The sequence below is a fragment of the Stenella coeruleoalba genome, assembly GCF_951394435.1.
Source record: "Stenella coeruleoalba genome assembly, chromosome: 1".
Taxonomy (NCBI): Eukaryota; Metazoa; Chordata; class Mammalia; order Artiodactyla; family Delphinidae; genus Stenella; species Stenella coeruleoalba.
In genome coordinates this window covers 110,132,993-110,205,081 of record NC_137169.1, presented here as the reverse complement: position 1 = coordinate 110,205,081, position 72,089 = coordinate 110,132,993, and the positions used below count along the sequence as shown (strand labels likewise).

Here is a 72,089-nt window from a genome sequence, read left to right as displayed (position 1 = left end):
TCTCCCTGCTGAAGCAGATCCCTGGACCTGAGGGAGACGCAGACTCAGGAGGGGCTGTCATGGAGGCAAGCCAGAGACACACCGTGAAGTAGGCTGCATGTCCTCTGAGCCTCTAGTCCTACTGTTAGTGCCCCAGCCTCTTCCTTTCTGCCTCCAACTCATTCTTGAAGATGATCCCTGGGTTGTGAGGAGACTCTGCGGACCGTGAGGATATGTGAGGCAGCAGACCGGTTTCATCACTCGCCTGCCGTGGGACCACATGTATTGTGACTGAACCTTTCTGAGCCTATGTCCTTGTGTGAAAATGGGTTTGATCTGCCTATGTTTTGAGGGTGTTGTGGGGATTAAACAAGATCTACTATTTGGAAAAGCTATTGGAAAATGGTAGGTGTTTAATTAAATGCTGAATTCAAGGAAAGATTGTACAATTCATTTAAATCAGAGTGTAGACATTTGATAGTAGTTCAAAGCGGGTCTTCATCAGTGGCATGCAGTTTATTAGGGTCAGAATTATAGTAGAAAGTTTGAAGCTCTTACAGTGAAATGTCAGGTGTCATTGAGGGGATGAGAGTGGAAAAGTGAACAGGGGAAATCTTTCAGGGACAGATTTTCTCCAGTGGGTTTGCCTTCCCTACGGTTCAAGTTGGATTGGAGGTCTGACTAACCTGTCCCTTTGTCCAGTTGTCTCCCATGTTCTTCTCTGAGTCACTCATTCAGTACTTAACACTATTATTTCCAATCATAGCAACTACTGTTTGTTGAGCTCATACTGTGTGACAAACGCTATGCTGAATACTCTAGTGTTTCTTAATTTAAACCTCACCACACCCGGGGGACTATTATCCACATTCTACAGATGACTAAAGTGAAGTCTAAGGAGCACCACTACATGACAGACACTGGGCTAAGTACGGGAGGTTCAATGATGAGTAAGTTTCAGTTCTACTCTCAAGGAGTTCTTAGTCCAGCAAGGGAGACAGACATTAACACATAAAACATAACACATTATGTAAAACATAATGTGCCCAAGGTCACACACTCAAAAGTAACTGAGCCAGGATTATAGGCAGGTCTGTCTGACTCCAAAGCCCAGGCTTTTCAGACTCCACCATCCTGTGTGATACAATTCTGTATCAACATCAACATCAGCTAATATTTTCTGAGAGCTGTCCAGTTGTCACATATTACTCTAAACAGGGACAAAACACACATACACAGATCCCCTTCCAGGCCGAGATCCCCAAGGAACCCACATAATAAGGACCCTTAGAAGCTGGAATTCAAGCTGACTTATTAAGCTTCCATGATAGAATGGGGGGACTATTGTGGCTCCCTGCAGCAGGGGATGTCCAGGCTTTGGGACCTCAAGTCATCCTTGCTTTGGGTTGGTTGGAAAAGAGATTCTTAGCCAAGTCAGATATTACCCATTCCATGAAGCCTCTTCTAACGCTATGTGCCCTCTTTCTGAACCCCTGAAATATTCTGAACTTATTATTATTATTTTAAAAATCACTTTCCATATTGTGCTTACATTCTGTGTTAATGTCTGTCTCCCTTGCTGGACTAAGAACTCCTTGAGGGTAGAACTGAAACTTACTGATCATTGAACCTTCAGTACTTACTCCAGTGTCTGTCATGTAGTGGTGCCCTGTAAAGGTGGGTTAAACAAAATAAGGGGAAACATCATAACCAAGGTGATTGTACCTAATAGGGAGCAGATAATCAGACTTTTGAGAGAATAAGAGGAAGAATGAAAAGAAAGAGTAATAATTTTAGGAGATGCTTGGAATTTGTGGCCCTAGGAGGATGTTATTATTCATTGGAAGATGAGTTTGTCCTGGTGAGTAGGTCATCCAGCTCTGGTTGGGAGCCCTTAGTGGCACCACTACCATCAGCATCATTATCATCACCACTTAAGACTTGGCTACAGACAAGAGATATTGATGCCACACTTCATCCCAAGCCTTGCTCAGAAGTGTCAGATCTTGGAAACCCAATTAAATCCAGAGGAAGGCACCAGCGAGAGCAGGGTGACATGAATTGCTGTTCGTTATGCCTGAACCCCTAATGAATGAAATGTGAGACAATTAAGTTGCTTCAGATGGAATTAACCTGGTTCAAGTCCAACTTAATTGTTTTCTTTGCTGGAATGAGTCTCAGCAATGCCAGTGAGTTCCAGAGATGCCATGGCTGTTGTGGTTGCTCTGTTTGGACAGGCTGTTAGAGGCACAGTGATTTGTTTTCCTTTAAAATATATTGTTTCTGATTTCCAAGCCTAATTGCTAACCTTGCTATCTGTGGCAGAACAGGCCGAGTGTCCCTCTGCAGGGCTCAGTGTCTGTGGGGGCGTTGGACAGGGGTGGCTAGTGAGACGTGGCCACCACCTCTGGAACATGGGCTCGCACTGCTTCTTGTTGACTTCTCCACATGGGAAATGACAACTAGAAGGACTAGGCTCTCACAGGTCTGGCCAAGGTTTGCCCAGGGTGGGCTAAGAGAGACTCTAAGGGCCTCCCTTGGCAGACTTACCTTATTCTCTTCCCATTCTTCTTTCTCTCAGAAGCACCCAGGAAATTGCCATAATGGACAAACACAAAATGGAATAGAAATGGGAAGCTGAGATCCAGAAAAAACTGCTGTGGCTGTGGAGAGGTGAGGAAAGTCCTAGAGACCACCCTGCCTGGGAAGTATCATCCTATTTGCTCCTCTCATTCTGGCTCATGTACCCTTCCCTCTGTTTATCCTGCCCAAAGACAGCAGCAGAAATGGGGGAGGGACTTTGGTCTTAGTAGACAGGTAAGCAGCCCTACATCTAGAGTTGCTTTTTGCAATGTGCCTAGTTTCAGTTCAACACCCCCAGTTTCATGATCTCCAGCCCCACTGCCACCATTCCTTTCAATACTACATCAAATGCCAAATACTATATGTTATCATCTGCTACAACAGCATCATCATTACCCCACTACTACCACTGCAACCTCTGCTCATTCTCACCATCACCACTACCACCTCCACCAGCTCCATCACTTCTATCACCTTCACCACTACCATGAACACCACCACCATTTTAAGCACGACCACTGCCATCTCCGCTAATTCTCACCACCACTACCACCTCTGCCACCTCTATCACCTTCATCATCCCCACTGTCACCACCTCCACTGCCATCACCACGATCACATCTACCACCTTTAGCACTACTACCACTGTCATCACCACCAGCACCTCCACCACCATCATTACCACCACCACTGCTACCACAATCCATTCTCTTCTTACCACCATTGCCACCACCATCACTACTGCTTCTCATTCTCACCAGCACCACGACTAGCACTGAGAAGAAAAGACTTAGGGCTTGCTGAAGAGCCATCTTCAAAGGATTAAAAGGCTACAGAAGAATAAAGTTCTTAGTAGGGGCAAAGAAGCTAGAGTTGCAAAAATGGACAGAATTAAAGGAATTATAGTGACATTTAGGTAAATGTAAGCAATGTTTTTCATGGACCTAGGGGAGACAAGAGGGGTGAGAAGTTTGATGATAAAATCTGGAATTTGATGAGTAATTTGGAGCATGTTGAGTTTACTTACCTAAGGTGACAACCAGTCACTCACTGATGTTTGGATCCCTGCTATAGAATCCCTTAAGAGTGGCAGTCTAAGGTATATATCTTCAATTGTTTTAGTATTTGGGAAGTCATTTAATCCTGAAGCATCTGGTTTCTTCTGGCTATTTTTATAAGTTTCTGATTATTCCACAATACTGAAATACATTATCTTTTAAAAATTTAAGACATTTTAGATCAGGGTGATATTCTTCCTGGTCATCCTTCCCAATCCTTTTTCCTAAATCCGTGTTGCCTTTTCACAGGCAACCAGTGTTATAATTTGGTATGATTTTTTTGGTAGATCATTTTCTTGCCATTATGTACATATTTAGAAACAATATAGTAGTATATGTACATTTTACATGAATACCATGTGTCTTATGTGTCTTTCTGCCCCTTATCTTTTTTCCCCCACTCAACAATTGATTAGTGCAATTGTTAAGAGGATGAACTCTGGAGCCAGACTGCCTGGCTTCAGTTCACAGCTTTGTCACTTGCTATTTGCAGGATCTAAATTATTAAACTCCCCTAGTCTACAGTTTCCCCCTTTGTTAATTGGGACTATAGCATACCTATACCCATACAGTTCTTGTGAGGATTAAATGAGTTAATTTATGTAAGCACTTAGAACAGTGCCTCAACCATACTGTTGACAGGTATAAAGTCATATTATTGCTTGCTGGTATTCCTTAGTAATTTATAGGTTGGATCTGCCACAGTCTATTTAACCATTCCTAAATGGATGGACGTAGAGATTACTCCAATTTTCATGATTGCAAACATGGCTTCTATGCGTGTTTTCATATATGCCTACTTATACACATGAATGATAGTATCTCAAAGGTAGAGAAGAAGTCAAATTGCTGCACTTATTTTATTTTATTTTTAACATCTTTATTGGAGTTTAATTGCTTTACAATTGTGTGTTAGTTTCTTCTTTATAACAAAGTGAACCAGCTATACATATACATATACATATATCCCCATATCTCCTCCCTGTTGCATGCATTTGTCATTTTAAAGGCTTTCTTAGAAAAACATAATTATAATGAGTAGATAGCTGCCTCCTGTTCCTCCCACCTGTTGATTTAATTCTCCTCCCTTTGGCAGCCTGAGCCACACTGCAGCTCTGAAGTGATAGACCCCAGTGGTTAGGACTAATAACCTCAGGTTCAGATTAACTTTGGGGGTGGGGTGGGGTCACATTTTTCGGAGGCATACTAAATATTTACGTATAATAACTCATTTAATCATTATGATGCAGGTACCCTGACTATCCCTATTTTACCCCTGAGGAAATGGAGGCAAAAAGAAGCAATGCCATTACTCTGGGTTGCACAACTATAAGTGGTAGATCCTTTATACAGGTATGAATGTTGAGTCCTTAGTCCATGTAAACGTCTTAGTATTCTGCTCAGCACATAGAAAACATTCAGTAAGTGTTAGCATTTTTCTAGGGTTGATTGGGATATTATTAAGCCTCCAGAATTATTATTTACTGTTACCCTTACTGTCCTCAGATTGTGATGCAGCTCATCTCTGAGGCATTTCTTTCATTTGTCTTAACAAAATAATAGGAAATTGTGGTTTCAAGCCTTGGCTGACCAATCTCTCTGATTCTACTCTATAGCCACAGACCACATACTTACCCTTGGAGGGCACCTGCTGAAATTAACACCCTCTGCTCTGTGTTTGCCCACAAAGAAGACAAATGCAAATATAGTTAAATGCAAATGTGGGTACATATAATATCTCATTGCTGGTGGATAGGGAGTTGACTTATACTGGATGCCCAGGAAAGAGATGAATGAGGGGAACACTGTACCTGGGACTTGAGGAGAGGTCAGCTGGTTTGAGATGTCAGAGTGGAGGTGGACTAGAAAAGGACTTTCCTTCTGACCCAGAAAATTGTGCTGGACCAAGAAGGAAATGGCATTCACTCTCTCATTGAACATTTACTCTGGGGTAGAATACGGAGATACAGAGATGTAGGAGACACAGCCCCTCCAGGAGCTTGCATGGAAGCACGGAAGACAGATGCGTAGATGAATGATTGCAGTACGGGGTGATACACAAGGACACCCTCTAGAGGCTGCACTAGAGGCGCATAGAGTGGTGGGGTCTTCCTAGAGCTTGGATCCTTCAGAATATGTCAGAGGGACAAAAGGGTAGAGGAGGAATTCAAGACAGAGGGAAGGGCATGTGCGAAGGTGTGGGTGTAAGACAGCAGGGCAAGTGTAAGTCATCCTGGGTTTGGAAGGACGGCGCGGTAGCGCATGTGCGGAGTGGAGGGTGAGGCACCGCTGGGTTGCATCACGGAGGGGGCTGAAAGCCATGTCGAGGAGAATTGACTTTTATCTTAATTTTGTTAGCGAAGTTATTTCTTCAAATATTGGCATCCAGAGGAAAAGCTGAGTTGCCTGGAGGTGGGAGCGGGCTTGCTGGAGAGAAAGCACAGCTGGAACAGTTCCAGGCAGGGGCTGGCAGTGGCCCTGGAAAATGTTAGAAGGTGGACCTTGCCATGATGACCGCGTTTGACTGGCTCCCTTGTCACGTGGAACAAACAAATAAATCGTTGAAAACCTTTGCCCTGACCAGTTGTCACAGAGTTCTTCCATTTAATCTTTTTTTAAAAAATAATTTTATTTATTTACTTATTGGGCTGTGTTGGGTCTTCATTACTGTGCGCGGGCTTTCTCCAGTTGCAGAGAGCAGGGGCTACCCTTCATTGCTGTGCGCAGGCTTCTCATTGCAGTGGCTTCTCTTGTTGCGGAGCATGGGCCCTAGAGTGTGTGGGCTTCAGTAGCTGTGGCTCGTGGGCTCTAGAGTGCAGGCTCAGTAGTTGTGGTGCACAGGCTTAGCTCCTCCGCGGCAGGTGGGATCTTCTCAGACCAGGGCTTGAACCCATGTCCCCTGCACTAGCAGGTGGATTCTTAACCACTGCGCCATCAAGGAAGCCCTTATTTAATCTTTAAGTTAGCTTGTGATTTTGGCGTTGTTGTTACGACCATGGGGCAGCTGAGTAAATGAAGGCTCAGCAAGGCTGAGGAAGTTGCTTCAAACCACACAAGCGTGTGAGTGCTAGAGTGTTCATTTGAAGCCCTGCACCATCTAGGGCTCCCTGGCTGTCATCAGAGGCCAGGAGAAGTGACAGCAGAGTCTGTTATGCCGCGTTCTCCTATGGAGCGTCACTTTATGTAGCTGTGGAGGGCAGTTACGCCCAGGGATGACTAGTTCTCTGATAAAATGGCCCCATGGGGCCCCATTTGGTGTCCGAGGTGATGACCAGATATCCTGCTAAGGAGGAAGGGTGTGGGGAGACCCAGAAATCCTGCATAGCCTCTAGGCGGTTCCCCTTCTCCCCAGGGCCGAGGCAGCAGGTGAGACCTCCAGAGTTTGCAGGTGGAAGAGGGGCTTGTGGCTTTCATCACAAGGGAAAGGCTAGATCGGCATAACTCCATCACCCCTTCTGCAAAAACTTCTCCCAGGACATGCTGACTCTGTCAACAAAGCTCAGCAGGTCAGTTTGGCAACACGGCCCCTCAGGTGCTGTCTTTCTTCTGCAAAGTTTCCGCAACAAGAAAAAGGGATTTCTTAACAGCTCAGGTGTAATAATGAATGGGTGGAGGGTGCACTGGTGAACTGGGGTACAGCCACACCACCCCCTGCAAGGTTTCCTGAGCATGTGGAAACCTTGGGTCTCGGGAACTTGGCAGGCTACTCCACCTCTGAATTGAGGAAAGGGGGATGCCTTCCACACTTAATTTCTTTGGTTCTTCAGATACTTTCATTTTCCTCATACAATGTGTCAGCCATCTTGACAAGGGTTTTACAAGCAGGACCTGATTTTATCCCACAATAACCCAGAAGAGTGGGTACTGATGCCTCCATCTAACAGATAAGAATGTGATGCACATTGCCATTAATATCCGTTTGATGCTGTATCCATTGCCATTCAGCGGACACAGACAGGTGCTGTTCTGGATGCTGGGGAGACAGCAGAGAACGTGGCCACAAGGACTTGATTACAGTGGCACCAGGCAGGCTGCTCCCAGGATGGAAAGAGATAGTGGACATGAATGTGTTTGATAGACCAAAAAGTGCCACAAACCTCTAGGGGACATCCTGGCAGGAATAAAGGCTCAGCACACTGTGAAAACTGGATAACACTGTGGATCAGAAAGCTTAGGAGATCTGTCACTTGTGACTGCCCCACCACACCACTTCAGCTGGGCTCCTCGTGGTCTTGGCCTGCAAGGTTCTAGGGGTCAGACATAGCACTGTACTTGTTGCCCAACTTTCACAAGCTATGAGAGGAACCCCCCCCCCCCGCCATCTTCCAGCTTCTTCCATCGTGTCTGCCTGGGGCCAGGAGGATGCTCAGCAGAAAAAGGCCAAGTGCTCGTCCTGGCGTGGGGCCGGGGACTGCTCCCGTCCACTCGGTCCTGAATCCCTGTTCCCTGGACTTGTGCTTGAAGGTCTGAGAAGCACAAGCACATGGAGGAAGCTGGAGAGGCTTCATGAATTAACTCTGAATTCACTAATTTGTGTTTGTGACCTGTCATCTCCTGGTCCTTCAAAGGCCTCAGTCAAGGATCATTTATTGTATTGTATTTTGTTCATTTGTTTCTTAATATACTGTTCTCCAACCCAGGGCAAGGGGTACCTGTGTTACAAGTTTTGTGAAATAGAAATCAGAATGAAGGAAGGAAGACACATCAAAGATGGGACTCAAAAGAAACAGTTTTTCTTTATCATTTTAAAGCAAGGAACAAAGTATACAACTTGTTATTACAAAAGCAATGCATGCTTACTCATCTATGGCCTACATTACATTGTCATTACTTTAGAGTATATAACTGCATATTGGTTATTTTAAAGCCTACTTCTTTTCACCTAACAATAATATGTCATTATTTTTCCACAGTGTGTTTTAATGACTAAAAAAATAAATATCCTATTGTATAGATAGATGTGAATTTATTTAATCAGTTTTCTACTGCTGATAATTTACATTTTTGCCTTTCCCCCTTTTTAAAATAAAATTGTTGCAATAAACATCCTTGTACATATAAGTGTGGAAACATTGCCAATTGTTTTCTTAAGGTGAATTCCTAGAAGCAGGATCCCTGGGTAACAGCACATCCATCACAGGTGAGGATACAGGCTCGGGAGTCAGACCACTTAGGATTGAGTCTCAGCTCTGCCGCTTGCTAGCTGAATGGCCTTAGAGGATCTCACAAGACACAGTTTCCTTCCTGGTGAATGTGGATAATAACAGTACCTCCTTTATTGAGTTGCTAGGAGATGCATGTGGTGCAATACATGGTAAGCCCTTAGATCATGGCCTGGCCCACAATGAGCACAGAACTCTTGGCTATTATTACTGTTATTAATCATTGCCAACTTGTCCTCCTGAAAGTGTCCCAAGTTTAACTCCCATGAGCATTGTATGAAAGTGTTCATTTCCACACACCTTTGTCAACACTGGGTGTCATCATTCCTCTTATTGTTTCATTGTTTGTCAGCCTGGTAGGGAAACTTGTTTCTTTAATTTTACTTCTTTGTTTACCCGTGTTGAGAATTTTTTTTTGATGGCTTTATTGGCATTAATTTATTCATGAGTGAATTTCCTGTTCCTGATTTTATTCCTGTTTTGTGTGATTTGCTCATCTTTTTCTTATGGATTTAATATATTAAGGATATTAATCTTTTGCTGGTCATGTATGTTGTAAATGTATTTCTTCCCAGTTTTTCTTGTGTTATTTAATTTCATTTCTATTTGTGGACACAAAAGAAGTATTTTTCCTTATTGTCCTTGCCTCTACTTTCACACTGAAAAGCTCACCATGAAATATATTACTTATATTTTCCCAATTTTCAAATTTTTAATGATTTTTTACTTTTAACTTTTTAAAAAATATTTATTTATTTATTTCACTTTTGAATTCAAATGAAATTAATCTGGAATTTTAATAATTAACTTTTCCAGTTTTTGTTTAATTATTTATCAATTAATTATTATAGACTAAATTATGTATTATTGACTGTCTTCTCTGTTCCATTAATCTGTATGTCTTTTCCTATGCTTGTATTTTAATTTTTTATAGCTTTATAAAATAGTTTAATATCTGTTGATACAAGCCTACTTTCACTAATTTTTGAGAAATATTTTCTTGGCTACTATCTGATTATTTCTATAAAAATACTCTGGAATATTTTTGTCATTTCTAAGAATATTAATTTTGATTAGAATTGCATTAATTTTATAAATTTATTTGGGGAGCATTGATATTTTTACTGCTTTTGCATTTTCTTACCTAGAAACATAGAAGTTACTTCTGATTAAACAACATGTTTTAAAACAAACTTTTAATTTTAGGATAGTTTTAGAGTTACAGGAGGTGTAAGACAGGCTACAAGGGTATATTGTACGACACGGGGAATATAGTCAGTATTTTGTAATAACTGTAAATGGAGTGTAACTTTTAAAAATTTTATAAAGAAGTGGGTAGAAGGAAGATGGTGGAAGAGTAAGACGCGGAGATCACCTTGCTCCCCACAGATACATCAGAAATACATCTACACGTGGAACTGCTCCTATAGAACACCCCCTGAACGCTGGCAGAAGACCTCAGACCACCCAAAAGTCAAGAAACTCCCCACGTACCTGGGTAGGGCAAAAGAAAAAAGAAAAAGCAGAGACAAAAGAATAGGGATGGGACCTGCCCCAGTGGGAGGGAGCTGTGAAGGAGGAAAGGTTTCCACACTAGGAAGCCCCTTCGCGGGCAGAGACTGCAGGGAGCAGAAGGGGGAAGATTCGGAGCCGTGGAGGACAGCACAGCAACAGGGATGCGGACGGCAAAGCAGGGAGATTCCCGCACAGAGGATCGGTACTGACCGGCACTCACCAGCCCGAGAGGCTTGTCTGCTCACCTGCCGGTGCGGGCGGGGGCTGAGGCTCGGGCTTCGGAGGTCTGATCCCAGGGAGAGGACTGGGGTTGGCGGCGTGAACAGAGCCTGAAGGGGTTAGTGCACCACAGCTAGCCGGGAGGGAGTCCGGGAAAAGGTCTGGAACTGCCGAAGAGGCAAGAGACTTTTTCTTCCCTCTTTGTTTCCTGGTGCGCGAGGAGAGGGGATTAAGAGCGCTGCTTAAAGGAGCTCCAGAGACGGGCGCGAGCCGTGGCTAATGGCGTGGACCCCAGAGACGGGCATCAAGAAGCCTGTGTGAGAGCACAGGTCACTATCCACACCTCCCCTCCCTGGAGCCTGTGCAGCCCGCCACTGCCAGGGTCCCGTGATCGAGGGACAACTTCCCCGGGAGAACGCACGCACGGTGTGTCTCAGGCTGGTGCAACATCACGCCGGCCTCTACCGGCTCACCCCGCATCCATAATCCTCCCTCTTCCCGGCTTCAGTGAGCCAGAGCCCCCGAATCAGCCGATCCTTTAACCCCGTCCTGTCTGAGTGAAGAACAGGCTCCCTCAGGCGACCTACACGCAGAGGCGGGGCCAAATACAAAGCTGAGCCCCGGGAGCTGTGCGAACAAAGAAGAGAAAGGGAAATTTCTCCAGCAGCCTCAGGAGCAGTGGATTAAATCTCCACAATCAACTTTATGTACCCTGCATCTGTGGAATACCTGAAGAGACAACGAATTATCCCAAATTGAGGAGGTGGACTTTGGGAGCAAGATATATAATTTTATCCCCTTTTCCTCTTTTTGTGAGTGTGTATGTGGATGATTCTGTGTGAGATTTTGTCTGTATAGCTTTGCTTTCACCATTTGTCCTAGGGTTATGTCCGTCCGTTTTTTTTGTTTACTTAAAAAATATTTTTTCCTAAATAATTATTTTTCATTTTTAATTTAAATAACTTTTTATTTTATTTTTTCCTCTTTCTTTCTTTCTTTCTTTCTACTTTTTCTCCCTTTTATTCTGAGCTGTGTGGATGAAAGGCTCTTGGTGCTCCAGCCAGGAATCAGTGCTGTGCCTCTGAGGTGGGAGAGTCAACTTCAGGACACTGGTCCACAAGAGACCTCCCAGCTCCATGTAATATCAAACAGCGAAAATCTCCCAGAGATCTCCATCTCAACACCAACACCCAGCTTCACTCAACGACCAGCAAGCTACAGTGCTGCACACCCTATGCCAAACAACTAGCAAGACAGGAACACAACCTCACCCATTAGCAGAGTGGCTCCCTAAAATCATAACAAGGCCACAGACACCCCAAAACACACCACGAGACGTGGACCTGCCCACGAGAAAGACAAGATCCAGCCTCATCCACTAGAACACAGGCACTAGTCCCCCCCACCAGGAAGCCTATACAACCCACTGAACCAACTTTAGCCACTGGGGACAGACACCAAAAATAACGGGAACTACAGACCTGCAGCCTGCAAAAAGGAGAGTGCAAACACAGTAAGATAAGAGAAGACAGAAAAAAACACAACAGATGAAGGAGCAAGATAAAAACCCACCAGACCTAACAAATGAAGAGGAAATAGGCAGTCTACCTGAAAAAAAATTCAGAATAATGATAGTAAAGATGATCCAAAATATTGGAAATAGAATAGAGAAGATGCAAGAAACATTTAACAAGACCCTAGAAGAACTAAAGAGGAAACAAGCAATGATGAACAACACAATAAATGAAATTAAAAATACTCTAGAAGGGATCAATAGCAGAATAACTAAGACAGAAGAACGGATAAGTGACCTGGAAGATAAAATAGTGGAAATAACTACTGCAGAGCAGAAAAAAGAAAAAAGAATGAAAAGAAATGAGCACAGTCTCAGAGACCTCTGGGACAACATTAAACGCACCAACATTCGAATTATAGGGGTCCCAGAAGAAGAAGAGAAAAAGAAAGGGACAGAGAAAATATTTGAAGAGATTATAGTTGAAAACTTCCATAATATGGGAAAGGAAATAATTAATCTAGTCCAGGAAGCACAGAGAGTCCCAGACAGGATAAATCCAAGGAGAAACACACCAAGACACATATTAATAAAACTATCAAAAATTAAATACAAAGAAAACATATTAAAAGCAGCAAGGGAAAAACAACAAATAACAAACAATGGAATCTCCATAATGTTAAAGCTGATCTTTCAGCAGAAACTCTGCAAGCCAGAAAGGAGTGGCTGGACATATTTAAAGTGATGAAGGAGAAAAACCTACAACCAAGGTTACTCTCCCCAGCAAGGATCTCATTCAGATTTGATGGAGAAATTAAAACCTTTACAGAGAAGCAAAAGCTGAGCGAGTTCAGAACCACAAAACCAGCTTTACAACAATGCTAAAGGAAGTTCTCTAGGCAAGAAACACAAGAGAAGGAAAAGACCGACAATAACAAACCCAAAACAATTACGAAAATAGGAATAGGAACATACATATCAATAATTACCTTAAATGTAAGTAGCTTAAATGCTCCCACCAAAAGACACAGATTAGCTGAATGGATGCAGAAACAAAACCCATATATTTGCTGTCTACAAGAGACTCACTTCAGACCTAGGGACACACACAGACTGAAAGTGAGTGGATGGAGAAAGATATTCTATGCAAATGGAAACCAAAGGAAAGCTGGAGTAGCAATTCTCATATCAGACAAAATAGACTTTACAATAAAGACTATTGCAAGAGACAAAGAAGGACACTACATAATGATCAAGGGATCGATCCAAGAAGAAGATATAATAATTGTAAATATTTGTGCACCCAACATAGGAGCACCTCAATACATAAGGAAAATACTAACAGCCATAAAAGGGGAAATCGACAGTAACACATTCATAGTAGGGGACTTTAACACCCAACTTTCACCAATGGACATATCATCTGAAATGAAAATAAACAAGGAAACACAAGCTTTAAATGATACATTAAACAAGATGGATTTAATTGATATTTATAGGACACTCCATCCAAAAACAACAGAATACACATTTTCCTCAAGTGCTCATGGAACATTCTCCAGGATAGATAATATCTTGGGTCACAAATCAAGCCTTGGTAAATTTAAGAAAATAAATTCGTATCAAGTATCTTTTCCGATCACAACGCTATGAGACTATATATCAATTACAGGAAAAGATCTGTAAAAAATACAAACACATGGAGGCTAAACAATACACTACTTAATAACGAAGTGATCACTGAAGAAATCAAAGAGGAAGTTTAAAAATACCTAGAAAAAAATGACAATGGAGACACGACCACCCAAAACCTATGGGATGCAGTAAAAGCGGTTCTAAGAGGGAAGTTTATAGGAATACAATCCTATCTTAAGAAACAGGAAACATCTCAAATAAACAACCTAACCTTGCACCTAAAGCAATTAGCGAAAGAAGAACAAAAAATCCCAAAGTTAGCAGAAGGAAAGAAATCATAAAAATCAGATCAGAACTAAATGAAAAAGAAATGAAGGAAATGATAACAAAGATCAATAAAACTAAAAGCTGGTTCTTTGTGAAGGTAAACAAAATTCCATGCAAATGGAAATCAAAGGAAAGCTGGAGTAGCAATTCTCATATCAGAATCTCATATAAAAATATAAGCCACACTCATCAAGAAATAAAAGGAGAAGACTCAAATCAATAGAATTAGAAATGAAAAAGGAGAAGTAACAACTGACACTGCAGATATACAAAGGTTCATGAAGGATTACTACAAGCCACTCTATGCCAATAAAATGGACAACCTGGAAGAAATGGACAAATTCTTAGAAATGCACAACCTGCTGAAACTGAAACAGGAAGAAATAGAAAATATGAAGAGACCAATTTCAAGCACTGAAATAGAAGCTGTGATTAAAAGTCTTCCAACAAACAAAAGCCCAGAACCAGATGGCTTCACCGGTGAATTCAATCAAACATTTAGAGAAGAGCTAACACCTATCCTTCTCAAACTCTTCCAAAATATAGCAGAGGGAGGAGCACTCCCAAACTCATTCTACGAAGCCACCATCACTCTGATACCAAAACCAGACAAAGATGCCACAAAGAAAGAAAACTATAGGCCAATATCACTGATGAACATAGATGCAAAAATCCTCAACAAAATACTAGCAAACAGAATCAAAGAGCACATTAAAGGGATCATACACCACGATCAAGTGGGGTTTATTCCAGGAATGCAAGGATTCTTCAATATTCACAAATCAATCAACGTGATACACCATATTAACAAATTGAGTGAGAAAAACCATATGATCATCTCAATAGATGCAGATAAAGCTTTCGACAAAATTCAACACACATTTATGATAAAAACCTGAAAGAAAGTAGGCATAGAGGGAACTTTCATCAACATACTAAAGGCCATATATGACAAACCCACAGCTAACATTGTCCTCAATGGTGAAAAACTGAAACTATTTCCATGGAGATCAGGAACAAGACAAGGTTGCCCACTCTCACCACTCTTATTCAACATAGTTTTGGAAGTTTTAGCCACAGCAATCAGAGAAGAAAAAGAAATAAAAGGAATCCAAATCAGAAAAGAAGAAGTAAAGCTGTCACTGTTTGCAGATGACATGATACTATACATAGAGAATCCTAAAGATGCTAGCAGAAAACTACTCCAGCTACTCAATGAATTTGGTAAAGTAGCAGGATACAAAATTAATGCACAGAAATCTCTGGCAATCCGTTACACTAATGAAAAATCTGAAAGTGAAATTAAGAAAACACTCCCTTTTACCATTGCAATAAAAAGAATAAAATATCTAGGAATAAACCTACCTAAGGAGACAAAGGCCTGTATGGAGAAAACTATAAGACACTGATGAATGAAATTAAAGATGCTACAAATAGATGGAGAGGTATACCATGTTCTTGGATTGGAAGAATCAACATTGTGAAAATGACTTTACTACCCAAAGCAATCTACAGATTCAATGCAATCCCTATCAAACTACGACTGGCATTTTTCACAGAAGTAGAACAAAAAATTTCACAACTTGTGTGGAAACACAAAAGACCCCGAATAGCCAAAGCAATCTTGAGAATGAAAAATGGAGTTAGAGGAATCAGGCTCCCTGACTTCTGACTATACTACAGAGCTACAGTAATCAAGACAGTATGGTAATGGCAGAAAAACAGAAACATAGATCAATGGAACAGGATAGAAAGCCCAGAGATAAACCCACACACATATGATCACCTTATCTTTTATAAAAGAGGCAAGAATATACAGTGGAGTAAAGACTGCCTCTTCCATAATTGGTGCTGGGAAAACTGGACAGGTACATGTAAGTGTATGAGATTAGAACACTCCCTAACACCATACACAAAAATAAGCTCAAAATGGATTAAAGACCTAAATGTAAGGCCAGAAACTGTCGAACTCTTAGAGGAAAACATAGGCAGAACACTCTATGACATAAATCACAGCAAGATCCTTTTTGACTCACCTCCTAGAGAAATTGAAATAAAAACAAAAATAAACAAATGGGACCTAATGAAACTTCAAAGCTTTTGCACAGCAAAGGAAACCATAAACAAGACCAAAAGACAACCCTCAGAATGGGAGAAAATATTTGCAAATGAAGCAACTGACAAAGGATTAATTTCCAAAATTTGCAAGCAGCTCATGCATCTCAATTACAAAAACACAAACAACCCAATCCAAAAATGGGCAGAAGACCTAAATAGACATTTCTCCAAAGAAGATATACAGATTGCCAACAAACACATCAAAGGATGCTCAACATCACTAATCATTACAGAAATGCAAATCAAAACTACAATGAGATATTATCTCACACCGGTCAGAATGGCCATCATCAAAAAAATCTAGAAACAATAAATGCTGGAGAGGGTGTGGAGAAAAGGGAACACTCTTGCACTGCTGGTGGGAATGTGAATTGGTACAGCCACTATGCAGAACACTATGGAGGTTCCTTAAAAAACTACAAATAGAACTACCATATGACCCAGCAATCCCACTGCTGGGCATATACCCTGAGAAAACCATAATTCAAAAAGAGTCATGTACCAAAATGTTCATTGCAGCTCTATTTACAATAGCCAGGACATGGAATCAACCTAAGTGTCCATCAACAGATGAATGGATAAAGAAGATTGGCATAAATATACAATGGAATATTACTCAGCCATAAAAAGAAACGAAATTGAGTTATTTGTAGTGAGGTGGATGGACGTAGAGTCTGTCATACAGAGTCAAGTAAGTCAGAAAGAAAAACAAATACCATATGGTAAGAGATATATATGGAATCTAAGCAAAAAAAAAAAATGGTCATGAAGAACCTAGGGGTAAGACAGGAATAAAGACACAGACCTACTAAAGCATGGACTTGAGGATATGGGGAGGGGGAAGGGTAAGCTGTGACAAAGTGAGAGAGTGGCATGGACATATATATATATACTACCAAATGTAAAATAGATAGCTAGTGGGAAGCAGCCGCATAGCAGAGGGAGGTCAGCTCAGTGGTTTTTGACCACCTAGAGGGGTGGGATAGGGAGGGTTGGAGGGAGGGAGACACAAGAGGGAAGAGATATGGGAACGTATGTATATGTATAACTGAATCACTTTGTTATAAAGCAGAAAATAACACACCATTGTAAAGCAGTTATACTCCAATAAAGATGTTAAAAAAATTTATTTATTTGTCTGCGTCGGATCCTAGTTGAGGCACGCCGGATCTTCGTTGCAGCATGTGCGGTCTCTAGTTGTGTCTTGTGGGCTCGGGCTTAGCTGCCCTGGGACATGTGGGATCTTAGTTCCCCGAGCAGGAATCGAACCCGGCTCTTCTGCATTGGAAGGAGGATTCTTAACCACTAGACCAACAGGGAAGTCCTGCCAAGCATTCTTTATACCAGGGATGTACCACTAATCTATAGTGTGGAGCTGGAGATTGGACCCATCTCTCTTGGGACCTTGTGCTCTTGGGACCTGGGTGCTCTGGCTGGATTCCCCCACTGTTTCATATATGTATGGCTGATTTCCCACTCCAGGGTCCCTCCTGACTCCTGCTCAGAGCCGCAGGATGTCCAGGGTGGAAGGGACCTGAAAGGGCATCTGGTACAATCCCTTCCTTTCACAGATAAGGGGGCTGAATAGGCTTTATATCCCTAACTCTTGTACCAACCTACCCCAGAGCTGGAACCCAGAGGGCAGGCAGACGAGATGGACGATTTGATTTTAGATGAAGCTGAAATAGAGTGATCCTTTTATACTACTTGAGACTGTGGGTGGAATAGTCAATAAGACCCACCAACTTTGGGCTTTAGCAACATGTGGGGCTGTGGGCACCAAGGTGGCTTTGTCACCTGGAGATTCTAGTAGGAGCAGTGATAATTATCAGCTGGTCCTCCTTCTTGCTGCCTCACATCCGACCCCTCCTCAGAGACTGTCAAACACACCTTGCACAACTGTCCTCTTCTTTCAAATTCACTTGGGGAAACTCATTCTGTGAGCCAGCTCCACTGAGCGGTGTCATCACTCAAGAGGATGTGGTCTCAGGAGTGTCACCTGGGGTCTGGGGAGCTGAGGGCCAGGGTAGAGAGCAGAAGTGTGGTGTCCCTGATGAATGCTTTGCCAGGGGTGTGTGAACACAGGCAGCTCACATTCCGGGAAGCTTGGCACCATCCCTGGTTCCTGACCACTGCTCCACCTCTGACACAAAAATTCTTACACTTACAATTGGGTCAGATTTAAAATGTGGGTGATGGTGTTAATGATAGATATATTAAACTGCAGTGATATAAGGACTGGGAGTGTCAGAATCAATGTTGCAACCCCAGTCTGGGCTAGACCTCAGTTGAGTATTGAATATATGGATGGAAAAACATTTACCATATTTTGAACAGGGCTCTTTAAATGTGATAAAGAAGTTATTCAGGGTTTTGTTGTTTTGTTTTTTAGTTTTCTATACCATATCTTCTTAAAGACCAAAGTTTAGAAAGGGTGAAGATGAAGGTGCATGAGATGGGTCTTCTCAAACTTTGTAGGAACATTAGCATGTGGGTGTCTTCCGAGGCCAGGGTCTCTTCCTTGCCCCTCAAACTGGGGGTGGCCTGAAGGCCAGGACCATGTCTCTCCAATCCCTCTGGAGGGTCCAGAGGGTAGGGCTGGGGTCTCCCCGAGGTTTGCTGTGTCCTGTCTTCAAACTGCAGGTCTCTGACAGTCAGGGCTCAGTCATCAGAGGGGATATTTCTCCAACACTAGATGAAATCTATGGCCACTCAGGCCTCAGGCGAAGGACCCTGTTATGGACACAAGTGGCAGAGGTACATTATCAGATGGCAGAACGGTCACTTTTCTTCTGCCTCTGTGGCCAACAGGGCCTGTGCTTCAGGCAGAAGGCAAACGGCCGGGGACAGACATGGTCCCAGCACCCAGAGTCATCTGCATTGGCTCAGGGAGTTGGGAGTCTCTCCGTGTGTGTGTGTCTGTATGTGTGTGTATTTTGTATGCATGTACGTGTGTGCACATTTATGTTGTGTGGTGTGGAGGGTGTGTGTGTGTGTGGGGGTGCAGGGTGTAAACCTCCTGTGTTTGTGAGGGCAAAGAGGGGGAGGTACTCCCTCTTCCAGGAGGACACAGTGGAGGCAGAGAGGCGAGTTTGGGCTAGTTGGACTCTATGGTGCAGCCCCACGTGGTATCTGACCATGGCCTGAAGCATGGATGCCATTTGGACCTGCTTCAGCCTCTGTGGTGTTAAAGGCCCAGGCGGGGCTGCCTCTGTAACTGGGGTGCAGCGTTCATGCGAGTGCCAAGTCCACCCCTGGAAGCCCTATAAATGGAAACCTAGGCTTAAGTGTTGGTTTGTTCCTTGTTTGGGGAAGAAGCTGCCCAGCCCTGCTTCTGCCCACTAGCCTGCCCACACCTGACACCTGCAGCCAGACATCCTTCATTGAGGCCTCTGAGGTCCCACGGAGCTCTGGTCTGGGGTTTTCTCTGAATTGCAAATCAATCCAATCGAATCCAGAGGCCCTATATTTAGTACCACTGTGTGGGGCTCCATGTTGACCTTTGGGATTCAGGGGAGAAAATAACAGGCCCTGCTCTCTGGAGGCACATAGTCCGATGGGGGAGACAACCATACCAAGAAATACACTGCATCCAATGGGGTTACCTCCAAGGGATGGCATGTGTGCGAACAGGTGAACTGGGGACACAAAGTGGGTGAGCAGAGCTCAGGCTGTCAGGAGAAGCAGCCCTGTCAGGACAGCCCCACAGAGGATGTGACACTCGGGCTAAGACGTGAAGGCATTTGCCTGGAAGACAAGCAGTGAAACGACCAACCCAGCAAAGGGAAGAACATACGCACAGTCTAGTTTGGAACAGTTAGGGCTGTCAGTCACTGCTTATTGGATGAGTCTTTTTGCTTTTGTTTTGTTTTATCAGAACATCATGTAAGTTTATTTCAGATGCAACGGCAATGTTAAAATCAACAAGTTTAAATCTTAACTGCACCAAGTAAACTCAGCTATTTAAGTATTTTTAAAGTTATTCCCTCCAAAAAACTGAAGGAGCTTTCCTTTTCCACTCCATATGTCATGGTTTCCCAATAGTTCTATTTTTGGAGGACTTTCAGTTGATGAGTAAACTGCTTTGGGGATATTTCTGAACTTCTTTCTCAAATGAAAACTAATCTGGACAAATTATATATTGCATAGATTTCTCTGCAGATTCTTTTCTTTAGAACCTAAATGCAATTACCATACAATATAATTTTTACCTATTTGCCCCACAGAAAAAAGCTATCTGTCCTGAAAAATATGATGGATATATCCTGTGATCTTCCGGTTAATAGAATTGTTTTACCTCAACAATAAATTTTATGAAAATAACCAACTGAACATGAGACATTATTTCAGTCTTTACTGACTCATAGGCACATGATCTAGTGCCCAGCTTCTACCTCTTCTACATCCTCCTCCTCCATAAGTGGATGGAATTATTTCATGTAAGTTTGATGTAGGACAATTCACCCTCTACAAACACTTACAATTTAGGTTAAAGTCAGTGACTAGTGTGGAAAAAGAAACACTAAAATGATAGGGAGCCTACACACTCAATTCAAAATTTAATATTTTTTCCTCCATAAATAATACATACTTAAGTGTCATGAGGGAGCTATTCGGTTTTCATTAACCACATTCAGGGATACATTCATAGGACTGATTAGATAGTCCAGGTGAAATGGTTATAGAAATACAGGCAGTGTCATCTCACAAAACTCATTTATATATCAAAATCTATTTTGATATGTGAAGTTTACAAAAAGGCTGAATTTTCAAACTAATTATGCTTTTTGTAACTCAAGAACTCTTCTCTTGGCAAGAGCAAGCTGAAGCTTATCCATGAAGGTAAAGGTGCTTAATGCTAAACTTTTCTTCTAAGCTTAGATTTGGACTGCTTAAGAAACTGATGCCCAAGAAACCAGCATGGTCTTTCTACATGTTTACTATCTTAAGATTATAACCCTATAAACTCATTTATCAGCTCTCTTCCTTTTCTGTATTATTCTTGGTACTCAACTAAGACTGTTGAAGTCTATTGTACCTTGTATTTTTACATTCTCAAATAAGAATTTAAGATTATAAAATGTGCATAAACATTGTATAAAATAGTTTTATCATTCAACATATTTGAAGAGATGGAGCTTTTATGCCAGAATTTACATAAGAGGATAAATATTATGAATCAACCTTCCTTTTAAAGTCAAATGACAGAAAATTCAAGCCCTGTGCATTGTTTTAAAGTCTAATGAAAACATTTCTTGGGCCACTGGTATTGGCAGTGTAGAATATTTTAAATATTGGAGATGGGATTATGGAGGAAAACATGAAAATTTCAGATGTCTTCTATCTTACAAAAAGTTATCAACCCATCAAAGCCACTCTCTATGTGCCAGGAAACGATCTGGAATAAACCAGTCCTGTCAGTAGAGGAGGTCACAGTGACATTTATGTTATTAACACTTCTAGACTTCTACTTTTTCTAAGAATAGAAGCAATATGTTTAATAATTCCCCCATCCCCAAATCCTTAAACTCAATATCACAGGCACAGAATGTAAGCAAATCTGGGATGTTCTCCAACGGATAAGCAATAGCACAGCTATGTCATTCTCAAAAATACTGTCTAGATATTCTTTCCTCTAAAATCAAATGCTCAGTGGCCACACTTCTAACAGTCTGCATTAGCTGACATTAAATGCATTTGTTGTGCCACAAGTCCATCTAAGCTTCCTTTTAGGTATTTTTTAATATGTCCAAGAGACAACACCTGCTTCAGGTTTATTTAGGGACATTGACCTATAAGGACATCAACTCCATTTTTAAGGTTTGACTAACTATTGTGGGTTTACCAAAGAAAAAGGACAGGAGAAAAAAAAGCAAATCACAACAAACCTCTTTAGGTCAGTTAAAGGCCATATCTCTAGCTGGGATATTAAAAAAATTTAATCTCACCAGCCCACACTCTAAAAGTTAATGCCACTTCTAACAGTCAACAGCAGGAAAAATAAACCTGCTAACAACCAGCCCACTCATTAGCGAAAAGCAGTTTAACTCAAATGCTGAGACCAAAGTATAATACTATCTACTCAGACAGTCCCACCCACCGTCAGCCACCAGCAAGGAAGGAAGAAATAACTGCTTAACAGAACAAAATAAGCTTAGTATTTCTTACAAGGATAACAATGGTCTAACTCTTGAGATAATACTCAGAAGGACAAAAGGTGGAGTGAAGGCAATGTACAGGGATTAGTAGCCACAAAATCTTGAAATCCCCAAAGTACCACAAAAACACTAAACTTGTCTATGAGTTGGAGAACAAGATATTGCTGCTGCTGCTTCTTGTCCTTTGAAATATACAATATTTTGTAGACCCTGCCCTTCAATGTGAAAGCAGGACATTAAAAAAAAATTGAAATTGACACTCAAGTTTTTTGGGACCATATATCTTAACTGTGAAACTAAACAGATCTATACCTTCTCCTTCCTACAATCAAACCACCTCACAAAAATAAGAAAACTAAAACAATCCAAACATGATTAATAAGTCCTTAAAAGTTTAAAATTTTTAGAGGAAAGGGAAGGAAGTTTTGAAAGGAGGAAACACAAGAACAAGGAAGGGGGAAAGCTTTAAAAGAAAGGAGGGGGGGAAATCAATGGGCCTCTCTTTTATTTGGTGACAAGCAAGTGCAAGAAAGTTCATCTGTAATTTGTTCAGTTGTCTGTCTTTTGCACATCTGTGTTCTGGCCAGAAGGGACTTTGAGGTTTTTTCTGCAGCACGTGAGCATCAGCGGGCTCTATCCTCTTACAGTAGTTCTTCTTTGTCTCAATAATCTCAAAGCCAAACTTTCTGTAGAAGTCAATTGCAGACTCATTGCTGATCTGGACATGTAGATAGATGTTGTCAAAAGTGCCATCTTTTTCACAGATGTTTAAGACATGATGTAACATTTTAGTTCCTATTCCTAGCCTTCAGTACGGTGCCAGATATCCTAGTGTCACGATGTAAAGTCCCTTCTGATTCTGTGAATGATCCACCCTACAGCATACTGCACCTACTGCAATACCATTGAAATAGGCAAGTTTTGCTAGCTCGCCAACCTCCAGCGCATTCTTATAGAACTTGTCATTGGAGCTGACTGGAAAGATGACCTGGTTTAATCTCTTCAACTGTTTAATATCATGTGGTGTCACGTCTCTCAGCTCGATCCGGCTCCCTTTCATCTTCCCCGCCTGCTGAGGCCGTTGTTACCACCGATAGCAACGCCGTTGTCGTCGCCGCCCTGAGCTCTCCGCGCCCTCAGCTCGGGCAGCTCCACCCCACAAGCCGGCTTCCTTGCTTAGGGCAGGGAGCTGAGCGGGTGACGGAGGCCGCGCGGCCCTGCGTCTCCAGAGAGGGCGGGGGTACTTCCCGCCGCCGCGCTGCTGCCGCCGCTTCTCCACACGTGCACACGGGGCACTCGCCTCCAGCCCGCCGCCGCAGCAGTCGCCAGCCAGACCCGCCGCCACGCTGTGCTGGATGAGTCTTTCATCCGTTCTCTCTCCTCAACTCCTACACTCCCTGCCCCTACCCCCAGCCCAGGACTTTGGACCTCAACTTGCGCTTAAGAAAATAGAAGCCTTCAGCTGAGAGCTTCCTTGTCTCCCCTCCACCAAAGCAACCAGCCTGCCTGCCTTTGCGCCTGTCTTCCTCATCCTCCCTCCGATCAAAGCTGAGCAGGTGCCCCTCCTCCTCCTAAAGAACTGTCCCTCCACGCGGGTCCTTCCATTCACACACGCTTATTAATACACGCTGTGGACCAGCCACTGCTCTGATGGTAGGGATAGAATCGTGAAGAAGATGGAGAAATTCATGCACTCTTGGAGCTCATATTCTAGTGGGAAAAGTCAGAAAATAAACATGCAAAAAATATTATTATTTCAGACAAGACCTAAGAAGAAAATGAACTCAATACATAGAAAAGAGAATGATGATGATGATGGTGATGGTGATGATGAGGGTGCATGTGTGTATGTGCTTGGGAGGCCATGAATGACCTTTCTGAAGAATTAGCATGTGAACTGAGACTTAAAACAGTGCGGCTGCCCAGGCCTGCTTTTTAAGTCCTCCAGTCCTCAGTTTCTCCTTCCTTTTCTATCTTCAATCTTCCCCTCTCCACCAGATCATTTCTTAGTGTCCTTTATCCTAAGAAAAAAGAAACATCGAAAGTTTCCTTGGCTCCTTGTTTCCCTCCAGCTATCACCCCATTTCTCTGTTCATGTTCACAGCCAAACATCTTGAAAAACAGTCCACTAAGACCATCCCTGACTCCGAACCACCCTTTGTTCCTCAGTCCCCTCCCCTATTCTATTCTGGCTTCTGTGCCATCACCCAGACTACTCTTGTCAAGGCACCAGCGACCTCTGTGTTCCCTGACCTATTAGTGTTGTTTGACCCAACTGATTCTCCTTGCTTTCTTGGGCTCCTCTCTCCTCCAGTCTCTCCAGACCTCGCCTTCCTTCCCTGGATGCTCCTGATCAGCTGGCTGGCCAGCTCCTCTCCTCCACTGCCAACCTTGAGACCCTGCAGTGTACCCTGCTCTGTGGGGCTGCTTCTCTTCTCCTTGGGTGATCGCAGCTATTCCCACAACTTTATTCCCACATTACCTTCTACGTGATGATGACTCTCAAATGTGTATTTCTGGCCGAAACATCTCTGAGCTCCAGACTTAAATATCCAATTATCTATTAGTTTTTATCTCTCTGTAAGGCTCCACCATCCACCAAGCCTGAAACATGGGAGTGTTTCTCTATTTTTTTTTCTCTCCTTTACTCCATACATAGAATCCACCTGTTAAAATTTCCTACCAGGCACTTCTCAGATGCATCCTCTTCTGTCACCACTGCTGCCATCTATCATCTTTACCCGTAATAACAGTAACAGGGCCTTTCATGCTTGCTCTGTCATCCATCCTTTATCAACTTTGCAGATAGTGTCATCTTTTTTTTTAAACATCTTTATTGGAGTATAATAGTTTACATTGTTGTGTTAGTTGCTGCTGTATAACAAAATGAATCAGCTATACTTATACATATATCCCCATATATCCTCCCTCTTGTGTCTCCTTCCCGCCCTTCCTATCCCACCCCTCTAGGTGGTCACAAAGCATGGAGCTGATCTCCTTGTGCTATGCAGCTGCTTCCCACTAGCTATCTATTTTACGTTTGGCAGTATATGTAAGTCCATGCTACTCTCTTACTTTGTCCCAGCTTACCTTTCCCACTCCCTGTGTCCTCAAGTCCATTCTCTACGTCTGCGTCTTTATTCCTGTCCTGCTCCTAGGTTGTTCAGAACCATTTTAAAAAAAAATTAGATTCCATATATATATGTTAGCATATGGTATTTGTTTTTCTCCTTCTGACTTCACTCTGTATGACAGACTTTAGGTCCATCCACCTCACTACAAATAACTCAATTTCATTTCTTTTTATGGCTGAGTAATATTCCATTGTATATAAGTGCCACATCTTCTTTATCCATTCATCTGTCGATGGACACTTAGGATGCTTCCATCTCCTGGCTATTATAAATAGAGTTTCCATGAACATTGTGGTATATGACTCTTTTTGAATTATGGTTTTCTCAAGGTATATGCCCAGTAGTGCAATTGCTGGTTGTATGGTAGTTCTATTTGTAGTTTTTTAAGGAACCTCCATACTGTTTTCCATAGTGGCTGTATCAATTTACATTCCCACCAACAATGCAAGAGGGTTCCCTTTTCTCCACACCCTCTCCAGCATTTATTGTCTGTAGATTTTTTTGATGATGGCCATTCTGACTGGTGTGAGGTGATACCTCATTGTAGTTTTGATTTCTCTAATGATTAGTGATGTTGAGCATCCTTTCATGTGTTTGCTGGAAATCTGCATAACTTCTTTGGAGAAATGTCTATTTAGGTCTTCTGCCCATTTTTGGATTGAGTTGTTTGTTTTTTTAATATTGAGCAGCATGAGTTGCTTGTGTATTTTGGAGATTAATTCTATGTCCGTCACTTCTTTTGCAAATATTTTCTCCCATTCTGAAGGTTGTCTTTTCACCTTGTTCATGGTTTCCTTTGCTGTGCAAAAGCTTTGAAGTTTCATTAGGTCCCATTTGTTTAATTTTGTTTTTATTTCCATTTCTCGAGGAGGTGGGTCAAAAAGGATCTTGCTGTGATTTATGTCATAGAGTGTTCTGCCTATGTTTTCCACTAAGAGTTTTATAGTGTCTGGCCTTACATTTAGGTCTTAATTCATTTTGAACTTATACATTTAGGTCTTAATTCATTTTGAACTTATTTTTTTGTATAGTGTTAGGGAGTGTTTTAATTTCATTCTTTTACATGTAGCTGTCCAGTTTGCCCAGCATCACTTATTGAAGAGGCTGTCTTTTCTCCACTGTATATTCTTGCCTCCTTTATCAAAGATAAGGTGACCATATGTGCGTGGGTTTATCTCTGGGCTTTCTATCCTGTTCCATTGATCTATATTTCTGTTTTTGTGCCAGTACCATACTGTCTTGATTACTGTAGCTTTGTAGTATAGTCTGAAGTCAGGGAGCCTGATTCCTTCAGCTCCGTTTTTCTTTCTCAAGATTGCTTTGGCTATTCGGGGTCTTTTGTGTTACATACAAATTGTGCAATTATTTGTGTTAGTTCTGTAAAAAATGCCATTTGTTGTTTGATAGGGATTGCATTGAACCTGTAGATTGCTTTGGGTAGTAGAGTCATTTTCACAATGTTGATTCTTCCAATCCAAGAACATGGTATATCTCTCCAACTGTTTGTGTCATCATTAATTTCTTTCATCAGTGTTTTATAGTTTTCTGCATACAGGTCTTTTGTCTCCTTAGGTAGGTTTATTCCTTGTATTTTATTCTTTTTGTTGCAATGGTAAATGGGAGTGTTTCCTTAATTTCTCTTTCAGATTTTTCAGCATTAGTGTATAGGAATGTAAGAGATTTCTGTGCATTAATTTTGTATCCTGCTACTTTACCAAATTCATTGATTATCTATAGTAGTTTTCTGGTAGCATCTTTAGGATTCTCTATGTATATTATCATGTCATCTGCAAACAGTGTCAGTTTTACTTCTTCTTTTCTGATTTGGATTCTTTTTATTTCTTTTTCTTCTCTGATTGCTATGGCTAAAACTTCCAAAACTCTGTTGAATAAGAGTGGTGAAAGTGGGCAACCTTGTCTTGTTCTTGATCTTAGTGGAAATGGTTTCAGTTTTGCACCATTGAGAATGATGTTGTCTGTGGCTTTGTCATATATGGCGTTTATTATGTTGAGGAAAGTTCCCTCTATGCCTACTTTCTGCAGGGTTTTTATCATAAATGGGTGTTGAATTTTGTCAAAAGCTTTTTCTGCATCTATTGAGATGATCATATGGTTTTTCTCCTTCAGTTTGTTACTATGGTTTCTCACATTGATTGATTTGTGTGTATTGAAGAATCCTTGCATTCCTGGGATAAACCCCACTTGATCATTGTGTATGATCCTTTTAATGGGCTCTTGGATTCTGTTTGCTAGTATTTTGTTGAGGATTTTTGCATGTTTGTTCATCAGTGATATTGGCCTGTAGTTGTCTTTTTTTTGTGACATCTTTGTCTGATTTTGGAATCAGGGTGATGGTGGCCTCATAGAATGAGTTTGGGAGTGTTCCTCCCTCTGCTATATTTTGGAAGAGTTTGAGAAGGATAGGTGTTAGCTCTTCTCTAAAAGTTTGATAGAATTCACCTGTGAATCCACCTGGTTCTGGGCTTTCGTTTGTTGGAAGATTTTAAATCACAGTTTCAATTTCAGTGCTTGTGATTGGTCTATTTATATTTTCTATTTCTTCCTGGTTCAGTCTCGGAAGTTTGTGCTTTTCTAAGAATTTGTCCATTTCTTCCAGGTTTTCCATTTTATTGGCATATATTACTTTCAGTGATCTTTCATGATCTTTTGTAGTTCTTCAGTGTCGGTTGTTCCTTCTCTTTATTCGTTTGTAATTCTGTTGATTTGAGTCTTCTCCCTTTTTTTATGATGAGTCTGGCTAATGGTTTATCAATTTTGTTTATCTTCTCAAAGAACCAGCTTTTAGTTTTATTGATATTTGCTATTGTTTTCTTTGTTTTTATTTCATTTATTTCTGCTCTGATCTTTGTGATTTCTTTCCTACTGCTAACTTTGGGTTTTGTTTGTTCTGCTTTCTCTAGTTCCTTTAGATGCAACGTTAGATTGTTTATTTGAGCTGTTTCTTGTTCCTTGAGGTAGGATTGTATTGCTATAAACTTCCCTCTTAGAACTGCTTTTGCTACATCTCATAGGTTTTGGGTGATCGTGTTTTCATTGTCATTTGTTTCTAAGCACTTTTTGATTTCCTCTTTGATTTCTTCAGTGATCTCTTGGTTATTTAGTAGTGTATTGTTTAGCCTCCATGTGTTTGTATATTTTATGGTTTTTTTCTTGTAATTGATATCTAGTCTTACAGCATTGTTGTCGGAAAAGATACTTGATACAATTTCAATTTTCTTAAATTTACCAAGGCTTGATTTGTGACCCAAGTTATGGTCTATCCTGAAGAATGTTCCATGAACACTTAAGAAAAAAGTGTATTCTGTTGTTTTTGGATGGAATGTCCTATAAATAGCAATTAAGTCCATCATGTTTAATGTACCATTTAAAACTTGTGTTTCCTTATTTATTTTCATTTTGTTTGATCTGTCCATTGGTGAAAGTGGGGTGTTAAAGTGCTGTACTCTGATTGTGTTACTGTCTATTTTCCCTTTATGGCTGTTAGCATTTGCCTTATGTATTGAAGTGCCCCTATGTTGGGTGCATCAATAATTACAATTGTTATATCTTCTTCTTGGATTGATCCCTTGATCATTATGTAGTGTCCTTCTTTGTCTCTTGTAATAGTCTTTATTTTAAAGTCTATTTTGTCTAATATGAGAATTGCTACTCCAGCTTTCTTTTGATTTCCATTTGCAGGAATAACTTTTTCCATCCCCTCATTTTCAGTCTGTATGTGTCCCTAGGTCTGAAGTGTGTCTCTTGTAGACAGCATATATATGAGACTTGTTTTTGTATCCATTCAGCCAGTCTATGTCTTTTGGTTGGAGTGTTTAATCAATTTACATTTAAGATAATTATTAATATATATATTCCTATTACCATTTTCTTAATTGTTTTGGGTTTCTTATTGTAGGTCTTTTCTGTCTCTTGTGTTTCCTGCCTAGAGATGTTCCTTTAGCATTTGTTGTAGAGCTGGTTTGGTGGTGATGAATTCTCTTAGCTTTTGCTTGTCTTTAAAGCCCTTATTTTCTCTATCGAATCTGAATGAGATCCTTGCTTAGTAGAGAAATCTTGGTTGTAGGCTTTTCCCTTTCATCACTTTAAATATGTCCTGCCAGTCCCTTCTGGCTTGCAGAGTTCCTGTTGAAAGATCAGCTGTTAATCTATGGGGATTCCCTTGCTTGTTATTTTTCCCTTGCTGCTTTTAATATTTTTTTTTGTTTAATTTTTGATAGTTTGGTAAATATGTGTCTTGGCGTGTTTCTTCTTGGAATTTTCATGTATTTGACTCTCTATGCTTCCTGTACTTGATTGACTATTTCCTTTTCCATATTAGGGAAGTTTTCAAGTATAATCCTTTGAAATATTTTCTCAGTTCTTTCTTTTTCTCTTCCTCTTCTGAGATCCTTATTATTTGAATGTTGTTGCGTTTAATGTGGCCTCAGAAATCTCTGAGACTGTCCTCAATTCTTTTCATTTTTTTTCTTTATTTTGCTCTGTGGTAGTTATTTCCACTGTTTTATCTTCCAGGTCACTTTTCTGTTCTTCTGTCTCAGTTATTCTGTTAATGATTCCTTCCTGAGAATTTTTAATTTCATTTATTGTGCTGTTCATCATTGTTTGCTTGCTCTTTAGTTCTTCTAGGTCCTTGTTAAAAGTTTCTTGTATTTTCTCCCTTCTATTTCCAAGATTTTGGATCATCTTTACTATCATTACTCTGAATTCCTTTTCAGGTAGACTGCCTATTTCCTCTTCATTTTTTTGGTCTGGCGGGTTTTTACCTTGCTCCTTCATCTGCTATGTATTTTTCTGTCTTCTCATTTTGCTTAACTTACTGTGTTTGGGGTTGCCTTTTCGCAGGCTGCAAGTTTGTAGTTCCTATTGTTTTTTGTGTCTCCCCCAGTGGGTAATGTTTGTTCAGTGGGTTGTGTAGGCTTCCTGGTGGCGGGGACTGGTGCCTGTGTTCTGGTGGATGAGACTGGATCTTGTCTTTCAGTGGGTGAGACTGCATCTGGTGGTGTGTTTTGGGGTGTCTGTGGTCTTATTATGATTTTAGGCAGCCTCTCTGCTAATGGGTGGGGTTGTGTTCCTGTCTTGCTAGTTGTTTGACATGGTGTGTCCATCACTGGAGCTTGCTGGGTGTTGATTGGAGCTGGGTTTTAACGTTGAGATGGAGATCTCTGGGAGAGCTCTGACCAATTGATATTATGTGGGGCCAGGAGGTCTCTGGTGGTCCAATGTCCTGAACTTGGCTCTCCCACCTCAGAGGCTCAGGCCTGACACCTGGCTGTGGAGCACCAAGACCCTGTCAGTCACACGGCTCAGAAGAAAAGGCAGAAAAGAAAGAAAGAAATATAAAGTTATTAAAATAAATAATTTAAAAATATATTATTAAAATAAAAAAGTAAGAAAAAAAAGAAGATAGCAACCAAACCAATAAACAAATCCACCATGATAACAAGTGCTAAAAACTAAAGTAAGATAAGCATATAAATAAGACACTAGTCAATCACATACAGCAAACCCCAAGTCTACAGTTGCTCCCAAAGTCCACCGCCTCAATTTTGGGATGATTCGTTGTCTCTTCAGGTATTCCACAGATGCAGGGTACAACAAGTTGGTTGTGGAGATTTAATCCACTGCTCCTGAGGCTACATGGAGAAATTTCCCTTTCTCTTCTTTGTTTGCACAGCTCTTGGGGTTCAGTTTTGGATTTGGTTTCACCTCTGCATGTAGATCACTCTCTTACGTCTGTTCTTCACCCAGACAGGAGAGGGTTAAAGAAGCTGCTGATTAGGGGGCTGTGGCTCACTCAGGCTGGGGAGAGGGAGGGGTACTGAATGCAGGTGAGCCTGCAGTGGCAGAAGCCAGTGAGACGTTGTAACAGCCTGTGGGCACACCGTGTGTTCTCCCAGGGAAGTTGTCCCTGGATCATGGGACCCTGGGAGTAACAGGCTGCACAGGTTCCCAGGAGGGGATGTGTGGATAGTGACCTGTGCTTGCACACAGGATTCTTGGTGGCTGCAGCAGCAGCCTTAGTGTTCCATGCCCGTTTCTGGTGTCCGCACTGATAGTTGTGGCTCACATCCATCTCTGAAGCTCGTTTAGGCAATGCTCTGAATCCCCTCTCCTCGTGAACCCCGAAACAATGGTCTCTTGCCTCTTAGGCAGTTCCAGACTTTTTCCTGGACTCCCTGCCGGCTAGCTTTGGCACACTAGCTCCCTGCAGGCTGTGTTCACATAGCCACCCCCAGTCCTCTCCCTGGAATCTGACCTCCTACGACCAAGCCTCAGCTCCCAGCCCCACCCGCACTGGCGGGTGAGCAGACAAGCATCTCAGGCTGGTGAGTGCTGGTCGGCACCAGTCCTCTGTGTGGGAATCTCTCCGCTTTCCCCTCTGCACCCCTGTTGCTGCACTCTTCTCTGTGGCTCTGAAGCTTCCCCCCCGCCCCCCGGCCACCCCTGGTCTCCGCCAGTGAAGGAGCTTCCTAGTGTGTGGAAACTTTTCCTCCTTCACAGCTCCCTCCCAGAGGTGCAGGTCCTGTCCCTACTCTTTTATCTGTGTTTTTCTTTTTTCTTTTGCCCTATCCAGGTATGTGGGGAGTTTCTTGCTTTTTGGGAATTGTGAGGTCTTCTGCAGCATTCAGTAGGTGTTCAATAGGAGTTTTTCCACATGTAGATGTATTTTTGATGTATTTGTGGGGAAGAAGGTGATCTCCAGGACTTACTCCTCCACCATCTTGAAGGTCCTGGCCAGATGGAGTCATCTTTTAAGGCCTTGAATCAAATCAAATGTTTCTTCTCTGCTTAAAACCCTTTGGGGTCTTCCCATTGCACTTTGAATAAAACCTTAACATCATTTATACAGCTTGAGGTCTGGTGGGATATGTGGTCATTCATATTAACAAAGATACACACATGCGTGTACATATTCACCCTGGCCACAAGGTCCCTGAGCCAAGATAACCTATTGGTAGGGGTCTGGGACTCATCAGTGTCTTGCAGACCCAATACCCAGTAAAATGCCTGACATGTAATTTGTGTTCAAAAATAATCGTTGAATAATAGATTAATGAAAGAAGTTTATTTGATATCATATTGAGTTTTACTGAATGGGAAGATATTATGCATGTTACCATTAACTTTGGAAGGTATTATGGAGAACATCTATTTTAAGTATAATGCAGACTCTGGAGCCAGACAACCTGGATTTAAAACTCAACTTTCTTAGTTATTATCTGTGAGACGCTAACTTACTTCACTTCTTTGAACCTCAGTTTCTTGTCTATAAAATAATGATAATAAGATGGCCTACTGCTATTATATATAGAATTGATGAACTACCAGGTCCTACTGTATAGCACAGGGAACTATATTCAATATCTTGTGATAAACCATAATGGAAAATAATAAAAGAAAAAGAATGTATACTTGCGTGTAACTGAATCACTTTGCTGTACAGCAGAAATTAACACAACCTTGTACAACAATGTAAACTATACTTCAAGAAAATAAACTAAAAAAAAGATGGCCTACTTCTTTTGGTTGTTATAAGGATTATAATGGTTAATATACATGAAGTGCTTAGAAAATATCTGCCACAGAGTATTTGCCATTATTATTATTATTATTATTATTATTATTATTATTATTATTATTACTACTCTACTCTCTACCTGGTACAGGAATGACTCCAACATTCCTGGCAGGTAGTTTTGCAATTCTAGTGATGGGGAATGCTCTTCCTGAAATCTTGAGCTACTTCTAACAAAATTCAAAGCTATTTATTGTAGGATTGGCCCCCTTCATTAGCATGGAAATCTATGCTAATAGCGACTCTATGCTAATTGTAATTATAGGTTGATTCCGGGACCCAATTCCAATGTGTGTGTGTGTGGGTTCTCCCACACTAACAAGCAATTTCCAGACACCAGCTGGGTGTCCTAATAATTCAACTCAATTCTGACACTATCTACCTGGAGATGACATCAGATTCCACAGGTTAAGAGCTCAGTTGTACAAGATTGCACCTTTGCCCTTGCCCACCCCCACCCCCAACTGCAAATGGCAGTCACTAGTCCAGATTGTTACCTGTGCTTCTGAGGGACTGGCTAGAGAAATCAGTTTCCCTGTGCAACTCCCTCCTTGGGTTCCATTAATTTGCTAGAGCAGCTCTCAGAATTCAAAGAAACATTTTACTCACTAGATTACCAGTTTATTATGAAAGGATGTAACTCAGGAACAGCCCGATGGACAGATACAGAGATGCATAGGGCAAGGTATGGGGAAAGGGCCCAGAGCTTCCATGTCCTCATGGGTTGTGCCACTCTCCCCTAATCTCCATGTGTTCACCAAACCTGGAAGTTCTCTGAGCCCACTCCTTTTGGGTTTTTATGGAGACGTCATTATATAGGCATGATTGATTAAAACATCGGCCATTGGTGATTGGTTCAAGCTTTAGGCCTTCTCCCCTCCCCAGAGGTCAGGGGGTGAACTGAAAGTTTCAACCCTCCAATCACTTGGTTGATAACCGGCCCCTGTCCTTAGGTAGGGCCCCAAAGTCACCTCATTAATATAACAAAAGACAGCTCTATGGTTTTCTTAGGAAATTCCAAGGGTTTTAAGAGCTCTGTGCCAGAAATGAGGATGAAGACCAAAACTATATTTTTTATTATAAATCACAGTATTACAGTAATAATCTTAATAACCCCTCGTATTTTACCAGTTACAAGGTGCTTTCACAAATATCTCATTTGATCCTGAGGATAGCCATCTAGGAGAAGTGTGGGTGAGTGATTGTCATTTCAATTTTACAGATATAGAAACTGAGACTGGGAGATTTGCCCAAGGTCGTGCAGCTACTAAGTAACCCAGGGCTCCATGATAAAAAAATTTCCAGGTGGAGGGCTTGTCTACCAAGGCTGTGTAAAATCATCCACTGGGACCATGAAAAAATATTTGAACTTTTCTCTATATTTGTCTCATCCTTTAAAATCATCTACATTTTACGTTTGTTTTCTAACTTATATAATGTTAGGATGATGGTGCATATTGATTGCTTATAAATAACATATATGTATTATATAAAGAGCTCAAATAAAACTTTAAACTTTTCATTAAAGTATGCTTTCATGAAAGTATCTAGAAAAGTGTAAATATCATGAGTGCACCGCTCAATGAATTTTCACAAACTGAACACACCAAGGTAAGCAGCTGTCAAATCAAGAAACAGAATATTACCAGTGATATTACCACGGTCTCCCTTCTGCTCCCTCCCATTTATTACCATCCACCCCCGACTCCTGTAACTGCTATCCTGATCTCTACAACACAGATTTGCTTTGCTAGTTTTTGCACATTATGTAAATGATATAAATGGAACCATACAGCATGCTTTATGTTGAGCCATATGAAATTGTCAATATTCAGCAGTTTTTGATCTTCATAAAGACAATTTCATGTGGTTCATCCTAATACTTTGTGTGTGTTTCCTTTCTCCCTCACTTAATTTTTACTTGTGAGAGTCATCTATGTTGATGTGTGTAGCTGTACATCATTTGTACGCATCACCGTACGCTATCACATTACGTGACTGTATCACAATTAGTTTATTCATTGATGGGCATTTGTGTAGTTTCTGATATCTGGCTATTATGAATAATACTTGAATGAACATTCTAATATCTGACTTTTAGTGACCACGTGCCGGGTATATGCCTAGGAGAGGAGTTCCTCCGTCATTGGCTTTCCTGATATTCAGCTTCAGTAATTGCTGTCAAAGAGTTTTCCAAAGCGGCTGCACCAATTTGCACTCCCGCAACCTCTCCAACACTGCACATTCTGTCTTTTTAATTTTAGCTCTTCCAGCGGGCGTACTGTTAGAGGTTTTAATTTGTACTTCTCTGATGAATAATGAGGTGAACATGCCTTTATCATGGGCTCATTGGTCATGCTCAAATATTTTGTATTAAAAGGTAGTGCACCGTAAAGAGCTTCAAGACTTGGGAAGAGTGGGATATTTTCTCTAATAGCCTGGACTACTTTTTTCTCAGACTGCTGTGCGGGAGGAAGTCCCTGTCTTCTGGTGCTGAGACCAGGGGAAAGGGAGTGGGCGCAAATGGAGAGGGGACATGAAGACTTCCCCTTCTCCTTTCCGCAGGGTTGGCTCTGGGTGTGAGAAACTTGTTCTGCAACCAGCACTCAGTTTTCTGCCCTGATGTGGTGTGTTCCTGGTCCTGGGGTCCTGGGGCAGATGTCTTTTCAGTGACTGGCTGGCAAAGGCTGTTTTCACTACATTCAGAGCAACCTGTTAGGAATTTAAGTGCAAGACTAAGTGAGACTTAAAGGACTAATAAAATATCGAGTCCAAACTTCCTATAACCTTCTTGGGTAGTCATTGGCCTCTTCTTGCATACTTTCAGCGACGGTGAACTCACTACTGCATGTGAAATCCTTTTCATTGCTGGGCTATTTAATTCCTGATATGAACAGAAATCTACCTTTCTGTACCCTGAACTCATGGACCCATGCTCTTTCCTCTGGGATCACATTTGAAAGGTCTGAAGACAGCTGTCATGTGCCCTCTAAGTCTTGCCATCTTTGTATGAAACTCCCCCATTTCTCACTCACGGCTCACGTGACAAGAGGCCTCACCCTTCTGCTCACATTCATTTGGATAGAGTAAAAGTTGGTCAGTGTCCGCCTTCAAGGGCAGTGTCCAGGAGGAGACTCCAGAGGCTGCTGACCTGTCCAGCTCTGTTGCAGATGCATCTCTCTCTGTGTTAGCACAGAGAGAGCTGCATCTGCTCCCAGCCTCCACATGGCCAGACCCTTCAGATCATTCACTTTTCCATTCAGACCTCATGTGCTAAGATAGGCTTTTCCAGACTACCTGACTAAACAGACTTCCTCACCAGACACTGTCTTGTCATCTTGTTTTATTCTCTACGTTTTCTTATTTATGCATTTGTTTAGTTGCTTTTCGTCTGTCTTCCTGCATTCATCTAAGCTCTGGGAGGCAGATCTTTATGTATCTCATTCATCACTGTATCTCCAGTGCTTGGAACAGTGCTGGCCCATACAAGGCTCTCAGATTTTCTTTAAAGGAAAGAAATGGTGGGGTCCAGATTTGAATTCCGGCAGTCGGATTCCTGAGCTTACGTCCTGAACCCCCATGCACATTGCCCCCACCCCATACATTATTTAACTCTGTCTTGCACATTTAGCCTTCCTCCCACTCTGTTAGATGCTACATCTCTGTGCTCTTGCCTTCGCAAGCACCTGGCTTTGGCTGGGCCCCAGTGTGTGCGGCCATCTCTGACTCAGGCCCAGCGCTTCCATGGCCAGTAGGTGGTGCTGTTGGGAAGAGAAAAGGGGTCTCCAGGGCTTTTAAAGGCTGGCCAGTGGTTGAGACTGTTGGAGAGGAGGAGAGATGGGGGTCTTCAGGTTAGATAGCTCTGCCAGCCCACCTGCCTCTTCTTCTAGCCATTTCCAGGTGTGAGGCCAGTGTCTGTGGGAGAGAAGAGAGAGCAGGGGTGGGTGAGTCCAGACCTGGTGCCCATTGGCTGAGATGTCCTGGGGCTAATGATGGTAGTGGGGATGGAGAGGGAAGACGTGGGGATATCCCCCACTATACTACCTCTCTAAGCCAGGACCTACCAGTTCGTGCTTATACAGGGCTGATCTGGGCACCTGCCAGTTGATCTAATGTCCTCCAGCCAACACACACACACACACACACACACACACACACACACACACACGCAGAATGGGGTTAGAGAGGGGCACCAGGCCGCAGGCACTAAGACTTCTGGGCTTGCAGTTTTCCGGAGAGGTCTTCCTATTCCAACCTTGGGCTGCAAATTTCTCCAGTGTGGAGAGTCTCATCTGCTCTCCCTCTGTATTCCCGTACCATCAAGCATCGTGTCTTATACATGCAGGTACCTGGTTAGGGTGATCATATCGTCTTGGTTCGTGGGGGACTATCCCAATGTTAACACCAAAGTCAGGCATCCTGGGAACCCCTTCAGTTCCAGGCCAGCCAGGATGAGTTTTGTCACCCTAACAACAAAAGAAGCCTCCTTCATCTCTGCCTCAGAGGACATGCTGGTTGGCTGACTCCGAGAGTGTCTAAAACTTAATGTGGTTGGTCCTATGAAGACAGCCAAAGAGCACAGCCAGGCCCATGGGCCATCATCTGGGGCTCTCGTGCTGACAGGAGACACAGGCCACTCACACACAAGGCAGCTGTAAGGGACCACAGACCCCTAGGGACCAGTGTGGGTACATGGCGCCCAGGCTGAAGTGCTGCAGGGGTCTCCCTCTACACTTAGGAAGTGGGCCTGACATCATGGAAGGTTTCCTGGAGGAAGTGAGTTTGAAACACATGGGTCGGCAGACACAAGCAGGAGGAGGATCCTGGATTGGAGAGGGGCAGGTGCAGGTGGTAAGGAGGCTATGATGGTTGTCAGGTGCACATGAGCGTGGAACAGATGGACCACACTGGCTCAGGAGAGAAGGGAGGTCCAGAAGGCGAGGTAGTAAGGAATAAAGGGGAAAGAGATGTGCTAAACCCTGGCTGAGAAGATTGGATTTGGAAGTTAGTGAGGAATTACTGTAAGGTGCCACTCAGGGCTGAAGTGTTTGGCCCAAAACACATACTTAGAAAAGTCCTAAATTTGGGGGAGCCACTTCTCATCACTTACCTGTCCTCCTCCTTTCCTTTAGCCTCAAGCCATGGTCCCTCTGCTGGTCTCCAGGAGTTTGGACCCCCGGAGGGCCTCTGGGGAATATATTAGAGGTCAGAGTAATTTCCTCTGTCTCCTGACCTCGGGGTCAGGTCTTCTGAATCTCCCTGTCCCACTAGGCTCCTCTGGCCCCAGTCCCAACTCTGCCCAAGAGAATTAGATGAGTGAGGTGAGTCTCAGTGCTAGACAAGCAGAGCGAAGCTTAGCTGTCACACTGGTATCATCACCCCCTAGTTGTACATCTCCAGTTCATAGAAGCATGACAAGTCCAAAAGCAGCTCCTGTCACCAGCAAACAGATCTCATCATATGAATTTTCTTAAACTGAACCCAAATTTGTAATTTCTGCCTATTTCTCTTCCAACTCCATCCTTTGCAAACTCACAGAAATCCATTTCCTCCCTCACAAAAGCACTTAAAATACGTGAGCAAGGCTATCCTGCTCCTTCGGCCAATTTCTTCTCTAGACTAAATAGATTTCAATAGTTGCTACAGTGAAAGTCCTCAGGCCACGGTTCCATCACGCATCCCCCTCCCCTGGGGCCTCTGGAGCCTGGCACGGGGCCTGTGCAGAGTGGTTCTCCACAAACAGCTACCGAAGGAGTGGATGAATCCCACCACCCTCCCTTATGCTCTTGTCAGTTTGCATCTTCTCTTGGCACACAGAGCCCATGGGTCCCACACTTGTCACATATTGAGTTAACTGGGTCAAAAGTTGAAGTCAAATCAAGTTAGAGAAAATTTAAAAGTTTATGGTACGAACAAAAGGACAGTTTGCAGAACTGGAAGACTTCTAGCAGAAAGTGGCAAGAAGCTGAGAAAAAGAGGGTCGTAGCTTGGTTTCTTTTTTTTCTTTCTTTTTTTGATGTGGACCATTTTTAGAGTCTTTATTGAATTTGTTACAATATTGCTTCTGTTTTATGTCTTGGTTGATTTGGCCCTGAAGCATATGGGATTTTAGCTCCCTGACCAGGGATCCAACCCACACCCACTGCACTGGGGAGCAAAGTCTTAACCACTGGACCACCAGGGAAGTCCCTAGAGCTCTGTTTTGAAAGTGAGGAAGTACATTGATCTCTACCGTGATTGGCCACTAGAAACCTGCATCCCTTTTTGGCTAACGGTGCTACACAAAATTACTCTTTTGTAGCTGATTGGCTGGGAAGCTATGAAATCATGCTGACATGAGGAAAGCTTAAGTTTGCTTATGGTCAGAAGCCAACAATTTGGGGGAATCAGGACAGTTTTAGTTTTGGTTATGTGGCTGTGGGTGTTTGGTGGAGGGATATATGAAAACTATGGCATCTGTTTGTGGTTTTCTTGAACAATTGTCAACAAGGACTCCTAGCATCTGCGACTCTCCCTGGCAATACGCTCCCCCCCCCCCCCCCCCCCCGCTTCTGAAAGGCTTCAGCTCAGATGCAAATAGCTGAGGGAGTCTAGGTGCTGTGGGCTTGGTCCTGGCTGTCCCCATGGCCCAGGTCTGTGTCACTAGGGCCCCAGCTCCAGCAGCAGCAGCAGCGCAGGAAGGGCTGGGTCAGAGCTCTGTGAGCATGAGCACGGTGCGGTGGTTCCTATGACAGAGCTTGATGAAGGCCTGCTGGCTCCCTGACGTCTGCTCCCCTATCTGCAATCTGCAGGTTTGTCTCCCTCCATCTGTTGAGGCCTCCCCTGTAATCAGCGGGTTATCCTCTTTTGGATATGGCTGGACTCCCCCTGCTTGTCTGCCCCGTGCTTCCGCTCAGCATCTGAGTGTCTGATCTTGGACTCCAATATGTGCACACATTTTTTTTTTTCTTTTTTGTGGTACACGGGCCTCTCACTGTTGTGGCCTCTCCCGTTGCGGAGCACAGGCTCTGGACGCGCAGGCTCAGTGGCCATGGCTCACGGGCCCAGCCGCTCCGCGGCATGTGGGATCTTCCCGGACCGGGGCACGAACCCGTGTCCCCTGCATCGGCAGGCGGACTCTCAACCACTGTGCCACCAGGGGAGTCCTGTGCACACTTTTAATGCCAGAGATCAAAGACGTTCCTTGGGCTTGAGCCAGGCTGGAAAAATGTCCCAGAACATCTTCAGCCCAGTCAGAAGCTTTCCTGCTGGGAAGGCTCTCTGGAGTCTCTTTGCAGGCTGGGGCCCTGGGGAGCAGCTGGTTTATTCCAAAATTGGAAAATGGAAGAGAAAACTTGTTCCAAGCAGGCAAGAGAACTGATTCAGACCCCTGGAGATGTTCAGGGACTTGATATGTGCAGGAGGTTTTGGAAAGTGTCCTTTGGTGTGTGTGGCCCGTGGAAAGACAGCTCTCTAGCTCTGCACAGGGATGCTGCCTGCTTGGATCTTCAGCACCTGCCACCTGGTAGGTGATCAGTGAAGCTCTGCACAGGATTACTGCCTGCTTGGATCTTCAGCACCCGGCACCTGGTAGGTGATCAGTGAGTGCTTCTTAGGTTCATGAATGAATGAATGAGAAGAAGACAGCTTCTAGAAACTTCATCTGTGTGCCATGGGCACTTTCCTCATGCAAATAGGAGTCTGTTGTGGAGTCAAAAGAAACTCTGGTTAGAATCTTGACTTCACTACTTACTAGCTTTGTGAGGCCAGACCAGTTCCTTAACAAAGGGGCAATATACACCCCCTGAGGCTACTGCCAGGATTCCCTTAGAGAATGTGCGTAGACCTCAGGGCCTGGCACTTGCCACCTGCAGACTCAGTGAGTGCCTGAGGGCTCCATGTTGCCGCTTGAAATCTCCCCCAAGTCATCTTCCAGCTCTTTCTTGCCTTAGAAAATCTCCAAGATTGAGACACTGGGGTGGTCCCAGTGCTGGAAAGACCTCAGTTCAGCCAAACAGCTGAGACCTTGGGCTCCCCTTCAGGGAGGGGCTGTCCTGGCCATCCATGGGGGCACAGCCATACAGGCTGAGGAGAAAGGGGGACCCGGGGGATGAGGGAGGAACCTCTTTACCCCTCAGGAGGCTGGCCCTTGACTCAAGCCTCAGGGCCCAGGTCAGACCTCAGGGCACAGCTGAGAAACCGCCATTGGTTCTCTCCTGTAAGTCTGGAGTCTACTCGGCCCTTTCATGCAACCTCAGAGCCCACAGCCTTGTGTATCCTCCACAACTGGGCAGTGACAGGGTGCAGGGAGGTGACCCAGGATGCCTGACTTTTCTGAAATCTGGCCAGATGGTAGGGCAGAGTTTGTGTTCATCTCAGATGCACACCTAGGTCTTCCCTCTGACAGGGATGCTATGCTTGTGGGTATCATGGCTCTTCCATGTAACTCCCCTCCTACCCATTTTAGCCCTTTTGTCTGGAAAACAAGGATCAGAGAGGAAAGATGCTGTAGTGGGAAGAATCCTGGACCTGAAGTTTTGAGGCCCCAGCCCCAGGTGGATTTTCTCAGGTGTAAATTGTGGGCATAGCTGAGCCTATGATATATTGTGGATGGGAGTGAGATGGTCCAGGTGCCCCTTAAGGAGGCTTCTTTGAGCATGGCTGTTCTATGTACCTTAGAGGGCTGTTTCTTTTTTTTAAAAAACAATTAATTAATTAATTTTTGGCTGCAATGGGTCTTTGCTGCTGTGCGCGGGCTTTCTCTACTTGCGGTGAGCGGGGCTACTCTTTGTTCCAGTGTGTGGGCTTCTCATTGTGTAGCTTCTCTTGTTGCACAACATGGCCTCTAGGCGCCCGGGCTTTAAGAGTTGTGGCTCAAGGGCTCTGGAGCGCAGGCTTAGTAGTTGTGGCATGCGGGCTTTTTTGCTCTGCAGCATGTGGGATCTTCCGGGACCAGGGCTCGAACCCGTGTCCCCTGCATTGGCAGGTGGATTGTTAACCACTGTGCCACCAGGGAAGCCCTGGAGGGCTGTTTTTTATTCCTATTCCAGATTATCAAAAAAGGAAAAAATAGTCATCACAAGCACAGCAGGTGGTTGGTTGGTGGAGAGGAATAAGCACACATCAAGTCAGGCATTAGTTTTAGGATCAGCTTTATTCTGCATTTTACCTTCACCAGGGAGAAGAAAGCAAAGAAGCTGGAGAACAGACCAGCCTGCACCACACAGTCACAAATCACATCTCTAAAGAGTATACATGGTGGAAATAAAGGGCCTAAAGCAGGTCAGCAATGAAGCAAAAAGATCAACCATCAGGACCCCAAACATTTCATCTCATCTTTCCTTATTGGCTGTTTGGAATCAATTTCATTTAGTTTCCTTTTTAAAAGCACAGCCAACATTCCAACATCTAATCATTTTCTGTTCTTTTTTGGGGATGCAGAGACAAAATTACCCAGTTTTTGATTTTTGCAACATCACCAACTTCTTCTCCACAGCCATGGTGGTGGTGATCCACACAAAGACCACCAAAATTCAGTTTGTTTTGAGGCTCAAGTGAGAGGTTCACACTCTGAAAGAAGGATGGAGGCATCCTTGGCTGTTACACGCCCAGGGCTGGGTGAATTTTTGCCCCAAAGGAGCTGAACTAGGCTTCTTTGGTCGCCCCTGATAACCACATCATATTCCTACAGCAGAGACATTCTAATAGATTGTTGACAACATTTATTCACAGAGGTTGAGGAAATACAGAAAGAACTGTCTTCAGAGACACAGACCAAGTCCTGGAATACTGAAGAAGCCAGGAGGCAAGAACAGGGTGCACATAGACGTACCTATAGGAGAAGGTCACCATGACAGGGGTTGGAGTTGGGCTGGGATCATCTTCTTGACCGCCAAATGGCACTATGAGCAGCTACTTTCCCTTGCCAGGGGGTAAGCACTTCTCCTGGACTTTCTGTGGGCAAACCTCCACACGTTTTGTCTGAGATATCTCCTGGCATGTCTCCACACACTGAGGTGGGCTTTGGTCTTGACATAGAGGTAGGCATGGGTCTTGGCCTTGCTGTAAGAAGTTTTCTTGGTTTAACTCCTGGCACTGAGGAAGATGCACCTCTTGAGCTTGCACTGGGCACTTCTTTTGGCAAGGGTGCTGGCATGGGGGGAGGCACACCTCCTCAGCCTTTGCCTGGCAATGCCCTTGGGTCTTTTGAAGACTTGGAGAAGGCATGCATGGCTGTTTGCACTGCTGCTTATTAAAGGACATCCTAGGGTGATTTGCAGGACCTGAAACAAACACAAGCTTTGAAATTATTTGCATTAACAGTAACAGGCTGGGAATTGGCGGGATGAAGGATTGTTAGAGGGGAACAGGGAGCGAATGATTATTAACACTAAGAGCTCATTTCTCTGCTGATTTTTATTCCTTTCTCTTTTCTATCCCTACTTCAGCTCTCTCTGACACCCGTCTCCTAGGTGGGGATATTCTCAGAGATTTTGTCAATATCTATAGGCCCAAACTCCTAAACCCAATCCTTCCATGGATCTTTTCATTCTCTCCTATTTGACTAATCTTTTTGAAAATTAGATGCAGGAGACTAGGTAGAATACACAGAATGGTTTGAGAAGCCCAAGAAATGGCAAACCACTTCAAAAATCAGAATAAACTACAGCCCAGTAGAGGAAGAGAATAGTAGCTTCCCCGACACAGAGCAGAAAGGGAGAGAGAGGGCACAGACGTCCCCACTTACCTGATCTTCAACAACCCTCAACAAAGGATGTGGATGAGGGGGCTAGCCTGGTAGGGACTTTTATATAGTGCTTGGTCCAGCCTCCTGCAAGACAGACTGGCCACGTGGGCTGAGGTCTTAATTGTGGAGTCACCATAACAAGCTTCCTCTGAAATTGCCCATGGATTGAGTGACTGCTTGGGATGCCTGTTAATCAGCCTCCATTTTGACCTCTGGGTCCTCACCAGGCCTCAGCAGGGAGGGGCTTCTGTCATATCTCTCTTCTTTTTTTATTTATTTTTTATTTTTTTAATTTTTATTTTATTTTTATTGAGTATAATTGCCTTGCAATGGTATGTTAGTTTCAGCTTCACAACAAAATGAATCAGTTATATGTATACATATGTTCCCATATATCTTCCTGCTTGCGTCTCCCTCCCTCCCACCCTCCCTATCCCACCCCTCCAGGTGGTCACAAAGCACCGAGCTGATCTCCCTGTGCTATGTGGCTGCTTCCCACTAGCTATCTACCTTACGTTTGGTAGTGTATATATGTCCATACCTCTCTCTTGCTTTGTCACAGTTTACCCTTCCCCCTCCCCATATCCTCAAGTCCATTCTCTAGTAAGTCTGTGTCTTTATTCCTTTTTCACCCCTAGGTTCTTCCTGACATTTTTTTTCTTAAATTCCATATATATGTGTTAGCATACGGTATTTGTCTCTCTCTTTCTGACTTACTTCACTCTGTATGACAGACTCTAGGTATATCCAACTCATTACAAATAGCTCAATTTTGCTTCTTTTTATGGCTGAGTAATATTCCATTGTATATATGTGCCACATCTTCCTTATCCATTCATCCGATGATGGACACTTAGGTTGTTTCCATCTCCAGGCTATTGTAAATAGAGCTGCAATGAACATTTTGGTATATGACTCCTTTTTTTTTTTTTTTTTTTTTTATTATTAACATCTTTATTGGGGTATAATTACTTTACAATGGTGTGTTAGTTTCTGCTTTATAACAAAGTGAATCAGTTATACATATACATATGTTCCCATATCTCTTCCCTCTTGCGTCTCCCTCCCTCCCACCCTCCCTATCCCACCCCTCCAGGCTGTCACAGAGCACCGAGCCAATATCCCCGTGCCATGCGGCTGCTTCCCTCTAGCTATCTACCTTACTACGTTTGTTAGTGTATATATGTCCATGACTCTCTCTTGCCCCGTCACAGCTCACCCTTCCCCCTCCCCATAACCTCAAGTCCGTTCTCTAGGAGGTCTGCGTCTTTATTCCTGCCTTACCCCTAGGTTCTTCATGACATTTTTTTTTTTTCTTAAATTCCATATATATGTGTTAGCATACTGTATTTGTCTTTTTCGTTCTGACTTACTTCACTGTGTATGACAGACTCTAGGTCTATCCACCTCATTACAAATAGCTCAATTTCGTTTCTTTTTATGGCTGAGTAATATTCCATTGTATATATGTGCCACATCTTCTTTATCCATTCATCCGATGATGGGCACTTAGGTTGTTTCCATCTCCGGGCTATTGTAAATAGAGCTGCGATGAACATTTTGGTACATGACTCTTTTTGAATTTCGGTTTTCTCAGGGTATATGCCCAGTAGTGGGATTGCTGGGTCATATGGTAGTTCTATTTGTAGTTTTTTAAGGAACCTCCATACTGTTCTCCATAGTGGCTGAACCAATTCACATTCCCACCAGCAGTGCAAGAGTGTTCCCTTTTCTCCACACCCTCTCCAGCATTTATTGTTTCTAGATTTATTGATGATGGCCATTCTGACTGGTGTGAGATGATATCTCATTGTAGTTTTGATTTGCATTTCTCTAATGATTAATGATGTTGAGCATTCTTTCATGTGTTTGTTGGCAGTCTGTATATCTTCTTTGGAGAAATGTCTATTTAGGTCTTCTGCCCATTTTTGGATTGGGTTGTTTGTTTTTTTGTTGTTGAGCTGCATGAGCTGCTTGTAAATTTTGGAGATTAATCCTTTGTCAGTTGCTTCATTTGCAAATATTTTCTCCCATTCTGAGGATGCTTTTTTGGTCTTGTTTATGGTTTCCTTTTTTGCACAAAAGCTTTTAAGTTTCATTAAGTCCCATTTGTTTATTTTTGCTTTTATTTCCATTACTCTAGGAGGTGGGTCAAAAAGGACCTTGCTGTGATTTATGTTATAGAGTGTCCTGCCTATGCTTTCCTCTAAGAGTTTGATAGTTTCTGGCCTTACATTTAGGTCTTTAATCCATTTTGAGCTTATTTTTGTGTATGGTGTTAGGGAGTGATCTAATCTCATACTTTTACATGTAGTTGTCCAGTTTTCCCAGCACAACTTATTGAAGAGGCTGTCCTTTCTCCACTGTACAATCCTCCCTCCTTTATCAAAGACTAAGGTGACCATATGTGCGTGGGTTTATCTCTGGGCTTTCTATCCTGTTCCATTGATCTATATTTCTGTTTTTGTGCCAGTACCATACTGTCTTGATTACTGTAGCTTTGTAGTATAGTCTGAAGTCAGGAAGCCTGATTCCTCCAGCTCCATTTTTCGTTCTCAATATTGCTTTAGCTATTCGGGGTCTTTTGTGTTTCCATACAAATTGTGAAATTTTTTGTTCTAGTTCTGTGAAAAATGCCAGTGGTAGTGTGATAGGGATTGCATTGAATCTGTAGATTGCTTTGGGTAGTAGAGTCATTTTCACAATGTTGATTCTTCCAATCCAAGAACATGGTATATCTCTCCGTCTATTTGTATCATCTTTAATTTCTTTCATCAGTGTCTTATAATTTTCTGCATACAGGTCTTTTGTCTCCTTAGGTAGGTTTATTCCTAGATATTTTATTCTTTTTGTTGCAATGGTAAATGGGAGTGTTTTCTTGATTTCACTTTCAGATTTTTCATCCTTAGTGGAGAGGAATGCCAGAGATTTCTGTGCATTAATTTTGTATCTTGCTACTTTACCAAATTCACTGATTATCTCTAGTAGTTTTCTGGTAGCATCTTTAGGATTCTCTATGTATAGTGTCATGTCATCTGCAAATAGTGACAGCTTTACTTCTTCCTTTCCGATTGCGATTCCTTTTATTTCCTTTTCTTCTCTGATTGCTGTGGCTAAAACTTCCAAAACTATGTTGAATAAGAGTGGTGAGAGTGGGCAACCTTGTCTTGTTCCTGATCTTAGTGGAAATGCTTTCAGTTTTTCACCATTGAGGACGATGTTGGCTGTGGGTTTGTCATATATGGCGTTTATTATGTTGAGGAAAGTTCCCTCTATGCCTACTTTCTGCAGGGTTTTTATCATAAATGGGTGTTGAATTTTGTTGGAAGCTTTCTCTGCATCTATTGAGATGATCATATGGTTTTTCTCCTTCAATTTTTTAATAGGGTGTATCACGTTGATTGATTTGCATATATTGAAGAATTCTTGCATTCCTGGAATAAACCCCACTTGATCATGGTGTATGATCCCTTTAATGTGCTGTTGGATTCTGTTTGCTAGTATTTTGTTGAGGATTTTTGCATCTATGTTCATCAGTGATACTGGCCTGTAGTTTTCTTTCTTTGTGACATCCTTGTCTGGTTTTGGTATCAGGGTGATGGTGGCCTCGTAGAATGAGTTGGGGAGTGTTCCTCCCTCTGCTATATTTTGGAAGAGTTTGAGAAGGATAGGTGTTAGCTCTTCTCTAAATGTTTGATAGAATTCGCCTGTGAAGCCATTTGGTCCTGGGCTTTTGTTTGTTGGAAGATTTTTAATCACAGTTTCAATTTCAGTGCTTGCGATTGGTCTGTTCATATTTTCTATTTCTTCCTGATTCAGTCTTGGCAGGTTGTGCCTTTTTAAGAATTTGTCCATTTCTTCCAGGTTGTCCATTTTATTACCATAGAGTTGCTTGTTGTACTGTCTCATGATCTTTTGTATTTCTGCAGTGTCAGTTGTTCCTTCTCCTTTTTCATTTCTAATTCTATTGATTTCAGTCTTCTCCCTTTTTTTCTTGATGAGTCTGTCTAATGGTTTATCAATTTTGTTTATCCTTTCAAAGAACCAGCTTTTAGTTTTATTGATGTTTGCTATCATGTCCTTCATTTCTTTTTCATTTATATCTGATCTGATTTTTATGATTTCTTTCCTTCTGCTAACTTTGGGGTTTTTTGGTTCTTCTTTCTCTAATTGCTTTAGGTGCAAGGTTAGGTTGTTTATTCGAGATGTTTCCTGTTTTTTAAGGTAGGATTGTATTGCTATAGACTTCCCTCTTAGAACTGCTTTTCCTGCATCTCATAGATTTTGAGTCGTCGTGTCTCCATTGTCATTTGTTCCTAGGTATTTTTTGATTTCCCCTTTGATTTGTTCAGTGATCACTTCGTTATTAAGTAGTGTATTGTTTAGCCTTCATGGGTTTGTATTTTTTACAGATTTTTTCCTGTAATTGATATCTAGTCTCATAGCGTTGTGGTCGGAAAAGATACTTGATACAATTTCAATTTTCTTAAATTTTACCAAGGCTTGATTTGTGACCCAAGATATGATCTATCCTGGAGAATGTTCCATGAGCACTTGAGAAAAATGTGTATTCTGTTGTTTTTGGATGGAATGTCCTATAAATATCAATTAAGTCCATCTTGTTTAATGTATCATTTAAAGCTTGTGTTTCCTTATTTACTTTCATTTTGGGTGATCTGTCCATTGGTGAAAGTGGGTGTTAAAGGCCCCTAGTATGAATGTGTTACTATCGATTTCCCCTTTTATGGCTGTTAGTATTTGCCTTATGTATTGAGGTGCTCCTATGTTGGGTGCATAAATATTTACAATTGTTATATCTTCTTGTTGGATCGCTCCCTTGATCATTATGTAGTGTCCTTCTTTGTCTCTTCTAATAGTCTTTTTTTAAAGTCTATTTTGTCTGATATGAGAATTGCTACTCCAGCTTTCTTTTGGTTTCCATTTGCATGAAATACCTTTTTCCATCCCCTTACTTTCAGTCTGTATGTGTCCCTAGGTCTGAAGTGGGTCTCTTGTATGCAGCAAATATATGTGTCTTGTTTTTGTATCCATTCAGCCAATCTGTGTCTTTTGGTGGGAGCATTTAGTCCATTTACATTTAAGGTAATTATCGATATGTATGTTCCCATTCCCATTTTCTTAATTGTTTTCGGTTTGGTATTGTAGGTCTTTTCCTTCTCTTGTGTTTCTTGCCTAGAGAAGTTCCTTTAGCAGTTGTTGTAGAGCTGGTTTGGTGGTGCTGAACTCTCTCAGCTTTTGCTTGTCTGTAAAGGTTTTAATTTCTCCATCAAATCTGAATGAGATTCTTGCTGGGTAGAGTAATCTTGGTTGCAGGTTTTTCTCCTTCATCACTTTCAATATGTCCTGCCACTCCCTTCTGGCTTGCAGAGTTTCTGCTGAAAGATCAGCTGTTAACCTTATGGGGATTCCCGTGTGTGTTATTTGTTGTTTTCCCCTTGCTGCTTTTAATATGTTTTCTTTGTATTTAATTTTTGACAGTTTGATTAACATGTGTCTTGGCGTATTTCTCCTTGGATTTATCATGTATGGGACTCTCTGTGCTTCCTGGACTTGACTAACTATTTCCTTTCCCATATTAGGGAAGTTTTCAACTATAATCTCTTCAAATATTTTCTCAGTCCCTTTCTTTCCCTCTCCTTCTTCTGGAACCACTATAATCGAATGTTGGTGCATTTAATGTTGTCCCAGAGGTCTCTGAGACTGTGCTCATTTCTTTTCATTCTTTTTTCTGCTCTGCATTAGTTATTTCCACTATTTATCTTCCAGGTCACTTATCCGTTCTTCTGCCTCAGTTATTCTGCTATTGATCCCATCTAGAGTACTTTTCATTTCATTTATTGTGTTGTTCATCATTGTTTGTTTCACCTTTAGTTCTTTTACGTCCTTGTTAAATGTTTCTTGCATTTTGTCTATTCTATTTCCAAGATTTTGGATCATCTTTACTATCATTATTCTGAATTCTTTTTCAGGTAGACTGCCTATTTCCTCTTCATTTGTTAGGTCTGGTGGGTTTTTATCTTGCTCCTTCATCTGCTGTGTGTTTTTCTGTCTTCTCATTTTGCTTATCTTACTGTGTTTGGGGTCTCCTTTTTGCAGGCTGAAAGTTCGTAGTTCCTGTTGTTTTTGGTGTCTGTCCCCAGTGGCTAAGGTTGGTTCAGTGGGTTGTGTAGGCTTCCTGGTGGAGGGGACTAGTGCCTGTGTTCTGGTGGATGAGGCTGGATCTTGTCTTTCTGGTGGGCAGGTCCACGTCTGGTGGTGTGTTTTGGGGTGTCTATAGACCTATTATGATTTTGGGCAGCCTTTCTGCTAGTGGGTGGGGTTGTGTTCCTGTCTTGCTAGTTGTTTGGCATAGGATGTCCAGCACTGTAGCTTGCTGGTCGTTGAGTGAAGCTGGGTGCTGGCGTTGAGATGGAGATCTCTGGGAGATGTTCACTGTTTGATATTATGTGCAGTTGGGAGGCCTCTTGTGGACCAGTGTCCTGGAGTTGGCTCTCCCACCTCAGAGGCACAGCACTAACTCCTGGCTGCAGCACCAAGAGCCTTTCAACCCCATGGCTCAGAAGAAAAGGGAGAAAAAGTAGAAAGAAAGAATTAGTAGAAGTAGAAAGAAAGAAAGGAAGGAGGGAGGGAGGGAGGGAGCAAGGAAGGAAGGAGGGAAGGAAAGAAAAAAAGAAAGAAGACAAAGTAAAATAAAATAAAGTTAGATAAAATATAATGAAGTTATTAAAATAAAAAAATAATTATTAAGAGGAAAAAAACCCCCCAAAATGGATGGATAGAACCCGGAACAAATGGTGGAAGCAAAGCTATACAGACAAAACCACACACAGAAGCATACACATACACACTCAGAAAAAGAGGAAAAGAGGAAAAAATCATAAATCTTGCTCTCAAAGTCCACCTCCTCAATTTGGGATGATTCGTTGTCTAAAGGAGGGAAGGAAGGAAAGAAAGAACGAAGATAAAGTAAAATAAAATACGGTTATTAAAATAAAAAGTAATTATTAAGAAAAAAAGCCAGGACGGATAGAACCCTCAGACAAATGGTGGAAGCAAAGCTATACAGACAAAATCTCACACAGAAGCATACACATACACACAAAAAAAAGGAAAAGGGGAAAGAATAATAAATCTTCCTCTCAAAGTCCACGTCCTCAAGTTGGGGTGACTCTTTGTCTATTCATGTATTCCACAGATGCAGGTACGTCAAGTTGATTGTGCAGCTTTAATCCGCTGCTTCTGTGGCTGCTGGGAGAGATTTCCCTTTCTCTTCTTTGTTCGCACAGCTCCCGGGGCTCAGCTTTGGATTTGGCCCTGCCTCTGTGTGTAGGTTCCGGAGGGCGTCTGTTCTTTGCTCAGATCGGACGGGGTTAAAGGAGCCGCTGATTCGGGGGCTCTGGCTCCCTCAGGCCGGGGGTAGGGAGCGTCATGGAGTGCAGGGCGAGCCTGCGGCGGCAGAGGCCGGAGTGACGTTGCGCCAGCCTGATGCGCGCTGTGCGTTCTCCCAGGGGAGTTGTCCCTGGATCCCGGGACGCTGGCAGTGGCGGGCTGCACAGGCTCCCCGGAAGGGGGGTGTGGATAGTGACCTGTGTTCGCACACAGGCTTCTTGGTGGTGGCAGCAGCGGCCTTAGCGTCTCATGTCTGTCTCTGGGGTCCGCACCTTTAGCCGCGGCTCATGCCTGTCTCTGGAGCTCCTTTAAGCAGCGTTCTTAATCCCCTCTCCTCGCGCACCAGGAAATAAAGAGGGAAGAAAAAGTCTCTTGCCTCTTCGGAAGGTCCAGACTTTTCCCCGCACTCCCTCCCGGCTAGCCGCGGTGCACTAACGCCCTGCAGGCTGTGTTCACGCCGCCAACACCAGTCCTCTCCCGGCGCTCCGATTGAAGCCCGAGCCTCAGCTCCCAGCCCCACCTGCCCTGGCGGGTGAGCAGAAAAGCCTCTTGGCTGGTGAGTGCCAGTCGGCCCTGATCCTCTGTGCTAGAATCTCTCTGCTTTGCCCTCCGCACCCCTGTTGCTGTGCTCTCCTCCGCGGCTCTGAAGCTCCCTGCTCCGCCACCCGCAGTCTCTGCCCGCGAAGGGGCTTCCTAGTGTGTGGACACTTTTCCTCCTTCACAGCTCCCTCCCGCTGGTGCAGGACCCGTCCCTATCCTTTTGCCTCTGTTTATTCTTTTTTCTTTTGCCCTACCCAGGTGCGTGGTGGGTCTCTTGCCTTTTGGGAGGTCTGAGGTCTTCTGCCAGCGTTCATTGGGTGTTCTGTAGGAGTTGTTCCATGTGTAGATGTATTTCTGGTGTATCTGTGGGGAGGAAGGTGATCTCTTACTCTTCCGCCATCTTCCCAGAAGTCTCTAGTTATCACTCCATATCTCTCTTCTTAAAGGCAGCCACAAAAGAACATTCATAAAACGTTATTTCTGTCTCAAAACTAGGACTGGGTTCCTTGTCTACCCAAACTGGCTCAGGATGTGGTGAGAGATAAGGTCCACCTTGCTCATCTTGTCTTCACCCATGGGGAGAATTTATGCCTAAAGCTTGGGGTCTGTCTGGGTCAAGGGCTCATATGGCCATTTTCAGGCATTTCCACTGGATGCTTCTTCAAAATCTCACTCATAGGACCCAAGCAAACAAAAGACCTATAGCATCCTGGAGAGAGAGTGATTTTCCTGAATGGAGGTCTTGAGAGAAATTGGAGTCATTTGTTACTCTTGGGTTGTAAAGTAGTCTGGAGGGGAAGAGAAAGGAGGGAGAAGGCAGATAATCTTCACCTTCTCAACCTTGATTTATGACACTTCTAAGTGACCAAAAAAACAGGACGGAACAAGGTTAACCTGTCTCCTTGCCTTCTGGAAAAACCTTATTTAGAACTCAGGTCAATAAAAACCAGGAGAAGATGGACAACCCGGAAGAAATGGACAAATTCTTAGAAATGCACAACCTGCCGAGACTGAATCAGGAAGAAATAGAAAATATGAACAGACAAATCACAAGCACTGAAATTGAAACTGTGATTAAAAATCTTCCAACAAACAAAAGCCCAGGACCGGATGGCTTCACAGGTGAATTCTATCAAACATTTAGAGAAGAGCTAACATCTTTCCTTCTCAAACTCTTCCAAAATATAGCAGAGGGAGGAACACCCCCAAACTCATTCTATGAGGCCACCATCACCCTGATACCAAAACCAGACAAGGATGTCACAAAGAAAGAAAACTACAGGCCAATATCACTGATGAACATAGATGCAAAAATCCTCAACAAAATACTAGCAAACAGAATCCAACAGCACATTAAACGGATCATACACCATGTGGGGTTTATTCCAGGAATGCAAGGATTCTTCAATATACGCAAATCAATCAACGTGATACACCATATTAACAAATTGAAAGAGAAAAAATATATGATCATCTCAATAGATGCAGAGAAAGCTTTCAACAAAATTCAACACCCATTTATGATTAAAACCCTGCAGAAAGTAGGCACAGAGGGAACTTTCCTCAACATAATAAAGGCCATATATGACAAACCCACAGCCAACATCATCCTCAATGGTGAAATACTGAAATCATTTCCACTAAGATCAGGAACAAGACAAGGTTGCCCACTCTCACCACTCTTATTCAACATAGTTTTGGAAGTTTTAGCCACAGCAATCAGAGAAGAAAAGGAAATAAAAGGAATCCAAATTGGAAAAGAAGAAATAAAGCTTTCACTGTTGGCAAATGACATGATATTATACATAGAGAATCCTAAAGATGCTACCAGAAAACTACTAGAGCTAATCAATGAATTTGGTAAAGTAGCAGGATACAAAATTAATGCACAGACATCTCTGGCATTCCTATACACTAATGATAAAAAATCTGAAAGTGAAATCAAGAAAACACTCCCATTTACCATTGCAACAAAAAGAATAAAATATCTAGGAATAAACCTACCTAAGGAGACAAAAGACCTGTATGCAGAAATTATAAGACACAGATGAAAGAAATTAAAGACAATAAAAATGGAGAGAAATACCATGTTCTTGGATTGGAAGAATCAACACTGTGAAAATGATTCTACTACCCAAAGCAATCTACAGATTCAATGTAATCTCTATCAAACTACCACTGGCATTTTTCACAGAACTAGAACAAAAATTTTCACAATTTGTATGGAAACACAAAAGACCCCGAATAGCCAAAGCAATCTTGAGAACAAAAAATGGAGCTGGAGGAATCAGGCTCCCTGACTTCAGACTATACTACAAAGCTACAGTAATCAAGACAGTATGGTACTGGCACAAAAACAGAAATATAGATCAATGGAACAGGATAGAAAGCCCAGAGATAAACCCACGCACATATGGTCACCTTATCTTTGATAAAGGAGGCAGGAATATACAGTGGAGAAAGGACAGCCTCTTCAATAAGTGGTGCTGGGAAAACTGGACAGCTACATGTAAAAGTTTGACATTAGATCACTCCCTAACACCATACACAAAAATAAGCTCAAAATGGATTAAAGACCTAAATGTAAGGCCAGAAGCTATCAAATTCTTAGAGGAAAACATAGGCAGAACACTCTATGACATAAATCACAACAAGATCCTTTTTGACCCACCTCCTAGAGAAATGGAAATAAAAACAAAAATAAACAAATGGGACCTAATGAAACTTCAAAGCTTTTGCACAGCAAAGGAAACCATAAACAAGACCAAAAGACAACGCTCAGAATGGGAGAAAATATTTGCAAATGAAGCAACTGACAAAGGATTAATCTCCTAAATTTATAAGCAGCTCATGCAGCTCAGTAACAAAAAACCAAACAACCCAATCCAAAAATGGGCAGAAGACCTAAATAGACATTTCTCCAAAGAAGATATACAGACTACCAATAAACACATGAAAGAATGCTCAACATCATTAATCATTAGAGAAATGCAAATCAAAAGTACAATGAGATATCTCACACCAGTCAGAATGGCCATCATCAAAAAAATCTAGAAACAATAAATGCTGGATAGGGTGTGGAGAAAAGGGAACCCTCTTGCACTGCTGATGGGAATGTAAATTGATACAATCACTGTGGAGAACAGTATGGAGGTTCCTTAAAAAACTACAAATAGAGCTACCATATAACCCAGCAATCCCACTACTGGGCATATACCCTGAGAAAACCATAATTCAAAAGGAGTCATGTACCAAAATGTTCATTGCAGCTCTATTTACAATAGCCTGGAGATGGAAACAACCTAAGTGTCCATCATCAGATGAATGGATAAAGAAGATGTGGCACATATATACAGTGGAATATTACTCAGCCATAAAAAGAAACGAAATTGAGTTATTTGTAATAAGGTGGATATACCTAGAGTCTGTCATACAGCGTGAAGTAAGTCAGAAAGAGAGAGACAAATACCGTATGCTAACACATATATGGAATTTAAGAAAAAAAATGTCATGAAGAACCTAGGGGTAAGACAGGAATAAAGACACAGACCTACTAGAGAATGGACTTGAGGATATGGGGTGGGGGAAGGGTAAGCTGTGACAAAGCTGTGACAAATGGACATATATACACTACCAAACGTAAGGTAGATAGCTAGTGGGAAGCAGCCGCATAGCACAGGGAGATCAGCTCGGTGCTTTGTGACCTCCTGGAGGGGTGGGATAGGGAGTGTGGGAGGGAGGGAGACGCAAGAGGGAAGAGATATGGGAACATATGTATATGTGTATAACTGATTCACTTTGTTATAAAGCAGAAACTAACACACCATTGTAAAGCAATAATACTCCAATAAAGATGTAAAAAAAAAAAAAAAAAGCCAGGAGGGTGAAAGGAAAAATTTCAAAGCAAACACATCCAGTTTGGGTTGTCACTTCAAACTTGTTTGTCCTCCCTTTCCAGGCCTGTAGAAATCTTAAGCATTTTTCAAGGCTCCATTAAAATCTGTTATCTTCCAAGGAGGCTTTCCTGATTACTCTAAACTAGAAACACATTTGTCTCTTTCTGAACTCCCATAGAATCTATTGTTTGTGCTATTTATATGATATTTACTATCATTATTGAGAATACCAGTTATTTATGTACAAGATGTTATTACTGTACTGGGTTGTCGGTTCCTAGATGGTAGGGTCTGTGCCATAGATAGAGTAAGTGGAAGATAAATGATTATTGATGGAGTAAATTCATTAAGTAAAGAATGAAGAATGTGAATGTGGGTGACAACGGAGTGTAGAGGAAATTTCATGTAATGGAAAAATGGGAAAACATTCATTATAAAAGAAGCCCCTAGATCATAACGTGGTGAATTGTGCTTGTTAGCTAAAGTTGAACAAATTCCAGGGACTTTAAAGCTTGAATAGGTAGGTTTAGGTCATTTCCTAAAAGAGGTATTTGGCTAAAATCAGGAAATCCTTCAAAGATTTATATAGTTTTTGGATGCTTGCTCCTGAAAATGTTTTCAAAAGGTGAGCTGTGGGAGACCAGGTGATATTTTTTCCTTTAGGACTGGTGCATGGAGGATTGATGTAGCGCCAGCGTGGTCCCCCTCAGTGTCCTGGTGAGAGATAAATGCCTGGATGGGGAGGGATCAGAGGCTGGCCAGGGGAGTGGTGCTGATGTTCCTGGGAGGGACGTGACCTTCGGGAGGCTGTGGTGGGAGTGAGGATATGTGGGATGAGGAGAGGGATTTGGAAGATCCATGAGAGTAACTGAAGAGATAGGTCATTTGGGGAATCTGGGAACTGGATGATCAGGTGTTGAATGGGGACTCTCCTGCTCCTTTTCCTTCTCCTCTTTTATCATCTCTTGCTTCCATTTCTCCTTTCCCTCTTCATGGCCTTAATCTTTTGTGTGGAATGATAAGAGTCAAAGCAACCACCCCCTCCCCAAAGTCCTAGGAGGCAAAGAATTCTCTGTCATTGAGTTTATTCATTCATTCTTTCAGTCATTCTTGGTCCTGCTTTCAAGGGGCTCACAGTCTCATGGGAAATATGGGTGGAGGTAAGTCCCCACATTCCAGAAGAAGGCCCCTTCATTAGCCTTGAGTGGAAGGTCCTGGAAGGCTCTGGGGGAACAGATGTCTGTGCTGTGTTTTACTGGACAGTAGGAATTACTGCCCAGGAGGGTGGACAGGGAACTTCCAGGAAGCCTGGAGGAAGGAATCCTTGTTAGGAGCCTGTTGAGATGAGAATAGAGGCTGAGGCTGACTCAGAAAAGGGGTGGGTGAGAGATTAGGGGAGGAGACTTGCTTGGTTGAGATCTCCAAGTTTTCTGCAGCAGGATGCCTGAGAAGACCTTGCTCATGCCACATGGATTTCTATGTTTTTGGCTGAGCCCAAGGAAAAGGAGACCAAATAGAAGTGCAGAACAATGGAGAAACCAGGTCACGGTCTCGTGGAGGGTGGTGAAGGCAGTTAAGAAAAACCCAGAGTTCCACTCCTCTCAAAGGACTTTCTGCCTGACACTGCTGATTACACTGAAGTGGGTCCAGTGCGATCACAAGGGTCTTTCAATGTGAAGAGGCAGAAGGGTCAGTGTCAGAGTGATGTGATGTGTGAGAAAGACTTGGCCATTGCATGTTTTGAATATGGAAGGAGACCACAGGCCAGAAATGTGGACAACATCTAGAGGCTGGAAAAGGCAAGGAAACAGATCCTCCCCTAGAGCCTCCAGAAAGAAATGTAGCCCTGCTAGCATTTTGATTTTGGCCCAGAGAGAACTGTGTTAGACTTATGACTTCCAGACTGGATGATAATGAATTTCTGATGTTAAAAAAATTTTTTTATTGGGGTATAGCTGTTTTACAATGTTGGGTTAATTTTACTGTACAGCGAAGTGAAGTAGAGTTCCCTGTGCTATACAGCAGGTTCTCATTAGCTATCTATTTTATACATATTAGTGTATATATGTCAATCCCAATCTCCCAATTCATCCCCCCCCCCCACCAATTTCTGATATTTTAACCCACTAATGTTGTGGTAACTTGTTACAGCAGCAACGGAAAATTAATATGCCTTCCCAATGTCTGAATTTCTTGGGGACTCTGGAGGAGGGAGGTCTCAAATGAAGAATTAAGCTCCCAGGTTAATCCTCCTTTATTTAAGTGTATCAGCCAAAGAGTAGCTTTCGGTAATGCATGGAGAAAGAATGGACTCAGGATCCCACTGACCTAGGGTTGACTCTGTTACATAGGTATGTGTAATATTGGATAAGCTGTTTAGTCTCTCAGAGCCTCAATTTCCTCTTGTGGAAAAGGGACAACACTATTTCACAGACTTCTTGTGAGGAATAAGTTAGAAAACATATGCACCAACACTTAGGGCCATCAAGCTACTTACAGAATGTTAGTGCAATCTGAATCTGTTCAGGGCTCATCTCCTTCATGAAGCCTTCCTGATTCTCCTCAGTTCTCCTTGTTCTATTTCCTTTCCTCTGTCCCCCCAGCACTCAGCCTCTGACTTGTACTTTTCTATGCATTGTGATGCAGTAGACAGAGTACTGCACAGAGACCCAAGAGACCTGGCTCTGTCCCTAACAAGATGTGTGACTTCAGGCAAGTCCCTGACCCTCTTTGGCCTCACATTCATCATCTTTAAAATGGGAAAGTTAGACTAGGAATCAGTTGAGTCCATTCCAGCTCTGACATTTGGTGATACTATACATGTGATCATGAATAATTAGCCTGGTATCTACATGACTTTGAAGTGTGTGCACACATATGTGTGTTGTGGGCTCTTCTTCCTTGATTAGGTTATAATCCACCCACAGGAAGACCCAGTTTTCCACCTTCTGCATGTGGCAGTGACCTAGCCAGGTGGCTGAGTGACCTAAGGTGACCCGTCTTTTCCTTGGTGCAGAGATGGAGTATTTGGGGTCTGAGCCCTCAAAAATCAACGAGTATCTGGGCCTGGGCTGGGACAGCTTTGGGGAGATTATTCCACCCCACATCTTAAGATAAGGTGACGCAATAATTTCTCTAACCATCCCCAGCCCTCCAGAGAGATTTGGGACAATCTGATTGAATACCACCTGAGATTTAAGATTTTAGATTTCTACAGCTGTCGTTATTGGGAGCCAGGGTGTAATTACACAGGGTCAGCAGAAGAGAGTCAGGTGTGTGCAGGACATTGCTTTGTCCCCCCCATTCCCATCAAATAACTATCTCCAGGGCTTCCCTGTTGGCGCAGGGGTTGAGAGTCCGCCTGCCAATGCAGGGGACACGGGTTCGTGCCCCGGTCCGGGAAGATCCCACATGCCGCGGAGCGGCTGGGCCTGTGAGCCATGGCCGCTGAGCCTGCACGTCCGGAGCCTGTGCTCTGCAACGGGAGAGGCCACAACAGTGAGAGGCTCGCGTACCGCAAAAAACAAAAAAACAAAACCCCCCCCAAAAAACCTATCTCCTTTGTTCAGATCATAAAAGTTCCCAGACAGACTCCTCTGATTCACTCGGCTGGCCCAGTCAGCATATTACAGGACAATGGCTCTGATAAAGCTGAATGGTGAAGAATGTGGCCCGTCTCGTTTCCTGGGGAGTAGGTACCTCTGGAGAGCTTTTGGAGCTTGTGGGTTCCTGGGGCAGAGCCCACGTCTCCTTTTACTTCCTTTCCTCCAGTGTCACCCACGCAGAGAGTTTGAATCAGAGGTTGTGGGAATGGCTCTGAATCATAGGCCACAGGCCCAGAGGGGACATGAGAGGCCGCTGGACTCCACCTGCTTGTTTTAGCCCAGCATGTGCTTTAAACAGGAGGTGTGGAATCATTTATTGACTGCATTTTTTAAGATAAGGAAACAGGGGCAAGAGTGCTAAGGGTCTTCATCAAGGTCACATGGTGACCTCGTGTCTGAACTAGAGGCTGGTCCATGTAAAAACATTTAGGAAAATACTGTATTCGGGATTCTTTATAAACTTCAAGGAGGCAACAAAGATACAGGGTCAGCAGTTCTTAATATTTTTGGGGTGATGAGGAAATATTGATAGGTACATGTCTTCACCTTCAGGCGGTTCACGGCCCCCAGGTTAAAGACCACTGACACAGAAAATGGGGAGAAACGATGTTCCTAAATTGTTTGGGCTTGATGTTGGTCTTCAATCCTTTTACCTTTTGAGTCTGGGTCCTGGGTCATCTTGGCCTAAATTTGGGTTAGAAATCCTGAACTCTTCTAACAACCAACTCCCTGTGCCATTGTTGCGTAAATGTTAAGTTGTTTCCCTCTCTGGAGCTTCATTTCCTCACCTGCGCACTGAGAGCCTATTAAATGCCACACCCCAAAGTCAACTTCTGGCTCCTACCATAATTCGTGGTCTCCTGGGGCCTAGCTGGAGAAACGGCCTTCAAAATCTTGCCTTCGAAGATATTTGTCTTCCTTCTCTATAACTCTCCCTTTCTCCCTCTGACCCACTGCCTCACACAGCAGATGGCAAGAAGCTCTTGTCACAGTAGGTGATGGGTGATGACTCCAGGTGCTGGCCTAGGTTCTTGAGTGCTCTTGCATCCTGGCTTTCTAAGTTCAATTTCCCCTGTGGGGGGCTTTACATATGTAATTTCACTTAGTTACTGCTCTCCAAACTTTGGAAGGACATTTTTTCTCATTCTTCATGTGAAGAAACTGTGACCCCTTCTTCCCCTGAGGTGAAACATCTTGTCTGGTCTACACAGCTGGGAGTGTAAAGCTCATTTTGAATCCATGTCTGTGGGATGATAAGCCTTTTCCTTTTACCATTTTGCCTTCCCAGGTGAGGCCAGGGGTAGGGCTGGCAGGGTCTGCATCTTGTGCCTGAGGGAAAGTGACCAAGACCAGGTGCCTTTCTCTCAGTCCCAGGCCACCCACATTCAGCCTCTTCCCCACTCCCCACCTCTGGATTCTGGGAATGACTCCATTGAGTGAGAGTAAGGAGCACAGCGGACAGGGCCTCAGCCCAGAGCAATCCCCTCCTCTTTGGAAAGGTGCCTCCAAAGCCACTGAGGACTCACTCATTTATTATTATTGAATGTCTGATGTGTGTGCTAGGCCATCTCTGTTCTCAAAAAGCTCGCAGTCCAGTGTAAATGGATAACATGATCATGGCGTGGTAAGTATCACAGGAGAGAAAGGCTCTAAGACCACAGAAAGGGGCCTTTAACCAGCCTGCGGGTGGAAGGTGGGGGCAGCTTCTTGGAGCAGGTGACCCCTGAGTTGGCCTCAGAGACGACAACTTGTCGAAGTGGATCTGTCAGAGGAGGATTCAGGGGAAGAAGGAAGGATGATGGAGGAGAAACAAGTGTAAGGTCATGAAGGCCAGCAGCTCTCTGCTGTGGGCTAGGAAATATGCACAATTACCTGTTGCTGGGCTTCAAAGTTCTAGAAGGAGGTAGAGGATTGGTGAGATAAACCTAGAGGAGAGGCGGGGCCAGATCCTGAGGAATTTTACATGACAGGTTAAGTCATTCTAGATGTTCCTTAGACAGAGGAGCCTTTAAGGGTTTTAGGCAAGAGAGTGACATGCTTAGATTTGAGTTTGGGCAAGACTTCCTTGCTGGCTTCTGCTGGAGGAAGGGCTAGAGGAAGGGGAGCTTGAGGCTTCAGAAGCCAGTGAGGAGGTTCTGAGTGGTAAGGTGAGAGAGGATGAGAGCATGTCTGGTGGAAAAACCCATGAAGCCTCAGTCTGAGCAGAATTTTCTCTGAGCTTGGGAGAGAACATGGAGCTCTCGAGGTGAGACATGTGAGGTTTGCTGCAGCTGGAAGATGGGTTCAGCTGAAAATACCCCAGTATGTATTTTACCATCAGTTTGTATCTTAGAATCCCTGTGTTTGGCAAATGACTTTCTCTATTTACTGATCTGTTTGCTGAGCATCAACAGCTGTAAAGTAGAAGCAGTTATGACTTGTCATCATCAATAAAGCCTCCCAGGATGAGCCTGTGCTCCTGCCCCTGGCTGGAATATTTGGTCATGTGAAAGCAGGATCGGAAAATAGCACAGTTTTGGTAACTGGTTACTTCCTGCCATCTCCCCAGTTCCATCTATGTGGTGGTGGGGGATTTGTGAGCATGATCTCTAAGTTTCCTTCCAGTTTGAGAGCTTCAAAGCTACACATCCCTGTGTTCTGTGCCCACCCTTTCATAACACTGGCTCACCTTACCAGTCACCCCCAGCTGGCTTTGTTGGGGAGGACTTAGAAGTGTTTTGAAGGCTGGCTGTATGCTCCCTGGTTCTTGGGAATGTGTGATGCAAGAGTCCCCTCTTGCCGCCATCCTAATGGACCCTGAGAACTGCTTTCCCATAAAAGTGGAAGGCTTGGTCCTGGCCCCTCACATTATCTGTGAGCCATCAGCCTGGCACTGCACAGAGTCTCATGGTGCCACCCTTCAGGTGTTACTCCCAAGCACCAGCAGCAGTCAACTACCCCAGAAGGAGGTGGGTGACCGCCGCTGGGGCTTGAGAGTAATTATGGCATTCTGCAGGGAGCTGGCACACTCATCACATTCTAGCTGTCTTCCCGCACATTGCATTTGATCCAGTTTTTTTTTTTGCTGGGAAAGTAGCCATTAAGAGATGTCTATCTTTGGTTTCATTTACATAGGAGAAAAGAGAACTAAATTGGCAAATGGATGGTTTCTTCTTCTCAGAACTGCCCTCCACCCAGTCTGTGCCGAGTCCTCGGAGCCCCCTGGGAGAGCACCAGCCCCTGACCAACACCGCGATGGAGCTGCTTGGCTGTGGGACTGTGATCCTATCCCTTGGAGGCAGGCACCCAAGTAGGAGTGCCTTCTTTTATACATGCACGTGCTCAGGTGGAGGAAGACATTCTTCCTTCTTTTCTGTTTTTTTGTTCATTGAGCAAATGAAAGGACTTAGAGGGTCTCGGAAGTATTCATGATTATATCATTTTTTCCCCATTACAAAAGAAATAAAAGACTACTAGTAAAAATTTGGAAAATAAAAATACTTCACTGGTTACCCATACTCCATTGTCCTAAAATGACTAGAATGTTGAAAAATTTCCTTTATTATTATTATTCACAGAAAGTTTTGGTTAAACATAGTTGTCTATGCCATACATTCAATTGGGACGAGGAGGCACCTCTCTGCAGGACCTTGTAGTGTGCTCCATTTCTTTCCAGGAGACCCTGAGACCCCAAGGCTCACATGTCAGAGAAAGCAACTAGTAGTTTTCACATCTGAAAAATTAGGGAGTTGCACCCTAAAAGGCCTTGTCTAGCTCTTGTGCCCTAAAAGTTCTTCTGCAACCAGGATATTGTATGACCTTGGTTTGGTGGGGGTCCCAGGTGTCTTTTCCTGGGCACAGTTTGAACTATCTGTAGTTATTGTACCTTCTGCTGTCCTGAACAATTTTTCCAGACTCAGAAGGATGGAAAGCTGTTTATGGGCCATGATTCCAAAGGGAGTATCTCAGATATGCCTTCTTTCTTATTTTTTAACATCTTTATTGGAGTATAATTGCTTTAAAATGGTGTGTTAGTTTCTGCTGTAAAACAAAGTGAATCAGCTATACGTATACAAAAATCCCCATATCCCCTCCCTATTGTGTCTCCCTCCCACTCTCCCAATCCCACCCCTCTAGGTGGTCACAAAGCACTGTGCTGATTTCCCTGTGTGATGCAGCTGCTTCCCACTAGCTATTTTACATTTGGTAGTGTATATGTCCATGCCACGCTCTCACTTCGTCTGAGCTTACCCTTTGCCCTCCCTGTGGCCTCAAGCCCATTCTCTACGTCTGTGTCTTTATTCCTGTCCTGCCGCTAGGGTCTTCAGAAGCATTTTTATTCTTAGATTCCATATACACGCATTAGCTTACAGTATTTGTTTTTCTCTTTCTGACTTACTTCACTCTGTATGACAGTCTCTACCTAAATCCACCTCACTATATATGTGCCACATCTCCTTTATCCATTCATCTATGGATGGACACTTAGGTTGCTTCCATGTCCTGGCTATTGTAAATAGAGCTACAGTGAACATTGTGGTACATGACTCTTTTGGAATTATGGTTTTCTCTGGGTATATGTCCAGTAGTGGGATTCCTGGGTCGTATGGTATTTCCTTTTTTTTTTAATTTTATTATTATTTTTATTTAACATCTTTATTGGGGTATAATTGCTTTACAATGGTGTGTTAGTTTCTGCTTTATAACAAAGTGAATCAGTCACACATAAACACATGTTCCCATATGTCTTCCCTCCTGCATCTCCCTCCCTCCCACCCTCCCCATCCCACCTCTCCAGGCTGTCACAAAGCACTGAGCCAATATCTCTGTGCCATGCGGCTGCTTCCCACTAGCTATCTACCTTACTACATTTGTTAGTGTGTATATGCCCATGACTCTCTCTCACCCTGTCACAGCTCACCCTTCCCCCTCCCCGTAACCTCAAGTCCGTTCTATAGGAGGTCTGCATCTTTATTCCTGCTTTACCCCTAAGTTCTTCATGACATTTTTTTTTCTTAAATTCCATATATATGTGTTAGCATACGGTATTTGTCTTTTTCTTTCTGACTTACTTCACTCTGTATGACAGACTCTAGGTCTATCCACTTCATTACAAATAGCTCAATTTTGTTTCTTTTTATGACTGAGTAATATTCCATTGTATATATGTGCCATATCTTCTTTATCCATTCATCCGATGATGGGCACTTAGGTTGTTTCCATCTCCGGGCTATTGTAAATAGAGCTGCAATGAACATTTTGGTACATGACTCTTTTTGAATTTTGGTTTTCTCAGGGTATATGCCCAGTAGTGGGATTGCTGGGTCATATGGTAGTTCTATTTGTAGTTTTTTAAGGAACCTCCATACTGTTCTTATAGTGGCTGAACCAATTCACATTCCCACCAGCAGTGCAAGAGTGTTCCCTTTTCTCCACACCCTCTCCAGCATTTATTGTTTCTAGATTTTTTGATGATGGCCATTCTGACTGGTGTGAGAGGATATCTTATTGTAGTTTTGATTTGCATTTCTCTAATGATTAATGATGTTGAGCATTCTTTCATGTGTTTGTTGGCAGTCTGTATATCTTCTTTGGAGAAATGTCTATTTAGGTCTTCTGCCCATTTTTGGATTGGGTTGTTTGTTTTCTTGTTATTGAGCTGCATGAGCTGCTTGTAAATTTTGGAGATTAATCCTTTGTCAGTTGCTTCATTTGCAAATATTTTCTCCCATTCTGAGGGTTGTCTTTTGGTCTTGTTTATGGTTTCCTTTGCTGTGCAAAAGCTTTGAAGTTTCATTAGGTCCCATTTGTTTATTTTTGTTTTTATTTCCATTTCTCTAGGAGGTGGGTCAGAAAGGATCTTGCTGTGATTTATGTCATAGAGTGTTCTGCCTATGTTTTCCTCTGAGAGTTTGATAGTTTCTGGCCTTACATTTAGGTCTTTAATCCATTTTGAGCTTATTTTTGTGTATGGTGTTAGGGAGTGATCTAATCTCATACTTTTACATGTACCTGTCCAGTTTTCCCAGCACCACTTATTGAAGAGGCTGTCCTTTCTCCACTGTATGTTACTGCCACCTTTATCAAAGATAAGGTGTCCATATGTGCATGGGTTTATCTCTGGGCTTTCTATCCTGTTCCATTGATCTATCTTTCTGTTTTTGTGCCAGTACCATACCGTCTTGATAACTGTAGCTTTGTAGTATAGTCTGAAGTCAGGGAGCCTGATTCTTCCAGTTCCTTCTTTCGTTCTCAAGATTGCTTTGGCTATTCGGGGTCTTTTGTGTTTCCATACAAATTGCAAATTTTTTTGTTCTAGTTCTGAGAAAAATGCCAGTGGTAGTTTGATAGGGATTGCATTGAATCTATAGATTGCTTTGGGTAGTAGAGTCATTTTCACAATGTTGATTCTTCCAATCCAAGAACATGGTATATCTCTCCATCTATTTGTATCATCTTTAATTTCTTTCCGTATGGTATTTCTATGTTTAGTTTTTAAAGGAAGCTCCATACTGTTCTCCATAGTGGCTGTATCAATTCACATTCCCAAGAACAGTGCAAGAGGGTTCCCTTTTCTCCACACCCTTTCCAGCATTTATTGTTTGTAGATTTTTTGATGATGGCCATTCTGACTGGTGTGAAGTGATGCATCATTGTAGTTTTGATTTACATTTCTCTAATGATTAGTGATGTTGAGCATCCTTTCATGTGTTTCTTGGCAATCGGTATATTTTCTTTGGAGAAATGTCTATTTAAGTCTTCTGCCCATTTTTGGATTGGGTTACTTGGTTTTTTGATATTGAGCTACATGAGCTGCTTGTATGTTTTGGAGATTAATCTTTTGTCAGTTGCTTCATTGGCAAATATTTTCTCCCATTCTGAGGGTTGTCTTTTTTATGGTTTCTTTTGCTGTGCAAAAGATTTGAAGTTTCATTAGGCTCCTTTTGTTTATTTTTGTTTTTATTTCCATTTTCCTAGGATGTGGGTCAAAAAGAATCTTGCTGTGGTTTATGTCATAGAGTGTTCTGCCTATGTTATCCTCTAAGAGTTTTATAGTGTCTGGCTTTATATTAAGTCTTTAATCCATTTTAAGTTTATTATTATGTATGTTGTTGGGAGTGTTCTAATTTCATTCTTTTACATATAGCTGTCCAGTTTTCCCAGCACCACTTATTGAAGAGGCTGTCCTTTCTCCACTGTATATCCTTGCCTCCTTTATCAAATATAAAATGACCATATGTGCGTGGGTTTATCTGTGGGCTTTCTATCCTGTTCCATTGATCTATATTTCTGTTTTTGTGCCAGTACCATACTGTCTTGATTACTGTAGCTTTGTAGCATAGTCTGAAGACAGGGAGCCTGATTCCTCCAGATCTGTTTTTCTTTCTGAAGATTGCTTTGGCTATTCGGGGTCTTTTGTGTTTCCATACAAATTGTGAAATTTTTTGTCCTATTTCTGTGAAAAATGCCATTGGTAGTTTGATAGGGATTGCATTGAATATGTAGATTCCTTTAGGTAGTAGACTCATTTTCACAATATTGATTCTTCCAATCCAAAACTTTGTGTATCTCTCCAACTGTTTGTATCATCTTTAATTTCTTTCATCAGTGTCTTATAGTTTTCTGCATACAGGTCTTCTCTCTCCTTAGGTAGGTTTATTCCTAGGTATTTTATTCTTTTTGTTGCAATGCTAAATGGGAGTGTTTCCTTAATTTCTCTTTCAGATTTTTCATCATTAGTGTATAGGAATGCAAGAGATTTCTGTACATTAATTTTGTATCCTGCTACTTTACCAAATTCATTGAGTAGCTCTAGTAGTTTTCTGGTAGCATCTTTAGGATTCTCTATATATAGTATCATGTCATCTGCAAACAGTGACAGTTTTACTTCTTCTTTTCTGATTTGGATTCCTTTTATTTCTTTTTCTTCTCTGATTGCTGTGGCTAAAACTTCCAAAACTCTGTTGAATAAGAGTGGTGAGAGTGGGCAACATTTTCTTGTTCCTGAACTTAGTGGAAATGGTTTCAGTTTTGCACCATTGAGAATGATGTTGGCTGTCGGTTTGTAATATATGGCGTTTATTATGTTGAGGTAAGTTCCCTCTATGCCTATTTTCTGGAGGGATATTTATCAATTTTCTTTTGAATTTTGTCAAAAGCTTTTTCTGCATCTATTGAGATGATCATATGGCTTTTCTCCTTCAATTTGTTAATATGGTTTCTTGCATTGATTGATTTTCAGGTATTGAAGAATCCTTGCATTCTTGGGATAAACCCCACTAGATCATGGTGATCCTTTTAATGTGCTGTTGGATTCTGTTTGCTGGTATTTTGTTGCGGTTTTGCAACTATGTTCATCAGTGATATTGGCCTGTAGTTTTCTTTCTTTGTGACATCCTTTTCTGGTTTTGGTATCAAGGTGATGGTGGCCTTGTAGAATGAATTTGGGAGTGTTCCTCCCTCTGCTATATTTTGGAAGAGTTTGAGAAGGATAGGTGTTAGCTCTTCTCTAAATGGTTGATACAGTTCGCCTGTGAAGCCATCTGGTCCTGGGCTTTTGTTTGTTGGAAGATTTTAAATCACAGTTTCAATTTCAGTGTTTGTGATTGGTCTGTTCATATTTTCTATTTCTTCCTGATTCATTCTTGGCATGTTGTGCATTTCTTCGGATTTGTCCATTTCTTCCAGGTTGTCCATTTTATTGCCATAGGGTTGCTTGTAGTAATCTCCCATGATCTTTTGTATTTCTGCAGTGTCAATTGTTACTTCTCCTTTTTCTTTTCTAATTCTATTGATTTGAGTCTTCTCCCTTTTTTTCTTGATGAGTCTGGCTAATGGTTTATCTGTTTTGTTTATCTTCTCAAAGAACCAGCTTTTAGTTTTATTGATCTTTGCTATCGTGTCCTTCATTTCTTTTTCATTTATTTCTGATCTGATTTTTATGATTTCTTTCCTTCTGCTAACTTTGGCGTTTTTTTTGTTCTTCTTTCTCTAATTGCTTTAAGTACAAGGTTAGGTTATTTATTCTAGATGTTTCCTGTTTCTTAAGGTGGGCTTTTATTGCTATAATCTTCCCTCTTAGAACTGCTTTTGCTGCATCCCATAGGTTTAGGTTCGTCGTGTTTCCATTGTCATTTGTTTCTAGGTATTTTAAAATTTCCTCTTTGATTTCTTCAGTGATCACTTCGTTATTATGTATGTATTGTTTAGCCTCCATGTGTGTGTTTTTTTAACATCTTTATTGGGGTATAATTGCTTTACATGTTTGTATTTTTTACAGATCTTTTCCTGTAATTGATATCTAGTCTCATAGCATTGTGGTCAGAAAAGATACTTGATACAATCTCAATTTTCTTAAATTTACTAAGGCTTGATTTGTGACCCAAGATATGATGTATCCTGGAGAATGTTCCATGAGCACTTGAGATAAATGTGTATTCTGTTGTTTTTGGATAGAGTGTCCTAAAAATATGAATTAAGTCCATCTTGTTTAGTGTATCATTTAAAGCTTGTGTTTCCTTATTTACTTTCATTTTGCATGATCTGTCCATTGGTGAAAGTGGGGTGTTAAAGTCCCCTACTATGAATGTGTTACTGTCAATTTCCCCTTTTATGGGTGTTAGTATTTACCTTATGTATTTGTGCTCCTATGTTGGGTGCATAAATATTTACAATTGTTATATCTTCCTCTTGGATCAATCCCTTGATCATTATGTAGTGTCCTTCTTTGTCTCTTGTAATAGTCTTTATTTTAAAGTCTATTTTGTCTGATATGAGAATTGCTACTCCAGCTTTCTTTTGATTTCCATTTGCATGGAATATCTTTTTCCATCCCCTTGCCTTCAGTCTGTATGTGTCCCTAGGTCTGAAGTGGGTCTCTTGTAGACAGCATATATATGGGTCTTGTTTTTGTATCCCTCAACCAATCTGTGTCTTTTGGTGGGAGAATTTAGTCCATTTACATTTAAGGTAATTATTGATATGTATGTTCGTATTCCCATTTCCTAAATTGTTTTGGCTTTGTTATTGTAGGTATTTTCCTTCTCTTGTGTTTCTTGCCTAGAGAAGTTCCTTTAGCATTTGTTGAAAAGCTGGTTTGGTGGTGCTGAACACTGTCAGCTTTTGCTTGTCTGTAAAGGTTTTAATTTCTCCATCAAATCTGAATGAGATCCTTGCTGGGTAGAGTAATCTTGGTTGCAGTTTTTTCTCCTTCATCACTTTTAATATGTCCTGCCACTCCCTTCTGGCTTGCAGAGTTTCTGCTGAAAGATCAGCTGTTAACCTTACAGGGATTCCCGTGTGTGTTATTTGTTGTTTTTCCCTTGCTGCTTTTAATATGTTTTCTTTGTATTTAATTTTTGACAGTTTGATTAATATGTGTCTTGGCATAGTTCTCCTTGGGTTTATCCTGTATGGGACTCTCTGTGCTTCCTGGAGTTGATTAACTATTTCCTTTCCCATATTAGGGAAGTTTTCAACTATAATCTCTTCAAATATTTCCTCAGTCCTTTTCATTTCCTCTTCTTCTTCTGGAACCCCTATAATTCGAATGTTGGTGTGTTTAGTGTTTTCCCAGAGGTCTCTGAGACTGTGCTCATTTTCTTTTCATTCTTTTTTCTTTATTCTGCTCTGCAGTAGTTATTTCCACTATTTTATCTTCCAGGTCACTTATCTGTTCTTCTGCGTCAGTTATTCTGCCATTGATCCCATCTAGAGTATTTTTCATTTCATTTATTGTGTTGTTCATCATTGTTTCTTTCCTGTTTAGTTTTTCTAGGTCCTTGTTAAATGTTTCTTGCATTTTGTCTATTCTATTTCCATGATTTTGGATGATCTTTACTATCATTATTCTGAATTATTTTTCAGGTAGACTGCTTATTTTCTCTTCATTTGTTAGGTCTGGTGGGTTTTTATCTTGGTCCTTCATCTGCTGTGTGTTTTTTTGTCTTCTCATTTTGCTTATCTTACTGTGTTTTAGGTATTTTTGCAGGCTGCAGGTTCGTAGTTCCCGTTGTTTTTGGTGTCTGTCCCCAGTGACTAAGGTTGGTTCAGTGGGTTGTGTAGGATTCCTGGTGGAAAGGATTAGTGCCTGTGTCCTGGTGGATGAGGCTGGATCTTTTTTCTCTGGTGGGCAGGTCCACGTCTTGTGGTTTGTTTTAGGGTTTCTGTGGACTTATTATGATTTTAGGCAACCTCTCTGCTAATGGGTGGAGTTGTGTTCCTGTCTTGCTAGTTGTTTGGCATAGGATGTCCAGCACTGTATCTTGCTGGTCGTTGAGTGAAGCCGGGTGCTGGTGTTGAGATGGAGATCTCTGGGAGATTTTCACCATTTGATATTATATGGACCTGGGAGGTCTCTTGTTGACCAGTGTCCTGAAGTTGGCTCTCCCACCTCAGAGGCACAACACTGACTCCTGGCTGAAGCACCAAGAACCTTTCATCCACACGGTTTCAAATAAAAGGGAGAAAAAGTAGAGAGAAAGAATTGGTAGAAGTAGGAAGAAAGAAAGAAAGAAGGAAAGAAAGAAAGGAAGGGAGGAAGGAAGGAAGGAAGGAAGGAAGAAAGAAAGAAAGAAAGAAGAAAAGGAAAGAAGGAAAGAAAGGAGGGAGGGAGGGAGGGAAGGATGGTGGGAGGAAGGAAGGAAGGAAGGAGGGAAGGAAGGAAAAAAGAAAGAAGGTAAAGTATCATAAATAAAGTAAAATATAATAAAGTTATTAAATTAAAAAATAATTATTCAGAAAAAAACAAAACAAAACAAAACAAAAAACGGATGGATAGAACCTTAGGACAAATGGTGGAAGCAAAGCTATACAGACAACATCTCATACAGAAGCATACACATACACACTCACAGAAAGAGGAAAAGGGGAAAAAAATCATAAATCTTGCTCTCAAAGTCCACCTCCTCAATTTGGGATGATTCGTTGTCTATTCATGTATTCCACAGATGCAGGGTACATCAAGTTGATTGTGGAGCTTTAATCCTCTGCTTCTGAGGCTGCTGGGAGAGATTTCCCTTTCTCTTCTTTGTTCTCACAGCTCCCAGGGGCTCAGCTTTGGATTTGGCCCCACCTCTGCGTGTAGGTCGCCAGAGGGCGTGTGTTTTTTGCCCAGACAGGACGGGGTTAAAGGAGCCGCTGATTCGGGGGCTCTGGCTCACTCAGCCCAGGGGGAAGGGAGGGGCACGGAGTGCAGGGCGAGCCTGCGGCGGCAGAGGCCGGTGTGATGTTGCACCAGCCTGAGGCTCGCCGTGTGTTCTCCCAGGGAAGTTGTCCCTGGATCCCGGGAACGTGGCAGTGGCGGGCTGCACAAGCTCCCCGGAAGGGAGGTGTGGATAGTGACCTGTGCACGCACACAGTTTTCTTGGTGGCTGCAGCAGCAGCCTTAGCATCTCCTGCCCGTCTCTGGGGTCTGCGCTTTTAGCCGTGGCTCACGCCCATCTCTGGAGCTCCTTTAAGCAGCGCTCTTAATCCCCTCTCCTCACGCACCAGGAAACAAAGAGGGAAGAAAAAGTCTCTTGTCTCTTCGGCAGCTCCAGACCTTTTCCGGGACTCCCTCCCGGCTAGCCGTGGTGCACTATCCCCTTCAGGCTGTGTTCACGCCCCCAAACCCAGTCCTCTCTCTGCGCTGGTTGGAGCATTTAATCCATTTACATTTAAGGTAATTATTGATATGTATATTCCTAATACCATTTTCTTAATTGTTTTGTCATTGTAGGTCTTTTCTTTCTCTTGTTTTGCCTGCCTAGAGAAGTTTCTTTATTGTTTGTTGTAAACCTCGTTTGGTGGTCATGAATTCTCTTAGCTTTGCTTGTCTGTAAAGCTTTTAATTACTCTGTTGAATCGGGATGAGATCTTTGCTGGGTAGAGTAATCTTGGTTGTAGGTTTTTCTCTTTCATCACTTTAAATATGTCCTGCCCCTCCCTTCTGGCTT

At 42.4% G+C, this 72,089-nt stretch overlaps 1 protein-coding gene and 1 pseudogene across 2 annotated transcripts; both read right to left on the bottom strand.

Moving 5' to 3' along the window:
- Positions 1–22,504: 22,504 nt before the first annotated feature.
- On the bottom strand, positions 22,505–23,327 carry LOC307191085 (N-alpha-acetyltransferase 50-like; annotated as a pseudogene). The gene has a single exon. The product of its transcript is annotated as an N-alpha-acetyltransferase 50-like (transcript).
- Positions 23,328–42,889: 19,562 nt separating this feature from the next.
- PRR9 (proline rich 9) lies at positions 42,890–43,240 on the bottom strand (the record flags this gene model as incomplete). Its single annotated transcript, XM_079927984.1, has 1 exon — positions 42,890–43,240. The coding sequence occupies one exon, from the start codon at positions 43,238–43,240 to the stop codon at positions 42,890–42,892; it is 351 nt and encodes a 116-aa protein (XP_079784110.1).
- Positions 43,241–72,089: the final 28,849 nt, after the last annotated feature.